The following is a 60,948-nucleotide window of genomic DNA, read 5'->3' on the forward strand; positions in this document are numbered from 1 at the left end:
GATATTCAGAGATTTTATTAAGTTAATAAAGTTAAATATTTCTGTAATATTTACTAAGCTACATAATTATTTTTTAGAGTGTAAGGTTGTTGTCAGTAATGTTAATTTATATGATTAACTTGACAGGGAGAATGACATAAAACACCAACATGCCTAAATTTGTTTTAAAAACTACAACAGAGAGACAGAGAGAATACAAACAAAGGTTGAGGGAAGACCCAGTGAAGTATGAGGAATACTTAAGGAAAGAAAGAGAAAGAAATAAGAAACGAAGGGAAGAAGGAAAGAAGGAAAGTTGAAGAGTATCAGGGAATTATCTGACAGGGAGCAAAGACATGTCAGAAAAGCATGGAGGAAAACAATACACACACACACACACACACACACACACACACACACACACACAGTTCAGTGGTTCTGGAGATTTATGTGAATGACTCATAAACAAAATGTTGAAAATGTGAAAATAAAACAAAGTGGTTCTGAAACAGTCTACATTGTAAGTTGTTGTTGTTTTTTTAGGAAGAAAAATCTATGACCATACCTCTTCTCACTTGCACCTCAAGACCCAAAGTATAGAATAGCTAGGTGTTCTTATAAGATTTTTACTGTCAGATGTGTGTCTGCTATATGTACTGACTGCATATGTGCATCATAGTTATTTATTTATATTAACATAAAATGTGGACAGTCTGATTCAGCCATGGCAAACTAAGTATTGTGGTCACTACCAAAACATTACTGTCACTACCGTAACATGGGATGTTTTGTCAAAAATAAAGTAGGCCTATATTGAATTATCAACTAAGATGTTATGATAGTGTTTGGTTCAGTGCATATTCAAACTAATGAATCCTTAACTTTGAAATCAGTATAATAATCTTTATTGATTTAACCTGTAAAAAATATTTTTTTTAAAATAGAAAAAAATATATATTTATAAGGTAGATGTAAACAAAATCTTAATAGGTCATAAGCCTTCTTAATAAATTATTTAATATTGTGTTTCGGTAGTGACAAATTTGGGGAGAAGGAAAATATTCCAGCATTTTCTGAAAATACAATATGAGAATTAACTGCACAATTACTAGAAAAGCATACCTTGGATATTATACAATTTGCATACATGCAAAATTTGTGGGGAAAAAAACAAAAAAATGTCAAGATGTTTCCACCAATTCTGTAGAATGGCCCATATAGGCTCGTTTTAGGTGCGACGCGCCAGTTGCCACTCTGGATTAAGAATAAAGACTGGAGAGAAAGATAATTATCTTGGGTAGGCTAACATCTGAAAAAACATGATTGACAGACAAAACACAGTTTAGAAGCCAAGTGGTTCATGTTCCGTTTGAAACTATTGTGAAATGAAGGTCTTTCTCGTAAAACTGGTTTGTACAGTAATGGCGCTTTTCCATTACCAGTACCAGCTCAACTCGACTCAGCTCGCTTTTCGCTCCGTTTTCCATTGCAGATAGTACCTCCACAATAGTACCTGGTCGTCATAGCGACGCCGCAGGAAACTGCCGTGACTTAATCTTCTACGCGAGACGCGCGAGACACATCCGCTACCCACACACACAGGACAATGGAGGAAATCGAGTGTATGCTGTTTTTGGATGTTTTTGTTTTTGTTTTTGCTGTTTTTTATTCAGGATACTCCGTCTGGCGCGTGCAATGATGACGCAGTGAATAGTGACGATTCTCTCTGACCAATCAGCAGTCTGTCGTGTTTTCACGTCACATTTTAGTATCGCCTCAGCTCGCTTTGAACCTCGCCGGAGGTGGTACGAAAAAAAGTACCTGGAAGCAGGTACAGGTACAACTTTTACACAGTGGAAACCAAACAAAGCCGAGTCGAGTCGAGTCGAGCCGAGCCGAGGCGAGCTGGTACTGTAGTGGAAAAGCGCCATAAGAGAACCTGCCCATGTTGTCAGGGTACTGTAGCCTACTACTGGTCTGTTCCAGTCCATAGGCTACAACACAAGGAAGTGCTAAACAAAAACAGAACAAAACAGAAACGTGTCAGATGACATGACAACCTTTATTAAACACTACGAAACATACAGGAACAATTAGGGATGATTTCTTAAAACTTTTTTGGATGTTCTCTCTCTACTTAAATGTAATCAGGAGTGACCAGAATTTTTTTTTTTACCACATGAATCATATTACGCAATTTCACATCATTACAAATTATCACATACAGTGGCCACAAAAAGTATGAAGCCACAATTACAATTTATAAATGTGCAGAGGGCCCAATTGTTTTGCTGATGATGCTAAATTGAGGGCGGTTTTTGATATCTCGAACAGTTTGGCCATGGCTTTGAAACGAATTTATGCGGCGAAAAAAAGGGAAACAGGAAGTGTTATAACTTCTGCATACATTGGCTGCGTCCGAAACCGTATATTCACCGAACAGGTAGGCTACTTAATTTCAATAAGTAGTATTTATTTACTTAACGAGCGCTAAAAGAGTAGGTAGGCTACTTTATAGCCTGATCTCGTTAATGCGATCCGTACATCATCCGACCGCCATGTTGACGTTATGTGACGTTATCACAAGCGCAACAACTTAAAAGATATGAGCGACAGGTTTAATTCATCTATCTGTAAATATTTTGATATTGATGAAACTTGCTCATTTTTTGGTCTTGTTGAAGAAACAGCTGCCCATTTATTTGGTGATTGTAGTAGGCTATAACCAATAAATTATGGGTTGATTGAATTTTTAACCCACTAATGTGACCTATAGTTTTATCCTTAAAGATATATTTTTTTTTATTACGAAACCCCGAAATCGGCATCTCTTGAATATGTTTTTAATGTCTTCATTTTATATGCAAAAATGTTGGCCCACAAGCAAAAGTCGCTTAAATCTCCATTGTTTTCCTCTTTTTCTTGTTGAATTTAACTCTCGTTTTATCCCTCATGCTTATAAGCAAACAAAAAATGCATTTCCTTTATGTATTATGATGGATTATTCAAAGATATTTAACCTCGTCATTGTGCTTATTTTCCCGTGTATTCTTATATTATGATGTAGGCCTACACAAACCCATGATATTTTTTTTTTTTTTGTCATGATTGTTCATTGTTGACAGATACAACAATGGTATATTTCCCTGATCTTTATGTGACTATAGGTTCTGCAATAACAAAATAATAGCGACAGGTGCACTAACATCATTATTGTTCTGTAAAGTTGTTTATGTTTTTGTTTTGTTTTTGTTTTTTTGTTTTTTACAGAATTATTCTGGCAACAACAACTGCCAGTTATATTTTTTAAAAACATGATTATGATTAAAAACATGATTGTGCTACATCATGACCTGTAACACAATACGTGCCTGGAAGCTACGGAAAACAAAGCTAATTCCGCGTGTTAAATTTGACATGAAATTGACAAGCCTCCAAGCACAGACGTCACACTATCCTACCTATCGCCTTTCACCATCCACTTATTTAGCTGCTGCCGCCCTCTTTCATTTTCTATATTTAGCCCCGACTGGCCCGACTGGCCCGACAGCTTTTTTGCTTTATCCATCTTTTTCGACTCGTACCTCTCTTAGCGCTCACGGCGCCCCAGGGCCCGCCCGCTCGCGATCGCAAGCAGATGATTTTAAATTCTAAAGCATGACCGTTTTTTGTTGTTGATTTTTTTTAACGAGATTTGTCGTCCACAGTGAGAAAGCGGTGTTTATAAAAGAAGCACTTCAGAAATAGTTGAAATTGCATTTATTAGGACTCATGGGATAGGCCTATTATAAAAAATAGGCCTAATCCAAACAGCCTATAATAGCCTATCCTACATATTTTAAAATTGTATCATATATTGCTGCCATAATAACCATTTAAAAAATTTTTACGTGCTTTCATCTCTTTCCCATTTTTGTTCGTTGAGGTGGAGCTGCGATGAAATATTGTTCTTGTAAATACTTTCCAGCATTTCAGTAATAAAAGTGTACATCTTACATACGGTATACCCGGTATATACATACGAGTATACTCGGTAGTGATCAAAAAGGATTTAAACAGTGAATTTTGAATCTCTTCTTGTAAACACGGAGATGTGGATTCAGACGGCAATTATATTCCCACACGACCTGTTTGTCAAAAAACTATTTGGCCAGGGATCTTAACGCGGGTTGGGTGAGAAAAAACACTGACATTATGGATTCGGACGGCAATAAAATCACTTACCCCTGTAAATGTTTTAAATACCGTACGAGCCCATAATAAACAATTAGCGTCCGAATAGGACTTAACTGACAGTAGCCTGCTGGCCTTTAAAAGCGCTCCGCGGACGGCGCCGTCTTTTAGAACAACTATTCGCTGTATCGCTGCCATAGTTTGAGCAAACTTCCCACCACAATCATTCCCTTTAAATAGACTATTAAGCCTTTAATGGTTCGACAGCTGATGTACCTTGGATAATATAATTAAAAATCTAACAACAATCCGTATAATGACAATTTTATTCTTTGCATGAAAACACTTGAATTAGCCTAATTGAACTGTCTGGGTGTATTAAAACTTCAGAATTATATTCATATAGACCTGCAACAGTGATAAGGTAAAGCTAAGAGTGGTCCAGACCAACCTTCCGAACATATGACTTACAGAAGGTATATAGGCCTACTTAGCCTAACTAAGAACGTTTCGGGAAACACGTATAACGATAAATGTATAGCCTATATGCTTAAGGTGTAACTTAAGAACGACGTAGCGTTAAGAAGGTTCCGGGAAACCCAGCCCAACATGTATTGCTTAAATACGCCCTTGAGCAAATAAATAATAATATTGGCTATAGATCGACATAATAACATCTGTTTTAGTAAAAAAAAAAAAAAAGGTTTTTATTCCCATTGTACGCACAGAACCCAGTGCCAGGGGTCTCATTTATAAAACTATGCGTAGGAACCTTACTAAAAGTGTATGCGCCCGAAAGCCAAAAATGGCGTACGCCAAAAAATATTCAGACTTATAAAACCGTTCGTAGCCTACGCCAGAACCTGCGCAGAATTCACTTTATAAATCCCAGTCAGCTGAAGATTGTGCGCACATGCGTCTCCACCCCGAAATAACCATATATGGAGCTTACGATGCCTAATTTTACTATGCAGATCCTCATCTGCATATCATTTGCATATGATTATTCATCCACGTGATTATTCATCCCTTTCAACGGTACAAGACACATTACATTAATAAAAATCATGTAGTTGCCTATCCTTGCCTTGTATTTTAAACAAAATTAAATAGTGTAAAATACATTTCAGAGAAAGTAGCCTTCATAGGATTTCCTAATTGCGCAACCAGGTGTTTCTGATCACCGCTCCTCAACGGTGCGAGAGGACAGCTGCCATCCTGATAATTCATTTGATATAGCCTAATTGAGTAAACAGCTATGGAGCCAGAATTGGCTATTGTCATTTTTATGTTTTATATTTTACTGGAGGACATGTTGAGGATGTTTCAGCCCCGGCGCTGCCGGATCATGTATTTTCGGTTTAGCCCGGTTTGAATATAAAACCCAATTGAATATAAAAAAAAGTCCAGGGGCACGTTCAAGTTCAAAACGGTGCGCAACGTTTTGCTACGGTTTCCGGGTTGAACGTCATGTTTCCTGGAAACGGCGTGCACCAGTGCACTCAAAAAAATGATTCAAGGCCTTCTTAGGTATGACACATTTAAATTGTGTTCACTTTATTTAAATATATCTAATTAGGAATAAAACGTATATATATTTAATAAGTCTAACGTAAAATGTATAAATAGTGTCATCTATGAGATTTAATTTAATTTGGTTAACTCAAATTTATTTGGCTTCGGAGAGCGCCATTTGCGCATGTGCAAGACAAGCTCAGAGAAGAACATGCTCAGAGGATGTGGACGCCATTTTATCGTCTGCCGCCGCAAGGACTGCAACGTCGTATTCGTTATTGGTAAGTATTATCTTGCTTGAGTATTTGTAATAAAGAATTTACTTCACTGTAAGAGGATGTGTAACTTATATCATAATTGCAACGGGGTTTGAGATACGTTTTCTCTTGTTTGGTGGGTGTGTCAGAACTGCAGTCCAATCAGCAGCAACATGTATATAAAGCACGCAGTATTAAAGTGAACTCGCACAATGGGTTCAAGGAAAGTAATTTACAAATGTCGAAATGTCTTCGATGCAGCTCGGTATACGCAACAACTGAGGATATTAGAAGACATGTTTGTCGTAAGTTTTATTGTAAAAATATAGGATATCAACATAATGATGTAATTGTTTATATTCTTAGCTTCATTGCAAGTGTATGACATTTGGTATAGAAATAAACAATGGTAATTAAGTGCTTTTCCTAAAAATGAGAAAGAAAATGCAGGTTATTAAAACAGTATGAACTACAAATAAAGTCAGTATGTGGGGCTAAATAGATGTGTTTTAGTCTGAATTAGGTAAGATGTGTGCTTCCATTTCAGTTTCAGCAATCCCTTCACTCGATTGGGATGTTCTCTTTTGTTCTGGGTGGCAAGTGCAGTAACTGTAACATCGGGCATATTTTGTAGAATTAAACACATATTTATACCGACTTCATCAGGCAACGAAAATTCTTCACAAAGAACACAAAGAATGGCCTTCTCAGCTGCCATAGTTGCAACTCTTGCGTCATGAGAACAGTGTGTTCAACGCATCACCGTTTCTGTTTAAAAAACGTTGTGCAACGTTTTGTCGGGGCTGAACGCAGCCCAGTATTTCTCGCGCTCGTCATCGGCAGCTGTCACAGTTGCCAGGCGACAAGAACAATCCTCCATAGGCTAGACCGGTCCGAGCGCTTCAGATGCGCCCTTTGATATGGGACGCAGCTGTAGTTAGCAACAATTTGTTAATATTGTGACAATAGACCTACATTTTGTTACTTTAATTTTCGGAACTGCATATTTCGTTAAATATTCACGTACAAATGTGAAGTAACCTACTGAAGTACCTTTTTTCCCTCACATATGATTTTACATTAATCTACACAAAAGTATATTATGTAACAACCTTGAAAATATTCAGAAGTAAAATGCAGTATACTGCATTTTACTTCTGAATATTTTCAAGGTTGTTGAAAAACAACCTTGAAAAACAACTCCTTGTCAGGGTTTTTATTATAGTTTTGTATTTGTATTATACTACTATAGTAGTATAATACAAATACAAAACTATAATAAAAACCCTGACAAGGAGTTTTTTTCCCTGCAGAATACATACCTCTAGTTTTACTCTTGATACTAAAAACGTATTAAAAGTACTTTTTTCAGAAATTACTCTTTTAGAAAAAGGAAAAAAAACCTCATTGACATGGGAGCCGTTGATTGAATCAGCCCTGCAAACCTGTTGGTAGACAACTTAGTGGATAGTGGAAATATGCACTCAAACACTCTGGAGACCATCCCAGATGATGTCCCACCAGCAGAGAGGCCTTACCAGGGGCAGCCCATTCCAGTCCAGCAGCTCCAGGGTCTCCCTGCTCAGCTCAATACAAGTCTACATCATTTTTTTCTTATTTTATGTACTGTAAATGTTTGTTGATTTTGATATGTTTAACATATGTTAAGTACTTTAATGTAGCCTGTGGAACAAATGATTTTCATTTACCAATTTTATTTGAAAAAAAAAAAAAAGGTATACAAGAGTTTGTTTCAAGTAGAAATTATGATTGTCAAAAAAATTAACAATGTCCAGAACAATTCATTCTCTTTTATTTACACATTTAAAGTTGCATAAAAATAATGTACAGATTTTTTCTTTCCTTTTAAAAAATAAGTGAAAAAAGTTAAACAAGAATATGTAGAAAAAATATATATATTTTCAATCATTCTCTCGAGAAGAGAAAACAGCCTGTCCATCCTCTCCCTACTCTCCTCGCCTCTGCCTTCGTGCTGCTGCTGCTGGTGCTGGCTCCTCCTCACCATGGGCATCCACTGCTGAACTCGGCCCTGAGGACCAGGGCCAAGTTGCAGCAGTGAGTTTCCCACTCACACCCTCACCTGTCCCAGGACACTTGCAATCCTAAGGGCAGAGCAAATGAACCATGGCTTGTTAACAACAACAACAACAGCACAATACATTTCAGCAAAGACGTGTGTATTAACTTTCTTACTTTGTATTTTTTTTCTCCTGAATTGCTCTAAAAAAGCTTAACACATGGGTGCAATCTTAAGTGCATTGTTAACACTGCAAAATATGACACATCAAGACATGCATACAAAATACTTAAGAAATCATACTCAAATTTGGTTAAAACCACATAGCTTTCATGACAGCACTACAAAAACACATAAAAGTGAAACCCCATTGCCTTATCTACTGCTTTTCTTATTGTTGTGGGCTGTATAGCCTATACAGCCCACAACAATATAAGCCCACAAATACGGCCGATTATTATAAACTAATAATATTAGTTTAACGACCTATTTGTAATATTTGCACTAGTCTATCTCACTTGTGTATTATAAGAAATATCACTCACCCTATACAGTATAGGGTGAGTGATATTTCTTATAATACACAAGTGAGATAGACTAGTGCAAATATTACAAATAGGTCGTTAAACTAATATTATCACAAGTTTTGCCTCAAACTACCTGACAAATGAAGCCACGCAATGATGACGAAGGAGTTAAGATTAAGTTTATAATAAACTTTAACTCTGGTTTTGCTTGCTATTCGAGTAAATGAAAACATAATACTTACATTTAAATGTGAATTTGCTGTCCACCACCGAACTCTAGTCTCGACCGCCTTTAAAAATAAATAAATAAATGCTGTCGTCAACGGCGCGCAATGACTTATGGGGTAGAATAGGGTAGGATAGGCTGCTAAGTGTCCATTTATGTATCCTTCCTTTCACGGGGAAACGAAGGGCGCATTTGGCGTCGCTTTTGAATCAGGGTAGTCTTTGTCGCGGCGCAATGACGCAACCGGCCTTCGAATACGGCCTTCGGAGGATGCAGAACTGAATTGGCTTTATGCCCAGCTGCACTACTTCCTGAACTTCAGCCAGCTCCTTTGTTTCCTGTCTGCCATTATTGGACAAACTGATTAATCCAGGTGTGTCTGATTATTGTTACTGAGGTCAGGCACACCTGGATTAATCAGTTTGTCCAATAATGGCAGACAGGAAACAAAGGAGCTGGCTGAAGTTCAGGAAGTAGTGCAGCTGGGCATAAAGCCAATTGGGACAGCCTTCATCGCGCCGCGGTGACGCAATCGGCCTTCAAATGCGACCTTCCAAGGATGCAGCCTTTGAATTGGGACGTCCTTCGTCGCGCCGCTGTGACGCAATCGGCCTTCAAATACGGCCTTCGGAGGATGCAGCCTTCACATTGGGACACAGCTTATGTGTTTTTTGCCAGAGTGTTTTCCGGGTTTGGCCGAGCTAGATGTATGTTCTGTGTTGCTTGTTCAGTAAAGGTTCACCAGATTACGAACGTCTCCTCATGTTATTCTGTAAATATATTACACTGGCGACGAGCGGACTCGAACCGACTGTGTGCAGATAAGTCCATGTGCGACTGTTGTGAAGATAATCTGCCACCTGGAAGCGAACATGAGTACACTCGGCCGTATCGAAGAGTTTGACGAATGTTCTAGTAACTCTTTTGAAGAATACACAGAAAGACTGGAATGTTTTTTTCATGCAAATGATATTGAGGATGATGCAAAAAAACGCTCCGTGCTGCTCAGTGTGTATGGTGCTAAAACGTATTCCACGCAGTGCTGGCCCCAACGCAGCCCTCTACTGTGTCTTATGCAAACATTGTCGCTGCCTTAAAACGCCATTACAGCCCAGCGCCATCAGAGATTGTTCAACGTTTTCATTTTCACAATTGTAAGCAGAAACCTAATCAAAGCATTTCAAACTACATTGCTGAGCTTCAACGTTTGTCTGTGCATTGTGCTTTTGGGGATCAATTAGAAGCAATGCTGCGTAATAGAATGGTGTGCGGTGTTATGGATGAAGCGCTACAGCGACGCCTGCTGGCTGAACCTACGCTAACATTTAAAGAGGCAGAAGAAAAGGCACTAGCTGCTGAAACAGCATTGTTAAATACTCGCCTACTTCGTCAGCATCAAAACGAATCACGGCTGGAGGACGATGTTCATTTTGCAGCCCATGCGCATGCATCAGTACATAAGACAGCAGCTTCAAATGAAAATCCTAAACGTGACAAGCCATGCTTCAGATGTGGTGGTCAGCACACCCCACAAGCCTGTAGGTTTTCCACGGCTGTATGCCATTACTGTAAAAAACGAGGACACATTGCTTGTGTGTGTTTAACAAAGACTAAACATGGTACTGACAAGGATGCAGCTAGCACCACAGAAGAACGTTACACAAACGTTGTAGCTCACAAAGAAAATGATGATTACTCTGTTTACAGCACCACTACTAAATCAGAAAGAGGGGGGCAGAGGCCATATCTGGCCACTGTTATACTGAACAAACAAGCACACACAATGGAAGTGGATTCAGGAGCGGCCTGTTCCTTGATTAGTGAGCATACTTATCACTCATTGTGGCCCTCCCAACCCCCTGAAATACATGCAAACAATGGAATACTTAAGCAATGGTCACAGGCAACCTTGGAAGTGAAAGGAAAAATATTTGTGGAGGTAATGTACAAAGGAACACGAAACACGAAACACACTGCCCTTGTTCGTCATCCAGGGCCAGGGTACTAGTCTGTTGGGACGGGACTGGTTTGATGCCCTGGGAATATCAGTGGAAGGAGTACACAGAGTACAGCTGCAGTCCATAGAGAAAATACTGACTGAATACTCAGAGGTTTTTCAGGACATTGGGGTTTGCCGGACCCCCCCGATCTCTATTGACATTGATTCCACAGTTACTCCACGTTTCTTCAAGGCTCGCCCAGTTCCTTTTGCTTTACGGCCCCAGCTTGACGAGGAGTTGGACAAATTGGTGGCTCAAGGAATTTTTTAACCTGTTCGCCATGCAAAGTGGGCCACACCTATAGTGGCTGTAGCAAAAAAAAGATGGGGGCCTGAGGATTTTGTACTGTGAACACAGCTGTTAAGCCTGACGTGTACCCTATACCCACAGCATCTGAACTGTTCTCGAAGCTAGCTGGAGGAGTAGTTTTCACTAAACTTGATTTGAAACAAGCTTATCAGTAGCTTCCAGTGGATGATGACGCAGCCGACTTGCTGACTATTAACACTCACCGTGGGCTTTTCCGGGCTCGACGGTTGCAATTTGGGGTGTCAACGGCCGTTTCAATATTTCAAAGGTTTATGGACACTTTGCTCGCAGGAATTCCAGGAGTCCAACCATACCTGGATGACATCCTGATTTCGGGAAAAACCATGGAAGAACACAACGCACGGCTACAGGCCGTACTGAAGTGCTTCGCTGAAGCTGGGCTGCGACTAAAAAAAGAGAAAAGCATTTTTGCTGCTACTCAAGTGGAGTTTTTGGGGTTTAGAGTGGATAAAGATGGCATCAAGCCAACCCGTGAAAAAGTGGAAGCTATCCAAAAAGCTCCGCCCCCACAGAACAAAACGGAACTTCAGGCACTCTTGGGGCTGCTTAACTTTTACAGCTGCTTTCTTCCCAATAAGGCCACCGTCCTGGAACCCCTGCATCGCCTTCTAGACCAGTCTGCTGCTTGGCAGTGGGGAACGAAGCATAAGATGGCATATGCTCAGGCGAAAGAGTTGCTGCAAACGGATAAAGTGCTAGTGCACTATGATGAAAAGAAACCCCTGGCGGTGGTTTGCGATGCCTCGCCCTATGGGCTTGGGGCTTTATTGTTCCACATGGAATGTGATGGCCAGGAGAGGCCCATTTGCTTTGCTTCCAGAACAATGACCACCACAGAGCGGAATTATGCCCAAATTGATAAGGAAGCATTGGCGGTTGTTTTTGCAATCAGAAAGTTTCACCAGTATCTCGCAGGCCGCCATTTCGTAATTTTTACAGATCACAAACCCCTGCTGGGACTCCTGCACCATTCCAAGCCAATGCCTGCCATCCTTTCACCACGGATGCTACGTTGGAGTTTGATCATTGGAGCTTACGACTATGAGCTGTGCTACAGACCAGGCAAACGGGCAATGCTGACGCCCTGAGTCGCTTACCCTTGCCGGCATCTGATGCTGTTACACCACCACCATTGGAAGTGTTGCTACTTGAAATGGTGCCAGATGCACCCATGCATGCTGAGCGAATCGCTAACCTTACACTCAAGGACTCTGTCATAGCACGAGTAATGCGCTGGGTGCTGCATGGGTGGCCGGTTGATGTAACGGATAGCCGGTTCAAACCATTCCTTTTGCGCCGCCATGAACTCTCTGCACTTAAGAACTGTTTGCTATGGGGAAGCCGTGTGGTTGTTCCTTGCTTGGCGAGGAGAGAAATACTGGCTATGTTGCATGATGCGCACCCGGGCATTGTACGCATGAAGGGACTCGCAAGGAGTTATGTGTGGTGGCCGGGCATGGACCGAGACATTGAGGAGACTGTAAAGGCATGTGAAACCTGTCAGATGTCACGTCATGCACCTCCTAAGGCGAAAGTGCATCCTTGGGAGTGGACGACAAAAAGATGGTCCCGGCTGCATATTGACTTTGCAGGCCCGTTTCAGGGAAAAATATTCCTCATAGTGGTTGATGCACATAGCAAGTGGCTGGAAGTGTCTCTGATGAGTTCCATGTCATCATCAGCCGTCATCAACACACTGAGATTTCTTTTTGCAACACATGGTTTGCCCGACGTCATAGTGTCAGACAATGGTGCTTCGTTCATCTCTGCCAAATTCCAAGCGTTTGCCGAGCGCAACAGCATTCGACATGTCACTACAGCACCTTATCACCCAAGCTCAAATGGTCAAGCTGAACGCATGGTGCAGACAAACAAGGAGGCCCTGTCTCGCATCACCAAGGGCGAGTGGCAGACCAGACTAGCTTGTTTTTTGTTGTCACAGCATGTCACACCCAATTCATCAACTGGGAAAAGTCCTGCTGAGCTGCTTATGAATCGGCGACTCACCACTGCCCTGGATCGGCTGTATCCTGACCATGATGGTGATATGCTTCGCAGACAGGAGCTGAATGCTGAAAAATGCCCTGGCACAGTCAGAGAGTTTAGACCTAAGGACTTGGTGTACATGAGAAGCTACACCAGAGATTCTAAGTGGATGCCTGGAGTCATTGTAGATGTCACAGGTCCCCTGTCATACAAGGTCAGAGCTGGTGATGGGCAAATGCACAGACGGCATATTGATCAGCTGCTGGACAGGACGGCACCCTTGTCCGACCAATCAAGGCCTGAGCCAGATGGCTACACTGTCCATCCGCCTGAGTCCCCAGGGGCTGAAATGCTTGAGTTGAGTTGTGGGAAACCCTGATGTTGACCTTACTGGAGCTGGAGCTGAGGGCATGTCTGAGTCCCCTCATTCTCGGAAGTACCCTGTAAGAGAGCATTGCCCTCCAAAAAGATTTTCAGACTTTGTGGACTGGGGAAAAGGGGTGTAATGTATTGACTGACTATTGCAATAGTGAGGTCCCTTTAAGAGGCTAAAAGCCTGGGGAGGGTGTTTCTGTTCTGGGGGGAATATGTGTTTTTTGCCAGAGTGTTTTCCGGGTTTGGCCGAGCTAGATGTATGTTCTATGTTGCTTGTTCAGTAAAGGTTCACCAGATTACGAACGTCTCCTCATGTTATTCAAATATATTACAGGATGGATATTTGCTTCAAGTGATAGGCTTGGTGAGTGAAATTATATTTGTATTATCTTTCTGTATACGTTTAATTTTCTTTAGATTTTCTGTCTAAAAGTGACTAAAAAGACATTTAACTCCAGCTCACCATCGGTGTCGCCAAACTGCTCCATCTCCAAAACGTTCGTACGCATGGGTCAGAGTTTGCGTGCAGGTGCGCACATTTTCCTGTCAAGTTTGTTTTTATAAATCACAACTCATGCGTCGGAAGTGGCGTACGCCTCTTTCAGGGCCTGTTCCGTGCGTACGCAACGGTTATAAATGAGGCCCCAGGGCTTGTAGGGTATTTGGTAGCCTATTATTGTCTTATTTGTCACAGTCGTTTTGCTTTAAAATAAAATAAAACACACTTTCGGATTTATCCGATGTCTTACTGAAATACAGTGAATTATCATCATTTTGTGTAAAACCCCGAGTTTGTCTTCAGTGGATTCAATTCTGCTGGATTTTTTTTCATTTCTGCTACCTATTGTCCCCTGCAATAGCATATCAATTGTAATATCCATATTATACTGCCCTCTGCAGCTCCACTGGAGACATTTCTGGCTGCGAAGTCTCTTATGCTTACCAAAGCATTTATTTGATAAAAGTACAGATTAAACTGATTATTTGTATATAAAGTACAAAGTATGAAATATTGTAAAATATTACTACAATTAAAAATAAATATTTTATATTTTAATGTATTTCTAATGTATTTCAAATGTAATTCAATTGCAATTCCTTGCAAAGCTCCATTACTCCATTTTCAGTGTCACATGATCGTTCAGAAATCATTCTAATATGCTGATTTGCTGCTCAAGAAACATTTCTAAATATTTTTGCAGATGAAAACAGTTGTCCAGCTTATTATATGGGTAACATGGGGGAAGATGCCCCCCTTAAGAACAATGTACATTTACTTTTAAAGTGTAAACTTATTTAGATATAAGTTTAGCATGTGCAGAATGATGATGCATCTGCCAATGTGTTATTTTAGGAAATAAATAGAAACATTTGCTAATTTAATTGTTAATTAAATTGTTTAATTGTAGAACAAAATGTAAAATTATTACATTAAAATTACATTATCCACAACTGGGGCAAACTTTTACAGAATGTAATGGCTTTGATATAATTCTTATTAATATTTATATATATTTTATGTATATGTCATGATAGCAACATTATAAATGCACATTTAAAGGTCTAAGGGTCTTACCCTGGGAGGCATCTTACTCTGACTTACCCTATGTGTAAATCATGATAGATTTGTCTTCAATGTGAAAGAAAAATATCTATTTTTTAAGAACTTATGTAACAATGTTACAGTCTTTACCGTCACTTATGATCAATTTAATGTACCAAATTCATTTTAATATGTGACCCTGGATCACAAAACCAGTCACAAGTAGCACGGGTATATTTGTGGAAATAGCCAACAATACATTGTATGGGTCAAAATTATCGATTTTTCTTTTATGCCAAAAATCATAGATTCCATGAAGATATTTTGTACATTTCCTACCGTAAATATATAAAACATTTATTTTTGTGAGTGAATGCAGCACAATCGCGAACATAAATGGACAACTTTAATGGCAATTTTCTTAATATTTCATTTTTTTTGCACCCTCAGATTCCAGATTTTCACATAGTTGTATCTCGGCCAAATATTGTCCTATCCTAACAAACTATACATCAGTGGAAAGCTTTCAGATTTATTCAGCTTTCAGGTGATGTATAAATCTCAATTTCAAAAAATTGACCCATGTGACTGGTTTTGTGGTCCAGGCAAACATTTCACAGGAAATACTATATCTCTTGCCAGCAATTAGATGTTAATTTAAGTTAATTAATAAATTATTTGCTGACAATTGCCAAAGACCCATTACTCAAATTGTAAAGCTGACGTTTCTTAACCGCTCGGTTATTTTACTGCATAGGTCTAAGCATGGATCCTGTTATTTACAGTTAAATAATATATCACAAAGCCCATTTGGCTCATATCCTGTTGGTTTATCAAAAAAAAAAAAAAGGGAAAGGGAAAGAAAAATGTTGGGTTTTGTCATGGTGTAACTTGATGGGGAAAGACCAAGTTACTAAAGTGCGGAACTTTTTATTTAATTCCTCATTTTTTTTAATTGAATTTCAAAAATACAAAACAAATCAGTTGTTCTCGAAACATTAAACAAACAAGGTTTATCCACATAAGGATGCAATAACTTAAATAAATAAATAAATAAAATAAAATGAAAATGAAAGGGCATCCGGACTCTGTTCTGCATAACCGATCTGTTATTTTAGTTCATCATTGAAATGTTTTATTAGCCTAATTTTCAGGCCATAAAAAGACAAAAAAAAAAAAAGTGAACTATTATCGAAAATAATCTTAAAGGGTTATGTGATGATTGTGTAAATAGTCCTGTTTTCTAGTTCACACTGACTTATGACCAATTTAAACTGGTGGTTGTTTTGAAACATGGTAACTGGTTTCTCACTTGTGCAAACTTGTCGATCATGTCTTGGACTAGCAACAAGCTATAGCTGCCAGGACGGCTGTCATTTGTTGGTCTAACTTCCTCCTCCAGGGAGCAGTCGTGAGATGTTTAGACGCTGCTTTTATGCAATCTGTTTTCCAGTATATAGTCTTGTTTACTGCAGTATGTTTCACATCTCAGAAGGCCAATCCAGTTCAGTCTATACTGCAGTGATTGATATCTCTGAATTGAAGTGTTTTTCCTTTCTTCTGTAAGGAAGTCACACTATCTAGACCTGTTTTATTCCTTTAAAGGGATAGTTCACTTTAAAATGAAAATTCTGTCATCATATACTCACCCTCATGTTGTTTCAAACCTGTATGAATTTCTTTCTTCTGCTGAACAGAAAGGAAGATACTTAGAAGAATGTCAGTAACCAGGCAGTTTCTGGGTCCCATTGACTTCCATAGTAGGAAAAAAATATACTATGGAAGTCAATGGGACCCAGAAACTGTCTGGTTACTGACATTCTTCTAAATATCTTCCTTTCTGTTCAGCAGAAGAAAGAAATTCATACAGGTTTGAAACAACATGAGGGTGAGTATATGATGACGACAGAATTTTCATTTTAAAGTGAACTATCCCTTTAAATGTTTGTGACAAATAATTAAATAATCTTCAGATATATATATTTATTTATCCTTTATGAAAGGATCATTTTGGAAATTTCCAAAAATGAAAATTATCCCATAATTTACTCACCCTCAAGCCATCCTAAGTGTATACGACTTACTTCTTTCAGCAAACACAACTGGAGTTATATAAAGAAATACATGCTGGCTCTTCCAAGCTTTATAATGGGAGTGAATGGTACCCTATTTGAAGCCCAAAAAAGAGCATCCATCCATCATAAAAGTAATCCATACAGCTCCAGGGGTTCATAAAGGCCTTCTGAAGCGAAGCGATGCGTTTTTGTAAAAAAATAAACAAAAAAAATAAATCCATATTTATAACTTTATAAACTAGAATCACTTGTCACTCTCATTATAAAGCTTGGAAGAGCCAATGTTTTTTTTTTTTTGTTTTTTTTTTTTAAATAACTCCGATTGTGTTTGGCTGAAAGAAGAAAGTCATAAACACCTAGGATGGCTTGAGTGTCAGTAAATTATGGGATAATTTTCATTTTTGGGTTAACTATCCCTTTAAGTCACACTTAAACTTAAATGAATGTGTTAAAATAATATAACAAAATTATCAGAACAAGTAACATTTGTTTTAAAGAAAGATAGCAAAGCAAACCATACATTTTAACGTAATGTGTGTGTGTGTGTGTGTGTGTGTGTACTAAAACAAGGTCAGTACTCTCATTTACTTTTGTCATTCATTTGATTCCTTTTCATTTACGAATGAAGTCACCTCATCATGGGACATCAAATCCGTACTGACCTGTTACTCTTACCAGTTACTATTGCATATTGCACATTTCAATGATGCATCACTGTATTTTATCATTTTTAAATAGGCATCATTTATCAATTTTTGTATTGGCAGGCGGCAGCCTAATTTTTCAGGTTTTTTTTTTTTTTTTTTTTTTTTCAGGCTGCGTTACCGCTGCTCTCAATGATAAATTCCTGTACTCGGGTCCAACTGGGTGATGGGTGAAGCCTGACCTCGTAATGTCCAGCTGACTGTATCATCTTTTATGGGTCGTCTAGTTGTGATGCTGTCGTGTCGTGTGATTTTCCATGTTGCAGCACAAACATCACGCAGATGCAAGCTAAGGTGCAAGGCAAAACACGTTGTTGATCCCGTTTCCTCTGTCCGATTGGTCACTATCGACATCGACGTAATAATGTAGGCGTGTCACTGTGCAAGAACGCAAACTTTAAAGAGTTGTGAACACCAGGGCTCAAGACAGACCCAGACTGAATAAAGAGATTCACGCGAGGATATAACTTTTCCAGATACACGTCTTTGTTTTGTACATTGACAACGTTTGTTTTTGTTTTTAGTTCAGATAGGCTATTAAGGTTTTCCAAGATGAAGTTTGTAAGATTTATAATGAGGAATGCTGCTATGCTAAATGTACCAAAACATATCGATTACTACGCGAAATTTTCTCCATCGCCGTTGTCAATGAAGCAGTTTCTGGATTTCGGTGAGTTACATTTTTTTGTGTGTGTGTGCAAAATACGATGAATAGTGATGGCATTTGCCATGTGCACGTGCTTTGCAAGGATAGATGATAAATTATTTTTATTTTTAGATAATTTGAATGATATCTTTATGTAAAAATTATATATATAATTTATAAATACGCTAAAAAAAAAAAAGTTCCAACAACAATTGTAGAATGTGCTTAACGCCCGCGAACGCGTTCAGCTGATGGGGTAACCATAGTAACATTTCGCTGCTCTTGCACTTTCCGTAAGGTTATCGGACAGACATTATTTGTAACTTTATTATAGGTTTATGAACAAAAATTCTAAAATGTATTGTTAAAAATATTTTAAATATTTTAGCTTGTGCTAGGGACGCCAAAATAGCCTATAATGTGTGCACGAAACGAACCTCAAAATAAATTACTGACAGATAAAAACAAAACAAAAATAACTTGTAGCCTAAGTCATTCAGTACACTAAATGCTGTTCAAGACATAGGTTACGTTTGTTCTTTCTGATATTCCAGTTAGTTTATCGCTGATGTTTCTGTCACGTTCTCTTTGCAGGATCCACAAATGCGTGCGAGAAAACATCTTTCGCTTTCATCAGACAAGAGCTTCCCGTGAGACTAAGTAACAGTTTGAAGGAGATAAACCTTTTACCTGACCAACTGATAATGACACAGTCCGTTCAGCTAGTTCGCAGCTGGTAAGTTCATGTTTTGGAGTATCAGACAAAAAAAGAAAAAAAGAAAAGAATTAATAACTCTTGAAGTGTCTTAGTTTGAGTAAACAAACAGAAAAGAAAAAGATGAATCATGTGAAAGTATTATCTAATACATTGCTGAACATATTAACCCATTAAAATGGCGTGCATTATGTAACTTGTCCCACGGCTCCTAACTGAACGATGAACTTTGCCCAAGTTCCCCAGCCTAAAGTTTTCGAAGAATCTTCTAAGCCTCAATACGTTACACCACTCTGAAGATTAAATTACAAAGCTTCATCCTATAAATATTAATACAGACACTAGTGTCACTTGTTTACTAGAAGGCTGTCTGAGGGTACGATTATGCAACGGATATGGAGGTTAACTTCAGAATGTGAAATTTGAGAAGGTGCAAGCAACGTATAGCTGTGACGCGCAGACTTGTTTTCGAGAACAGTATGTTCTACTGTACATGTGTTACCGCACCGCGAGGAGGGGGATATGAGTGGTAACATTTTATAAACAAAGCAGGGGGGAAAGTCATTTACTTTGTATAGTTAATATTATTCTCAAATATATTCAAAAGAATATCTAAAATAAAAATATGATATTATAATACTCTGTGAGAGTGTGTTATTTTAGTATTATTTGTATACTACTAGTATTCATTGATATTTTATTAATAATAATATATATATTTTTTTTTAAATTAGCATTAATTTATTTTATTTCAGTTTTAGTCATTTTAGTAGCCTACTTGCTAATCTAATATTTATATTTTATTTTATTTGAGCTTTATTTCAGTACCGAAAACATTTTTTTAAATGATTTTAGTTAACAATAATAACACTGGTTTTAGTTAACAAAACAACTCTGGTGAGTGCTTAGAAATGCAAAACTTGCCACCAAGCAAGCGTGGAAACATTGTGTAGGTTGAGGGTCTTATTGGAGACAAACTCTCAAACTCTGACTCTCACATAAGGAATTTTCCTTGGTATTGAAGCTTTCAGCACACACACCTATAATAAGACCGCACTGAAACCCACTCAAAACCTAAACGCCTAAAAACCCTTTTAATCTGGGACTTGCATTCTGAAACAAACCTAAAACCAACCCTTACGCCTGAAAACCCGTTCAATCGGAATCCTACATTCAACAAATCAGGTTTGGTCCCACTTGGATGTGGGCGGGTTGGATGTCCAGCGCGCCCTACTTGATTGGTGGCACCATCTTGATAGTGTACAAGTTAACCTTTCATCCTGTTTGTTTTCTCTCTCTTACCTTCTCAGGTTTATTCAAAGCCTGATTGACATCCTAGAATTCCAAGACAAGAGTCCCAATGACCCTAGAGTTCTTGAAGAGTAGGTTCTTCAATCTACATACACATCCAACATGAATATTAAAGCAGTAGTATTAAAATAAAACAGCAGGATTCATGGTGTTGTTTTGTTCTTTGTTCCTAAAGTTTTGTGGAAGCTCTGGTGACCATTAGGAACAGGCACAATGATGTGGTACCCACCATGGCCCAGGGTGTCACTGAGTATAGGGATGCATTTGGGGCAGACCCTGTGACATGTCAGAACATTCAGTACTTTCTGGACCGCTTTTACATGAACCGCATCTCCATTCGCATGCTCATCAACCAGCACAGTAAGTAAATCTTGTCCTAATACCTGGACTTTCTGTCAGCACTTTAAATACGCAGGTCATTAGATCTTGAATAATCCGGTTTGAGTCAATTATTCACTGGATGTGCGAGAATGATTACCTCATGTAGTGCACATATCTCCAGCTCTGATCTTTGATGGCACCACAAATCCAGGACATCCCAGCAGCATCGGGTGCATTGACTCCTGCTGTGACGTCACAGACGTAATCAGAGGTGAGTGCTTTAGTGCATACTGTAATACAAATATTACCCTAGCGACAAGTGCAAATGCAACATTAATGTCCTGTGTTCTGCTTCAGATGCATACGAGTGTGCCAAAATGCTCTGTGAGCAGAATTACCTCGGATCCCCTGAGCTGGAGCTTGCAGAGATAAACAGTGAGGAACAGACATTCTCCAGACTATGCATTAAATCACATTCCATCTAGTAACCTAATGTTCACAAACTACATTGTATCTTATAATATTTGTTCTCTGTTGCAGCAAAAGACAAGTCGCAACCAATCGAGATATCCTACGTTCCTTCTCATCTTTACCACATGGTTTTTGAGCTCTTCAAGGTAGACATGGTGCTTTATTTCAGATTCACATGGATTGAAGAAATAATTATAGATTGTAAATATATCATTTTTTTTATGTCTCCCCCTCTCTAGAATGCAATGAGGGCTACTGTTGAGAATCATGAAACAAGCAGCACATTGCCACCAATCAAAGTCAAGGTTGCTCTAGGCAGGCAGGACCTGTCAATCAAGGTGCGTAAATGAAAGTTCAAGTCTTAAGAGAAATTTGGCAGAGAGAATCATTTTTATCTCGACCTATTACTTTGTTTGAATCATTCTTCTCAACCTGCCCTAGATCCAGCGATAACTGATAATAATGTTATATAAACTCTCCTAAAGATTAATTTTCTAACCACCCTTGATCAACTTTCAAATGAACCAGATCAGCTTTGACTAGTATTAACGATACCGTCAACCTTTGCCCTGCTTGGTGGCTAAAGAGCGCAACAAAGCAGACATTGAAATGCTATATCCATGCTACTTATACAACAGTCAATCCCTTAGTCTCAGTCTTAATGACGCAACCCACACATATTTGTCATCTGATGTAATGCAGCTCAAAAACACATTATTGTTCTCTAAACATTCACTTTTTCATGTTCCAGATCAGTGACAGGGGTGGTGGCGTTCCTTTCAGGAAGATTGATAGACTTTTTAGCTACATGTATTCGACGGCGCCCAGACCTACTCTTGGTGACCATCAACGGACCCCAATGGTAGGAGCATAGGACACTCTTTAACACTTCATAATAACAGTTGTGAACAAATGTTTCAAACCTGCCCTGTTATTCCCTCAGGCCGGCTTTGGTCATGGCCTTCCCATCTCCCGCCTGTACGCACGCTACTTCCAAGGCGATCTCCAGCTTTATCCAATGGAGGGCTATGGTACGGATGCTGTTATTCAGCTGAAGGTAAGATCATAACATAAAGGGTTAGTTTGCATAAATGTAGAAATGATGTTCATTCACTCATCCTCATGCTGTTCCAAATCCACACACTCTTCAAAAGTTCTTAAAATGTGTTTTCAGAAAACAAAATCTTTTTCACTTAGAAAAAAATAATTGTTTAAGGAACTGTAAGGTTCTTTGGGGAACCAAAAATGGTTCTTCTATGGGCTTTCTATACGAAAACACTATTTTGGAACCTTTATTTAAATAAAAAAAATGGTATGACTTTTTTTGCCCTGTGAAGATACACAAAAGTAGTCAATGTATGTTTTGTTTACCATGAAAACGAACTGAGTCGACATTATGCTGAACTTCTCCTTTTGTGTTCTAAAAAAAGAAAGAAAGTCATACAGGTTTGGTACAACGAGTAAACAATGACACAATCTGCATTTTAGGTTAAATTTTAAACGATCAGCGAGATGATCAATCATACTGAGAGTTTTGCTGACACTGACCTTATTTGTTGAGCTTGTACCTGAACAAAACATCCTGTTAACTTTGGACATTACATTACACTCTTCAAATCATTAATCCACAATGACGGTCTTCTGCCCACAGGCCCTGTCCACAGATTCAGTAGAGAAGCTTCCGGTGTTTAATAAGACTGCCTTGCGGCATTACAAATTCAACCAGGAAGCTGATGACTGGTGCGTCCCGAGCAAGGAGCCACTGAACTTGGCTGCGTACAAGTCTGCAAAGTGAACCACAGGAGTTGGTTGCCTTAAAGATATAAAGGTCTTCAAGAAAGGCCACCGTTGTGAATGCTCGCATTCCCTACTGAACTAGGGACCAATGACGGCGTTTCCCAGTATTCTTTGAGTATTGTTGTCTGGGAACACTTAAACTGCATGTGGCCAGAATTTAAGATGCCAAATTACTGTGGTGCTGCTGAAGTGGGTGTTTTTCAGCAAAAGCTATCAGGCACGAAGAGACCTGGAGGGGCGAGAGGTGATTAGATGCATGTGAACCTGATTGAAGCAGAGTTAAGTTGCAGAAGTCTGAAGAGAAGTGTATGTATTGCAAAGGAGTAAAATACTGAAAGTAAAAGAAATGGATAGGTGAGATATGAGACATTTCAGAGGTCGGAGAAAATGGATGAATTGTCATAAGTGTCATTTCAAAAAAAGAGAGGCTGTGGCCAAAGATGTTTTTTTTCCTTCTTTAAAGAGGCTGGAAGTTTTGAAATCATACTTGATGTGTGATTAACACTTAGTATTATAAGAAAAGCATGTATGTTAATATATATTAATAACACTGTGCTGTTTTGTTTCATTGTTTTATGAATGACCACAATATTTATCTTTGTTAAAAGGACCCTTGTTGTTTGAGATTTTTATATAAATTAAATAAATCGGATCATTTTTCATCAAGATGCATAAGCTGTTGTTATTGCAAGGAATTTGTAAGCATTTCAGTGAAAAAAACAAACTAACGCATGTGTAATCGAGAACATGATGCACAGGAAAATGTGCACACACACACAGTTTAAGAAAACAAGCTAATCTGCATCAGTGTTTCCCAACTCTGTTCTTTGAAACACACCAACACCCACACATTTTCAAACCACACCTAATTTAAATCATCAGCTGGATAGTTGAGACTTTAAGACCTGAAATGGATGGGTCAGAAAAGAGAGACATGACAATGTGCCCTACTGACAAAAAGTGGAGACGTGCCGGACTTTCAGTTTTAAGCTATAGAAAAACAGCTTATTAATTAAGCCCTGTTCTCAGAAACACACCTTTGTTAAAGGGACAGTTCACCCGAAAATGAAAATTCTGTCATCATTTGCATCTTTCATCTGCTGAACACAAAAGAAGATATTTCGAAGACTATGGGTAACCAAACAGTTGATGAGCCCTATTGACTTCCATTGTTTTTTGTTTTGTTTTTCATATTATGGAAGTCAATAGGGTCCATCAACTGTTTGGTTACCCGTAGTCTTGAAAATACCTTTTTTTGTGTTCAGCAGAAGAAAGAAACTAATACAGGTTTGGAACAAGGCGGAGTAAAAAGTTTAGGTCACTTTGACACCATGATACCCTGTATGAATTTTTAAACTTTCATATAAAATGAATCTATTATGCTCATAAGCCTTTTTTTCCCCACCAGGACAAGCAGGGCTAGCGGTGCTTTGAATGTTTGGAGGACCAAACCTCCCTCTTTGCACATAATAAATATGTAAGCTATAGTAAATAAATATGGAAATAAAAGCAGGTGGTTATAAATAAATATTACAATAAACAAACACATAAAAAAGTAATATAAAAAATACATGAAAACTGAAAGAGTTAATAAATAAAAGTTAAAAAGAATAAAAATAAATGTAAAAATAAATACAGAAAATAATTAAGAAATGAAAAAGTAATACAAAAAAATCTGGATGAAATTGAAGTAAAAATATTTTTTCTTTTCTTTTTTATATATGAAATAACAATGTGTAGTAAACGTTTAAACTATCTAAGATACAAATTAATGTGTTTATGATTATTCAAATAAATTAAAATATGATAAACAACATGCAACATTAAGCAACCTAACATGGTGTTAAAGTGACCTAAACTTTTTACTCAGCCTCAAGTTGTTCCAAACCTGTATTAGTTTCTTTCTTCTGCTGAACATAAGATATTTTCAAGACTACGGGTAACCAAACAGTTGATGGACCCCATTGACTTCCATAATATGAAAAACAAAAAAACAAAACAAAAAACTATGGAAGTCAATGGGGCCCATCAACTGTTTGGTTACCCATAGTCTTCAAAATATCTTCTTTTGTGTTCAGCAGATGAAAGATGCAAATGATGACAGAATTTTCATTTTCGGGTGAACTATCCCTTTAACAAAGGTGTGTTTCTGAGAACAGGGCTTAATTAATGAGCTGGAAACACAATGCATGTAGCTCACGTACTGCTCTCTATCAGCCTGACCCGACCTGTTTATGGACTATGATTAAGATTATGCTGATACAGGTAAAATATAGTAGCCTACGTAGGCTGGTGGCCTCACTATGGGATAGTAACCATGGCAATTGGTTACACCTCTGTCATAAAAAGCAGTCGGATGGGACGTGAAAGGACACGACCCAAAAAGCATCCATGCATGCACACCTTACGCAAACGCTTACGTCCAGCATGCAAAACTAGACAGGGCAACTGAGCACTTGATATACGCAAAAAAGAGACAAAGACGATAGAAAGATTATTTGTGCTGCTTTCCAAAGACTTTGACTTTTAAGTTGGGTTTAGTTGATCACATTCTAGTCTGGTTTATATGATCTAATTAACCTTGTTTGAATGGGTTCTCTAAATCTTGAGTGATGCCCATAGTTTGGAAAAAAGCAACAAAGGCATGGCTTTTAAGGCTATTGTGATTATTTTTAACATTAGGATGAAAGAGATCAGTTCATTAACGTTTATGTTGCAAAATCCACAAATCAAATATGAAGAGAAAAAGAAAACTAAACCACGGGCCCGCACCATGATGGAAGTTGAACAAACTCAGGGTAGGAAGATTAGTTTTGAGTTGACAAAACCAAACCAATCCAATCCAATCAGGATTTGTTGGTACCATGACGCTGATTATCAACTTTCTGTCAACTCAGGCTTTGATCCTAGTTTAGGAAATAACTATAGAGCATGTGCACAAGAAAGTGTGACATCAGTAGCGAAGAGCCTATCACATGCTGTGAAAATTCACTTCTCTTTTCTGCAGAATATTACGAGATTGAAAAATACTCAGAATTGAAATGCATTTACACATCAAGAAAAGAGTCTATGAAAGAGGGCAACTAAAAGAAAACTTCTTGCTATTTCAGTGCAAGCAAATGTTGTGAAGTTAGTTTATATAGTTGATAATGTATGTAAGGGATAAATAATCCACGGTTAGCCATGCATTCAATGATTTTAATGCTTGACATTGGAGGCAAAGAACCGCTCAATGCAAAGCGAGGAGTAAATTACTATAGCAATGAACACCGCTAAAAGCAGAGCCAATTTCATAGTGCCTAAAACCCAACTAAACTGAAACATACCTAGCTATCCACCTAAACCTGCTACATGGTATAGGCCCCAGCTATTGACTGACCCATTATGTTCAAAACTTTTGACTCAATGCTGCGCCCTACTGAGTGTAAGTGGAACTGCCTGACATAACCAAAGTTATAATAAAAAAACAAACAAAACAGGTATTTACATAAAAGTTGTTATACTGTATATAGTCATAATAGTTACCCCAGAACTGCAAACAGGATAAGTCATTCAAAGACGTTTAGTTGTTTATGAAAAGACAATACATTTTACATTGAAAACTGATAAATCAATTGATCTTTCTATAATTTTTCTATAAAATTCAAGCACTTAATTACTTTACAAAAATCATCCCTTGGTAAAAAGCATAGCTAAAGTTAGATAAAAATAAATGCACATATGATGTTAGATGAAAATAAACAGTTAATTGCTTTTTTTGACTCATTACTGCAGTTGGCCTTTCTTTCTTTTCTTTTCAAACATTTAAAACCCTGAGACCAGGCATGCTAAACACAATGGTAATTGTGGTAACGGTCTGTTTCGATTGGTGGGAGCAATGATCAAGTAGACTCAGTCGACTCAGTCGTCTTCTCACAGATCCAGGGCAAGGACATGTAGCACGGCGCATCATACCAGCTCTTTACAGCCACACGGCTTAAAACATTTGTTTTTATCATGTAGCCACAGTCTTCATCGATATGGTTGTTGGGTTCGCCATCTTCCCAGAAACTATAGAGGAAAAACAATGGGTTAGTTCCAGTCAGACATCATGGTTTCCTTACGGTCTGGAGACAGCATAATAAAAATAAAAAATTAAATAAAAAATGACAACGGCAAATTAAAGTGGTTCTAAAATCTGTTTAATAAGGTTTTTCTCAACTTTTTAAAAGGGACATTGCATTTGGCTTTTTTTTTTTTTCTCTGTACAGTAAGTCCACATATTCTATATTCTGTAGCACCCAAAACAGTTGTAATTTTATTTCTATATGACCATTTTATCTCCTTATTAATTTTATAATAAATTTCGGTCCCACTTTATATTAAGTAGCTTTAAGTACTATGTACTTACAGCAAAAAATAAGTACAATGTACTTATTGTGTTCATGTTGTATTGTAAAACACTTTTGCTGCTATTGAGGTGTGATACGGGTAAGGTTAGGGACAGGTGTGGTGGATTGGGTAGGTTTAAGGTGTAAGGGAAGGGTCAACTGTGTAATTACAAATGTAATTACATAAATTAATTACAGCTGTAATTACATGCAGGAATTTTTAAAATGTAAGTACAATGTAAAAACATGTATCTACACAATAAGTACATTGTATCAAATTATTAATTTCAATGTAAGTACATAGTACTTAAAGCCACTTAATATAAAGTGGGACCTACATTTCTATAATTAATCAGGCTGTAATAAGACTCTTTATAAGTGAATGTCTAGATATAACCGCTTTGCATAAATAAAATAAAATAATATGAGCACAAAATAAAATAAAAGTCCTGGTTCCTGTAATTTTCCCTTTAATAATTACAGAATATCTTTAAAAGGTAAAATATCAATTCCTGATTCCCAAGCAGTCACTAACATTAATAAAAGTCAGATTATCATTAAACATTGAGGATATATGAATAAAAAATGAGTGAATGCAAGATCTCTTTATCTTCAGCTTTTTACAAAGAGGAAGAAGAAACAGGAAGAATGAGATGATTCAGTGTCATAACATGAGACCATATCTCCAAATGAGGAATGAAAAAATATGACTCAGTAGTTTTAACTCCATGTGAGATGTCATCTAGTACTGAAGCTTGGACTTCTAGTGTGAGAGCTTTAACTTGTTAATTTCTTACCCTCCAACCAGTTTGGTTCCGTCCACCCAGTACCAGTCGTCTTCTACTTTTTCATCACTTATGCCAAACCAGTAAGCGTTCCAGTATCCACGGGGCAGCAGGTCCCATATGAACGTCTTTATCCGGTCAATAAGTCAAATATCATTAAAATCAGTGGGGAAAAAAAACCTTAGTAATCAATTTTAATGCCTCACATGTTTTGGCTAAGATCCCTTCCTCTTTTACATATTTAGTAGTTTCTGTTCTCTTTTTTCACACACACATATAGATGTGGACGGTCAGTGTTACTTGAGGTCCTTAGATGTTCTTCAAATATATCTGCATACTTAAAGCGCAGTGAGATGCACAGCTCTCGTCTGTCCTCACCTGTTCCTCAGCCGTATGGATGATGGCCAGGTGTCCTCCGTTCTGCTTGCAGTACTTCTGACTGTCTGACCAACTCCTGCCATACGATGAGATGTAGTAACAGCTGCCGTTAAAGTGCTTCCAGTCTTCAGGGCAGGGACTCTTCGTTGGTGCTGGAGTGGTGCGTGGTGCAGGGGTTGCCTCTAAAAAAGACCCAACATTTTTGGACGTTATGAAATGCAAGAGATTGCTTGTTAATAACACAAATGCATGCACTTGCACCTCACGAACCAAGCTTAGCGATTTTGTCCTTCAACTGCGACCGCTCTCTCTCAAGTTCACTCTTCTCTTTCTTCACAGTCTGCAGTTCTTCAGTCAGAGCCGTTACATTAGCGCAGCCCGTCTGCATGTGTGTTTCAGAAGCGCTGGGGAGGGAATCCTGATCAGAGGAACGGCCCTTACCTAAGACAGAGGAGATAAAAGCAGATGTGGGTTCACATAAGGGATTTTGAGAAATAAAGATAGAAAGATGAAATTTAAAATGAAACTGATGTGTTTATGAGTTATAATCTTATTATAATTTGACTGTTTTACACAAGAAATGGACGTTTTTTATTATGTGCTTGTGTTGATTATATCTGGAAGATAAATAGCGAATGAACTGTTTAATAGTTAGAAATAGTAACAGAATATACCAAAATGAGTCGAATGGAATCGAAAATAGAATTCGATCAAATTAAGAACTTGTGAATTGAAATCAAATTGAATCTGGAAATACACTATGGCTACGTTTACACGGGGCCAGTTATTTTCATAAACGGACATTTCACCCTTTCCGTTTTCAGAAAAGTGTTCGTTTACACAAACCCGTGTATATGGCGTCAAGGGCATGCCAAACCTGTAGGTGGCAGAGTAACGAAAAGCTCAAGCCCATGTTAGCCAATCAGAATCCCGAAAATATAGGTCGCACCTTTGACGCAGTGCAAGTTCTGTCGCATACTGTGATGTCGACTGCCTAAAACTCAGTTTTTCTCAGTTTACATGCAAACGTGCAAACAGAGTTTTCCAAAATCTCCATTCTGGCCAGAGTTTTTAGAAAGAATCGTTTTCAGAGGCGAATTCTCCGTTTGCGTGTAAACGAGGGGCACAACCGAAGGGAAAATAACCATGTACGTGTAAACGGGGCCTATGTGGACAAAAGTATTGTGGCACACACCTCTTAATTACTGAATTATTTCAATCAGACCCATTGCCACAGTTGTATAAAATCAAGCACATAGCCATGCAATCTGCATTTACAAACATTTGTGAAAAAAGGGTTCATTGAAGAGCTCAATGAATTCAAGTGTGGTATTGTGATAGGATGCCACCTTTGCAATAAGTCAGTTTGTATAATTTCATCCCTGGTAGATATTCCACGGCCAACTGTCTGTATTGGAAAGTGGAAGCGTTTAGGAACAGCAGCGACTCAGGCATGAAGCGGAAGACCATGTAAAGTCACAGAGCGGGGTCACCGAGTGCTGAGGTGTGTAAAAGTCACCAACGCTCTGCTGGTTCCAGAGCTAAAGAGTTCCAAACTTCCACTGGCAATAATATCAGCACAAATACTGTGTGGCGGGAGCTTTATGGAATGGGTTTCCTTCCCAGAGGAGTGAAAGCTGTTATAGCTGCAAGGGGAGGGACCCATTTCATATTAATGTCTATGTATTTAGAATGCAATGCCATTATAGTGTCCCATTACTTTTGTCCAGTGTAAGTATCAATGTTCAGCCCTACTTGTTGATAAACACTATCACACCAAATTGCGCAAGTCATGTATATGAGAAAGGAGAAGTACCACTGTGAATACTTGTGACCACCAGGACCATGAGTAAGATGAGGCAGAAGGCAGTCAGGCATGCTGTTGCCACTTTGAATGGTTCTTGGCAAAATCGCTTTCCACTTTTACCCCCAGCGTTCTTAAATACTGTGGACAAACAAATAAAACAACGATTTACAATATAACAATTGTATAAAAATGGCCAAGTCTAACAATGCACTTTTTTACACAAAGTTAAACAAATGAAGCATGTTTACATAACATTTATTTGACAAGAAAAACTTTTTTGGATTACATGTCACCCATTTCAGTGAATGATTTACAGTATTTTCCACTGCCACTGGGATTAACTCAAACCCTGAGAGTATTGATGAGTACTTTATCAAATAACGTTGTAGGTTTGTCAAGCAGGATTTTTTTGGCATAAATCATAAACATTTATGGTTGGTGACATTTAACAACTGGGCATTTATGGAGCATCTGAGGTTGAATAATTGCCCAAAAAGGTAAAAAATGTTCACATTCAGGAAAGTGTAAAAAGTAATCCTTTAGAATCATCTGTTGAGAAACACATATTGGTCAATGTGATAGTGGTTTGACCCTGGAAAAGCAAACATACTGTTTGAAGCACATTAGGGTGGCCAAAAATTATGTATCTGATAAAAGTAGTATGCAACAAAACTTATACTTTATAAATAAAAATAAATAAAATAAACAATTTTAGCTTTTATATGACAATTGAAAAATAAATTATACACTTTAACTCATTAATCTAAAACCACTGAGTCTTATTTTTTTTGTAATTCTTTTACAAACTTTCTTACAATGTATGGAGAAATACAGGCCTTATTAATGTAAACATTAAATTCAGAATGAATGTTTGTTCATTCAAAAAAATATATACTTAATGTCTAATAAGTACATTTTATTTATAAAGCACATTTAAAAACAGCAAAGCTGACCAAATTGCTGAATAGAGAAAAAAAGAGTCCAGCAGAATAAAGAATGAAAACAAAATAATAAAAACAACAACACAAACTTAAAATGCCTGGCGAGATACGCTTTCGGCTTATTTTAAAAGAGATAATAGAAGGTGCAAGGCGGATGTCCAGTGGCAATTGATAAACGGGGGGCAGCACCTGAAAAGTCCCATGCAGAAGCATATACAAGTTAAAAAGATGCGGGCCCAGAATAGAGCCCTGAGGTACTCCAATAATAATAAAAGTTGAGAATGAGGAAAACTTACCCAACACTAAAAAGACCTGTCTTTAAGACATGAACTAAGACATCGTAAGGAAGTACCCTTGATACCAATCAAATGTTCTAAATGCCAAAGAATATTATGATCAACAGTATTAAAGGCAGCGGCAAGATCGAGTAACATCAATACAACATTGAACAAATGGCTATCACTTTATCATCAAAAAACATTAAAATATTTTTCACAAAGTTCAGCCGAGGGTTCCACACGAAATTGGCAACCTAGATTAGTTATTGAATTAATCATGGAGAATTGAATTAAATCAGAGAAATTTTTAAACAGTCTTTAAAAACCTCAAAGGACACAGTTAGGCGATCATGCTTCCATCTCCGCTCTGCTTTATGACAAGCCTGTCTGAGAGTACGAGTATGATCATCCAACCAATAATAAGATTTAGGCTTTGATTGTTTCAGCTTGAAAGGAGAAATTGAATTTAAAATTATAGAGCAAGATGATTAAAAAGAGAATTCTAAATTTCGAGTCTAAATTCTGAAGGGATGTAAGTCATGCATCACTAATACTATTGCTCATACCAAAGGGTTTGTGATTTGAATCTCCTTACCCTAGCCTAAATATAAAACTTTGCCACATAAATGTAAAATCTAGTGTTGAAATGTTTTAATCAATGTTTCAACTATTCAACCAAATGTTAACCATATATGATTGTTAAAAAATATATATCTAATCAACAATTTTAGCTTTAATGTGACAATTTGTACGTAATATACACCTTAACTCGATCTAAAACCACTGATTTAAAATTTCTAAATTCTAAAATAATATTTAGAGGGTTTAAAAATAATAATAATAATAATTTTTTACAAACTTTCTTGAAGAAACACAGGCCTCACTACACACAGTGTAAATGTAAACATCAAGACACAGCACATGCAAGTGTCCAAGTTCTGATTCTCATACCTGAATATCGCACCTCTGGGCTGCTGTAGTCATTGTCAGGCTCGTCGATCAGACTGTTGTGCATTCCCTCTCTGTTTGCAGACATTGCTCTCGTTTTGCACGCTATCCCTCTGTTCACTGCAGCAGTTGCTCAACTGCAGGGGTGTTTTAAAACAACATTGTGTCCGTGTGCTGTGACGTGCGATTGGTTGACATTGTAGTTCTCTGTATCTCATTAAAGATCCAGATGTTTGTTTAGCCAGAAAATGTCATAAGCAATTTCTCAGAAAAGTTAGCTGACACAAATATTCTGTGACGTTTTCTGTAAACCAGCAGCTTATGACTCACCCTAACTGTAAACATTAGCCTACATTATTTCATAATGATTGAATAGTCACTCACATTAATACATAAAGCTGAAGTCCGTAACTTTTTTGGTTCAAAATTTACGTAATAAGCGAGTACCTCATGTAGGCCTATCCATTTTCCAAACCGGGTTTTTGTCTTATTCTGAATCACTACGGTACAATAAGTGTTTATATTCGAACTATTTTAGTCCGCTGCTTGACTCGCCATTGAGATAAACATAAAGCTTCAATGTTCTTCCGCAAGACGCATGCAGTTCTGTTTATTGGCGTCAAAAGTTAAGGACTGTAGCTTTAAGTGTTTTTTTCAGAGAGCTTTTTCTTACTTTTCCCTTTCTTTCCCTTACCCAATTACTGTATGAGCATAAAAAAATCCTTTAAAAAAATATGAATGGAATGGAATTATTGAATAATAACCTCCGACTAAACGTTAAAACAGCTTGACTCGCATGTCTTTCTGTCCCAATTTTGTACTCCACCAATCTAAAAACATTAATCTGTCCACAAATCCCTCGTCAACAAATGTGCACAAAAAACTTTGAACATTACAATGTCACAGATCACTATTTTCCAGAGACACAACATTAGTGCATCAACCTCAAAACGGATGCCAGATAACAGTTTGAATAACAGTTGCCAACAATTCTGATACATGCTTAGCAATTACTGTGTTTTAAACAAGTAGGCTAGAATCGATCATTACATCCTCACCTTATCTTAGTCCATATTTAAATGCATAAACACAGAAAACTTGGTCAACCAGAGTTGCAGCCGTTCCCTCTGACACTTACAGCTTGTGTTCGTGAAAGTTGGGGTTTGGTGGCATGCGTGAACTTGCCTAGTTGATAAAGGCAAGGTAAGGTTGGTAAGGTTGATGAGAGGCTTATCCTAATATTATTATATTATTATATCATAGCCTTATACATAGTAAATCATACAGTTTGGAACGACATGAGGTTGACTAAATGACTTTTATTTTTGTGTTAACTATCCGTTTAATAGTGTCAGCATACAGGTTTGAGGCGTTTTAGGATTCATGCTAACCATTAGGAACAAGCGGGAACAAGGTGATATGCCATTAAACATTATACACCTTTCTTCAACCACTAGATGGAAGCATATACATGTTCCAGGACAGCCAGGAAACTTATAATTGCAAAGCTAAGCCTTTAAATCTTATCTTGCTCATGAAAATGACCACTGCAATGTTATCAAGCTAATTTATTGTTGTTTTTCCCCCAGTAGAAGTAAAAAAAATATCAATTATTAATGAATTATTAATTAAGAATTACCAGGCAGTACATAACATTATTATTATTATTTTTTATAAAAAAAAAAAACATTTTATATTCTTGCAAACTTTTTTAGTACATTTCAATCTAAAAGAGCGGTTTGGATTAAAAATAAGGCCCAGCAAGTTGTTGCTGAAAATGTAATTTACATCTTATCCTTCATATACAACTCTTAGCAGATGACATTCTGTTGTGTTTGATTGTGCTATCCTGAACACAACACTTGAAATACAAAAACGACAACTGGTTACTCCAGGATACTACATTGGTTGTACCCTGGTTGTTTTGCAAAAAAATGAAAGACTGAGTTTATTTAGGCCTCAAGAATGAGAGGAGGTGATATCTATGGAATTTATAAACACTCATTTTACTGATAGTCTTCATATCAGAGCCGTTCCATCTGAAGGATAGATCGAGGTTTAAAAAAATACAACCATTACCGTCATTATGACGATGTTTCAGTCTGTTCTTATTATAGGAAGATGAGGAGGCACCAAACTGTTCTCAAGATACTGGCACCCAAAACCCACTAAAACAACTGAAAAGTGTCAGAACTTAAACTGAAAAAATTGCCTATTAGTTCACCCAAAAATGATCCCATAATTTACTCAAGCCATCCTAGGTGTATATGACTTTCTTCTTTCAGCCAAACCCAATCTGAGTTATATTAAAAAATATCCTGGCTCTTCCAAGCTTTATCATAGGAGTGATTAGAGCCTGAGGCTTTGAAGCTCCAAAAAGCGCATGCGCATTACATACATAAAAGTAATCAAAATGGCTCCAGGGGTTAATTATGTAAGAAAAATATCCATATTCATATTGAGTTCGGGCAGAAGAGTGACCTCTGACCCGACATATGGAAAAATTCAAGTGGCTGCCGTACGCGTGAGCTTAGGTGAGCTCTCGCGGTTTAAATAAATATGGCTGGGCAACAAACTCAAGCTCCGACATTTCTCTTTAAAAATTCACATTTTAGACTTCTAATTCGTGACCGGTGTTTTGTTTTGTTCTTTAGGTATGAGCAAAAATAAGTGTATTTATATACCTTATGAAGCACCACTAAAATTAAAAAGTCAACAGGTGCAGGAGGCCATTGCAGCCTGCAGGGGGTGCTGTAGCCTCTTTGGGTTTAAAAACAGACTAACAAATACATAATAGCACACTTTACCATTACAGTGTAAAGCTTCTGAATGACGATAAAGCCACTTAGCATATGAGACTAGCTTAGCTTTTGTGCTCCATTAATACATATCATGAATAGTTACAGAAACACCATACATTTTATCCATCTGACAAGAACAAACCTCAACAGTGAAATAAGTGAGAGCTAAGTGCATACCCTTTATCCTTAATGGAAAGCTTCAAACTATAATGGACACTACCACAATCTATAACCACACTCGCTCTGAAAATAAATCAAGCTGTCTCATTCTAATGGAGGCTAACATTAGTCCCTCATAAAACATTGATTTAACCTCTCAACCATGGCCAAACAAATCGAAAGGCGTGTGGCAGTGTAGTCTTTTGTATCTCGACTTATTAAATGTCAGACCGTACTTACCAATATGAGATTTTCCTGGCGCTCATTTTCCACACTTTTGATCACACAGTGATCTGCATCTATGGAAACCATTTTACTGGCTTAGATGGTCTGATTGGTGTGACCTAAAATATAAAACTGTGCCAAACCAAACTGTTTGCTTCTCACAAATAAACCACAGTGTGCCTGCAGAGCTGTGTGAATGGCAGTGATGTTGACAGAGGCGTGTGAGAAACGGCATTGTGGGTAGAGCGGCTGCCAGTGGAGGAAGTTATTTTGCTCATCAGATTGATATACACAAGCCACCAAACAAAATGTGAGTTTAAAAGCCCACTGAAGTGCCTTGAAACGTGCAGCGCTATTCAATGTGTTGACGTAAAAAAAAAAAAAAAAAAATAGCCAATAGCGTTTAGTTATATCACAGCTCGGCTAGAGCTGTTGAGCTCAGTAAAGCCGCAGTTTTCTTCTAATCTCTAACAGTACCTCTTCCATATCGCTTTAAACTATAGCATTCTGTGCAGAATTCAAAAGGATCCGTTATGTTTTCTGGTCTGCGTCGACTCGCTCATATGATCCATTCTGTGCTTATTGTGTCTCTGGACTGGAGCAGACTGTGTGCACTGCGACGGTTTGTGTGACACTAACATAAAACCAGACTTCATTCGCCAAATTTAAACTGTCTGAATCGTTCCCTATCCCCTATGTAGTGCACTATGTGCCATTCACCATGTAGAAAATAGTAAACGAGTGAACAAGTGACAGATTTTAGCCGCAGCTTCAACGTCTATTTATAATGTAGGGGACGGGACGCTGTGGATTCTAGAGAGCATTTGATTGGACAGAACATCTGATGAGAAACGAAAGTGCAGAGTGATCAAAATCAAAATCATTGATGCTTATTGGTGGAAGTGAGAGACTAAGTTTTGAAAAAAAATATTTTTTTTTTATTTCACAGGGATTTAATTTTTTTTTAGAATCACGTCACCATTTTAACAAATTTGTGTTTTTGTAGTTTACACAGAGACGGTAACGGTCTCGTTTTCGAAAACTTGCACTTTGGCGTTGTCTTGTAAATGAACAGCCAAAACGCAATGTTTTTAGTTGAAAACGGTGTCATGTAAACGGCTCCTAATTTGGTCACTGCTTCCTCTCTCTGTAGTTCCAGTATTCATGCACCACCATCTCAAGGGTTTACAGAGAAAATGAGCAGAAGTTCTGTGGGCGAAAACTAGTAACTCAGATAACCGAGGTCTGCAGAAGCGCTTCTCTGAATGTCACATCGAACCTTGAAGCAATACAGCAGCAGAAGACACACCAGGTGCCACTCCTGTCAGCTAAGAACAGGAAACTGAGGCTACAAATCACACAGGCTAAAGTGTGAAGAAGATTGGAAAAACGTCGCCTGATCTGGTGAGTCTCGATTTCTGCTGCGACATTCAGATAGTAGGGTCAGAATTTTGACGTAAACAACATGAAAGCATGGAAAGAATTAAGGCAGTTCTGAAGGCAAAGATGGTCCAAGCCAGTCCTAGCAAGGTGTACCTAATAAAGTGGCCGGTGAGTGTATAACTCCTCTGCATTGGCTCAACATTGATTAAATCTATTTTTGTGGCTGACAAATGCATAAACATCACTTCATGACCTACTCCCCAACATCTCCTTCTTTCAGTATTATTCATCTTATAAATGGGTCATATGACTGCAGTGGAGTTCAGTTTCAGCTGAAAAATGACTGGTGTCAGTTTTCTGCAATGCACTTTGGAGACTTACAGTACAAAATAACACATACCAGTTAAAATACAGCAAAGACAAAACACAAGTGTGCTGTCATTAGGGTGTGAGTCACGGCTGCAGCTACTACAGGTACCATTGCGCAATGATCTTGAGAACCGTTGACGGCATTTACCTTTCAAATGACTGGATTAAACCTGCCATTTACATGACTGTGCAGTCGCTATCTATTATGATCATGATTACTCATAAACTCATTACTTTCATAAACAGTATTTATTTATTTCGAAATTTTATTGAATATTCCTTCACATTGCAGTGTGTGTTATCAGACGCTATCTACTGGAATTATGACACAAATCAAAATCATCTACTGACCACATGATCAAGAGACTTTCATAATTCATTCCACACAATGCTTTCCAAAGAAAAGCATACATTTCTTCAGTACCTTCTTGCATAGCCAAATTAGCTTCCACTGAAAGAGAGCACTTAAAGTACATCAAGCAAGGAAGGAACTCATCATTCAGATTACCGGAAACTCCAGTATGCACATGTCAAACATGATGTGCTCATTGCAACAACATGTAATTGTTTGAGTAAACGGGATACATATCCACAAAGAAGCCCCACCTCTCTGCTGTAGGGTATCTCATTTTGATTTTTGCAAGTGTAAAAGAGCTGCTTGCGCTCTACTGTTGCATTCCTCAGTAATTACACACTGCATGTCCCGTCATGCTGCCGCCTGTACAACACACCAATCATCTTATGGAAAAGATGCTCTATTCACATTAAGCTTTTAGGCTGCATCTACTATTACAGCTTCAGGTCTGAGATCAGAGTGAGATTTATTAAATTAGTCTTAAAAGCAGAAAATGGTCACATCCACAAATACTCAAACTAATGCATATATACACCTCAAACGGCAACCTAAAAAACAAGAACTTATTTGCATAAAGGATGCCAAATTGTTGAGATTGTTGAAATTGTTGAAACAAGCGCATTTTCATGTTAAATACTCGCTGATCAATATCAACCTTTACAGACACAAAGTTTATTATTATTACTACATAATACATGTAGAATACATACAGCATTAAATATGACCTACATTTTTCTTGAGTGGTTTATATACACTCACTGGCCACTTTATTAGGTATACCTGTTCAACTGAATAACTCAAATATCTAATCAGCCAATCACATGACTGCAATTCAATGCATTTAGGCATGTAGACATGGTCAAGACAAGACGATCTGCTGAAGTTCAAACTGAGTGTCAAAATGGGGAAGAAAGGTGATTTAAGTGGCTTTGGACATGGCGTGGTTATTAATGCCAGAAACTGCTTCAGAAACTGCTGCTCTACTGGTATTTTCACACACAACAATCTCTAGGGTTTATAGAGAATGGTCCGAAAGAGAAAATATCCAGTGAGCAACAGTTTTGTGGATGAAAATGCCTTGTTGATGCCAGCGGTCAGAGGAGAATGGCCAGACTGGTTTGAGCTGATAGAAAGGCAACAGTATCTCAAATAACCACTAGTTAAACCGAGGTCTGCAGAAGAGCTTCTCTGAATGCACAACACGTCGAACCTTGAAGCAGACGGGCTTCAGCAACAGAAGACACACCGGGTGCCACTCCTGCCAACTAAGAACTGGAAACTGCACAATAAGATTGGATTGGAAAAACATTGCCTGGTCTCATGAATCTTAATTTCTGCTGAAAAATTCAGATGGTAGGGTCAGAATTTGGTGTAAACAACATGAAAGCATGGATCCATCCTGCCTTGTTTCAATGGTTCAGCAGGCTGGTGGTGGTGTAATGGTGTGGAGGATTTTTGGGCCCCTTAGTATTGAGCATCATTTAAACGCCACAGCCTATAAGCATTGTTGCTGAATGCTGAACATGTCCATCCAAGACCACAGTGTATCATCTTCTGATGGCTACTTCCAGCAGGATAACGCACCATGCCACAAAGTTCAAATAATCTCAAGCTGGTTTCTTGAACATGACAATGAGTTCACTATACTCAAATGGCCTCCACAGTCACCAGATCTCAATCCAATAGAGCAGCTTTGGGATGTGGTGGTACGGAAGATTCGCATTTCCAGCACCTTCTTGAACCTATGCCATGAAGAATTAAGGCAGTTCTGAAGGCAAAAGGGGGTCCAACCCAGTACTAGCCAGGTGTATCCAATAAAGTGGCCTGTGTGTCTGTGTATATACTGTATATACTTTTTTTGTACAGTATGTATTACACAAAGTTGTGATTCTTAGGATTAAATATGACCTACATTATCCTTGAGTGGTTTTTGTGAGATTCATTCCAATAGCTGTCTGCAGTGTGGTTGGGGTTTCTATCACATAAAGGGATAAAGGGAGGTGGTTTCAATTGATAACAATGCCAGCTGGTTTTTGATAGGTAAACTTGAGATTCTTGGGATGAATGTTGGTTCGGCAAATCAACTGCGCTTAAGTAAGCGGGTGATAGTCGCTCTTTAAAAATCAATGTTGTTTTTAGAGCTTTCAGTATCATGGTGAGTGTCCTCACTTTAGTTCCAACACAGTATAACTGTTTGAATAGTGGCTTCAGAGCACTACAACACAAGAGGCACATAATCACTAGGCTTACAGATATTTTGTGAGAGATGATTATTTGGGTTAATCCATCAAGCTTAAACTCTTGGATGTTTCTGAGGGATGTACATTGTGTATGCCATTCAAAGCATTCTCCAAAAAACCCAAAACCCCCCACTATATTAAGAGAATACACCATGTTTATTCTGATGCAAAATGTGAAAGCTGTGAAAAAAAAAAAAACATTTTCTTGATTTTAAAATAAAATAGTAGTGGTTCCAGAAGACTTTTGCTTTTTGTTGTATTGTTTTCTTTTGCATAATTTAACTTGCCATCTGCTCTGGATAAGTCAACAGAGGACAGCAAATCCTAAAACCGAATACCCCAAATAAGATACTGTTTGTACTCATGTGAGTACAGTAATGACTGCTATAGAAAAGTATGTTTTTGTGGTTTCATCAGTTGACTTTGACTTGATTTTCAAGAAAAACTACTCCCTTTTTTGCTAGTAATCAGACTATTAATAAAGCTTCTTACAATAAGTTTATGGAATAAAGGATACTTAATTTCCAGTAAAACTGCTGTTCTACACAATCCAGAGATCTTTAGGAGCATTACAACATAAATGTGACTAACATAAAAATTGAGTCAGCTTCCTTTCAGCAGTAAATTGACTGTTGTTCAGTCATGATATCCTTATGTAGGCGAAACTGGAATGGCCATTGGCTCTCTCACAAAAGGGTTTTTAAAAGAGCAGTTATGGATTTATTAGTAAAATAAGGTCTGTTTTTAATATTAAAAGCAAGCTGCTATTAAGTTGTTAAATAAGAACTACACCTACCATAAGGTTTACATGCTTAACGAATTAGACAACCATTGCAGTCCTTTACCGCAATGATTTTTAAGCACACAGCTTTAAATAAAAATTGCATTTGAGGATTCAGTGTAATTTATGATGTTGAACGAAATGAGAAAGTTCCCAAGTAATTTCAACCACAGACCTTATTTTAGTCATAAATCTAAAGTCCCCAATCTACAAAACCATTAGACATTCCTGAGGGAATTCGAGGATGTAAAATACTAGTTCTCTTCCAGATTTTACAACTACAAACTGAACAGCATCGCGTAGTGGCCGTTACACCTCGGGTGTGCTATATTTTTCAATAATTCAATGGCCCGGAATCAATCATTCCGCTAATACTACGGTTACCACACCTCAAAACATTGTTCAGATGATGTATTTCAAGATGTGTCAGGTTTCTGTCCTTAAAACGATCGATACCTGAGTCTGTCTCTCAGTAGTGTTCGGCACTAGCGTGTCTACTAATAGCGAAACTGTACGATTATCTGCTCCAAGAACAGCGCCATTTTTATCCTATTTTATCCTATCCTATTTATATTTACTATATTTATTTGCTTGGTCAGTGTCGTTGTGGGTTTTGGTTCTTTTGCAGTTGTAGACCTTTGAAATAACTGAACTCATTTGGCGAAGTGATATGGAACTGTAATGCGGTCAAGACTGCCTGGATCTACTTTAGCCGTGCGTTTCCCCGCAAATAATTGCACACCTTAGAATGTTCATAAACCAGTCAGATTCAAGCATTATACTTTCTCTCATCCCAGCTGTAAGTAAACCATTCGTAAGTAAACATTGCTGTATATTTGAACATCTCAACCAACCCAACATAACCACCAATAGTGTGTGTCTAGAGGCGGGGCTAACTGATTTTAAAATCAAACATGCACACAACCAAACGTGGAAATTTCAACACTGGTGTGCTGCTGATTTTTAAGTCCTGTCCAACCTGCTTACTGAAAGACTGTTGTAAAAGTGAACATGCGTGTCTCTCTGTTTCTGAGGAACTATATCACTCCTCCATGCTCTCGTCTATAACACTGCGGAATGAGACAGGATGTTAATGCATGTTCAAACAAATTGTCCAGCCGTATAAGGAGTGCATGCAATACTCGTACAAAACCGCCTAAGGTTTTAAAATATGTTGTCCCCTTAGTTAAGTGAAAAAACCTGAAATTAACTTATATAGGTTATTCTGACAATTATAACTAATTATAATTTATGTGTATTACACATTTTCTCTAGATTATCATACTTTTGAAAGTCAGTCCATGAAAGTCAGTGGGGTTTAACTTTATACCAATATTGGACCCCACTGATGTTCAAAATATCTGTTTTGTGTTCCACAAGTCAGGAAAGACATGAGGTTTAGTAAATGACAACAGATTTCTACATTTTGAGGTCAGCCCTCTTTTCAACATTTTCAATCAATAAATTCTAACAGTTCAAAACATCTGTCATATAGCCTACATTATTAAGAAAATTTTACTAATTCTACATTATAAAGTGCTTAAATTAATAAATTGGCTAAATCAGAATTAAACAAACAATGTGGATATGTACTAAGAAAACTAACCTTTGGCATTCACCAAAGGTAATGACAGCCTTTGGGGCTTGCTCAAGCAAGTTGGCGAATGTTTCGACAGCGGAATTCAAAAAACACTCAACAACACTGTCATGCACCTCCTCCTTTCTGTTTCACAAACATGCATGTGAAGGAACCACTATAGGTAAATTACTGGTTAGTACATTCACACAGAACACTGTAGACAAACAGGTTTGTAACTTATTGGTAGAAAATCTCCTCCCGTGAAAGCTTGACTCGGACGGCAGAGAGACTGATACCACAAAGACACAATGAGAGCGTGTCAGGGAGGGGAGGTATTGTAAAAAGCTGAGGACAAGAGAGGGGCAAGAAGATAAAAACCTGAAAGACTTCATTCTGAAGCCTCAGGCTGTTTACTGAATCAATAGCGGGGATGTGAAAATATGGTGACCACACAAACACACGCAGACCATGCACATGAACCAAAACCCTAATGTGTAGGCATGTCCTGATTTTGCTGAGTTAGTCACATTCCAACATATTTTATTGAAACTGGAACAACATTCCTGTCTGAAAATGTAGTCCTAACCATATCCCTAAAATCAAAGGGAAATTAAGGGTGAATAACACTGATAGAAGCACCTAACCCTGGTTGTAAGCCAAAACTTGACATAAATGTAAACTTGTCCCTACAATCTGATTGGTTTATTGTAATGTTCTTTCAAGATCAACAAAGATGTTGATCCAAGAGCATGTTGAAATCAGGTTCTGCCTGTACGATCAGGCCTGGGACAGTCCCCCGTGGGCATACAGGACCTAAGTGAGACCCTCTCGTCATTCCTGGTTGTCACCTTCCTGACAATACCATGGAATGAGATTTGTGATTTAATTATATTGGATCAGTAAATGCCTCTAAACTCATTCATGGACATGCAGATACACTTCAAGTGCAGACAACACCCTTGACATTTTTTCACCATGGTAAACATGGTAGATTACACCAAATACCATCACAAATCACTACTGCAAATAAAAAAAAATGCTGGTGTATAATTTACTTTGAAACAATTTTCACTTAAAAAGTGCTAGTAAATTTCACAAATAATTACAAAGAAATGGCATTGAATTTAACTTTTTTTTACCCTTTGGGGATGATACTTTTATGGCAAAGGCAACATATCTATGGTCTTTTGGCTTAAACTATTGTTACCATGGTAATTCTTTTCACTAGTCAGAATGAAAAAGAAGTATATTCATGCAATATACTGTACAAACATACACTGTCACACTGGATTATATAGCTCAGGAGATGACAAATTGCGCTTCATGACCAGTGAGAAACCAGTCATGCATACTTAGGTTACACCACACATTCAATATATCAGTCAGGGAGAGCTGGAGAAACACCAAAAGCCTCCACTGTACGCCAGGCGTGGCACTCGAAATTCAGAATGGCCCATCGTGACAGTGACTAAACACACATTTGTTTCCTTTTTTGACATTTACATTTATTGAATGGGTGCACACATTCAAGTCGAGTCTCTCACAGGAGGTATTAAGTACACCCAGCAGCTCTTAGCTTTAAGGATCTTTCTGTTGACTTAAGGCCAATGAACCAGCTCAACTGGTCACATATGAAAGGAGACCTGTGCAATTCAACACAGTTCCTTCACACCTGCCCAAGAATAGTGATATTAACTTCCATAACTGTCTTCAATAGAAAAAAAAGAACTGCTCAAAACATAGACACTGTTAACCCTGTGGAAGTAAAATTGGATGTACGCATTTAAAATCAACAGTCTTTTTCTTCTATTAAAATGGACCACATACACATATACATATACAAAATATACAGTGAAAAAAGTTGCTGCTTTAAATGAAGTACAATCAACTTGGATGTTTAAGTCATTTAAAAAATGAGTTGAATCTCGTATAACTTGAAATTGCTTAACTTATTTTGATTAAAGCAATGTAAAAACATTACTAATCATATAATTTTTTACAGTGTAGATGACTCGCCCTTTACTACACAGATTTTTGTCCAATCATATGCTCTCAAGAATGTCCCTCGCCAAATCTGGAACTGACAATTCATGATTTCCAGTCATTTTATTTTTAATTTTCAATTTCTGTTTTTCTACAGATGAGATCTTTACCTTTTTTTCTAAGAGCACAAGAAAACGTGCACATATATGTACACAAAACACTTAACACGTTCAAGGAATCATTTATTTCTGGAGGCCTCAAAGAAATCTTACGAAAATGGGTGTAGAAAACAGATCAAATTTAATTACAATAAGTTTTACAATAATTATTTTGCTTATTATTCAGTGAATGACATGAAAAGTGGGGCAGTTCAAACATTCTTTTTTTAAACACATATATAACAGTTACATAAAAGCAAAACATTTGAAAATAAATTATATTCAAAGCAACGTTAAAAATACAAAACATGACCGAACTGGTCTTTTTGAGAGAATATAAACACCCTGTACACAAAACCTGAGAGCATGTTGATTGGAATCGCACCACTGCATGTGCATATACTGTATTTTAATATATCCAGTGCGTCACCTCAAAAAACAAAACAAAAAAACAAAAAAACAGTTCACTACAGGGCCCAATTTGGTAACTTCAAATAACTTTAAAGCACTGAACAAAAAAGGTTGTGCACAACAACAAGAATTGACATTATCCAATTTAATTTTAAATTCTATCTAGCCTATATGAAAACATTTCTTTTACATCTGTTACAAACTACACAAGGATAAGACGTTTCCATCAAAACTGTCACATGAGTCAAGGATGTCTGTCTCCACTCTGTGACAGTACAAAAACCCTTAATTCAGTGTATCTGTGGTCAGACTCATATGATTACGGGTCTCTGCATGCAAACAGCCCAAACCACAAAAACATACGCAGGCTGCCGGAGATAAAACTGTCTACAGGTTTGCAAGGAGTTATAAAGCTCAGAATTTTATGATATTTGTGTTTTAATGCTAAAATGGAGTATAAATATATGTAATAAATGTGTGTTAGTGTATTTTTGCTGTCGACTTGCACATACATATACGTTAAGATTGTTTTGGCTGGCACTCACATACATATAGGGTTGGAAAAAGAATCTGAAAAGTACATACTGTATTTTAAAAACTTATCAGCTTAGCTTATGAATGTTCATTTAGTGACATTGTACACCTAGTAGTCTTTGCTGAAGTGGGCTCTAAACATTCTGGCCAATATTTATTTCAAAAATATATTGTAGTCAATGTGGCTTAATGAAATACTGTATATTTTTCGAACTGAAAATATATTCCGTGTAAATGCAAAAATATATCACAAAATGTATTTCAAGGGTCAAAAAAATATATTTCCTATATATATATATATAGGACAATATAAATATATTTAGACTGACAATATACAAACAATGGCTCAAAATAAGAGTTAAAATTAACTAATAAAAATTATATTTATTAGCCTTTTATTTAGTTTAGCCATTTTTTGTATATTTTGAAATACATTTTAAAATATATTTGAATATATCTGGGCGCAGATGCTTTTTTGCATGTTTCTGTGGCCGTAACTCTTAAAATAAAGCAAAGGGATGAACTTAGAAATTTCTATAAATGAATGGGACATAAATCTCTATCTAGAGAGATCTGATCAGAATCAAAAAGATCACTACAAGATCATCAAGATCAGAAGCTTTGGTCGAAGAACAACACAGTTAAAAATGAAACATTAAAAGGATTAGGATCAGATATCTGTTGATAAGAAGAAAAAGATTTCTCACATACCGGAACTCAATAAGCAACTTAAACGTATTAACACAAATACTTTTCAGTTTTAAACTTCAGATGTTCCTGTCAACGCAAGGTGACTTTTAAAACGGGCCTGTTTTAGAACACGAATCCAATGGAATCCTGATTACAGCAGGACGATTCTTTGTGGGGACGCCCAAGGAGAGAGTAGCAATTTCGCTGCAAAACTGTGGTATGTCGTTGTCCGTAGAAATGCAGTTTTTTTCTTCCCGCTCCCCAGCTCAAGCATGTGGGAGCTTGCCTTACTTTTAAAATAAAATGTGTATGGCTCACTAAGAGACACAAAAAAAGATGAGGGTTTAAAAAAGTGTAGCAAAAGGTGTTAAGAAGCTTAAAGCATGTATCTGATCTCCAAGGCATGCTTTGCCACGAATGACCTTCCATCCAAAACTCAACGGTGCCTTTGGCTTCAAGTTAAACTGGCCCCACATATCTTCATTCCCTTGGGACTTCCGAGCATGTTGAACAGGTCTTAAAATCTCAAAGTTTCAGTGCCTTGTGGGTGCATTGAGATCTCAAACACGTGACTGTCTCGTCACCCCTCAGTGTATTTCAGGGTGGATTTCGTTACCCAAAACAGAGCTCTTTCAAAATGACCTCTGAGACGTCAAGCCAGGACGACCGACCTGTCGGTTAAGGGTCAGATGAAGGAATGAGAGGGTGATGGAGGCTGTATCATGTTTCTTGAGGAACAAAAGAAGCTGTCCACTTCAGCCAAGGGAAGGAAGAGATGCAGATAAAGGTAAACAGTCTCGCTGTTTAACCCCCGTCCTCTATCGTGTCCTTAAGACTGCGGTACGTTTGCACAGGGTAAAAGGATATATAAAAAAAACAATGGACATTTAAAAACATGTTGAGCTCCTGAAAAGGCCAAACCTGCAGGTCTACGTCAGTTGTGAGGGCAGTTTTTCCAGTTGCCTTGATAGAGAGCTTTTGCAGATAAAAAAGATTGATAAATGGCTGAAGGGTTGGTCTTGAAGTCTGGGGAAGAGATGTACATGATTTCTGGTTATCAGCGTAATGAGAGTGCAAACAAATGCTGACAGACTGAGAATACATTCAGCACACCGATGGCAAAGCTTCACCCATTCGAACGCTTAATATTCACCATTTCTCATTAAAATAACATGACGCTGAGAGTAAAACAGGCTCCGATTGCAGAAAGCTACCCACACCCATCAAACAGACATGAAAACTAGTTTTCTTGCAACAGCCACTCCTTTGTTAGTTCTTCAGATTGAAGCATATCCCTCTTTTCTTTTCAAGAAAAAGTCAAGCATATCTTTGCGAAAGTGTACAGAGTGAAGCAAGACACTTAATCAACGTATGCTGCCAAAACGACACTGATATGTGATAAGGAAGCACTTTGAAAGTCAGCCCGGACGTATCTCGTGTCAATAGCCTGAAGTCAATGCAAAGAGCCGGCATGGAAAACAACAAAAAATTATTGCTAAGTAAATAATGTTAGCCTGCTGTACCGAAAACAAAAAATGCTATGCACCACTAGAGGAAGACTTACCGGGTCACCTTAATGCCAGGTCTTGCTTTAATATGGAGATGGAACACTAAAACAAAAAGGGGAAAAAAAATTAATCATTGATAGAAGGAAATAATTACATCACAAGATGAGGAAAGAATGGGGTGTAGTCAGAATCGGTAAACATGGGAACAATGACTCTGCATAACTAAAATTAATCCTCATCAGTGACTGAAGACTTTACTCACTACTGAGCACATAACATTTTGATATGCCAAGAAGCATAAAGACATATCACAGTCTGGAGCACACACCTAGATAGTGCTGTCTAGGTAGGCGGCTTACAGCCAATGTTATTCGCTTACATAGGTGGTTGCACAAGCATTAAAGATATGTTAGTTACAAACAAATTACACATTATGTTCTTCTCTGGTGATGCAATTACATAGAGAACCATATATTTCTATTCCAGTAACAAAAAAATATCTGAACAATTCACGCTATGACAAATAGGTCAAACGCTCACAGCGTTTGAGAGACTTCATTGAAATGCACGTCAGAGCAAAAAAAGCAGACGGTTGTGCAAGGCTGAAACTGCTGCAGAAATATTCACGAGGGTAAGAAGTGAGACAGAGACAGACATGTGTGGACATGACTAACATTCCAACTATATTCCTAAATTATCTCCTTTTAATTCTCTTTCTGATTCTTTCATCGAGCTACAAGAGAGATTCGGATTAAACCATATACTGGATAAATGTAGGTGATCATTTCATTTCATGCCATTTCATCATCAATTTTATTCACCTGACCAGAAAAAAAAACATTAATAGAGATTGACAGAGAGTGAAAGGAAAACTAATTGTGAGAAAAGAAAGAGATGTTCTTTACAAATGTGTCTTATTGAACTGTATCTGTTATTGTCAAAAACATGCAAACCACACAATATAACCTATTAATGAAAATATCTAATAAAGACTAAACATTTCTAGGTGGTCTAAGAGGGAATGAACTAAGGTTGAACGTTATCTATGACAGACATCAGAAAACAAATGAAGCAGAGTCAGGCTTCACTCCCTCCCAGGATGCATTAGTCACAGGTGGAACATTTATGGTACAACTTTTAGTTTCAGATCTGATCCGTTTTGCAAGTAAGACTCATAAATGTGATCATTGATGTGACACACCTATACCTGGGAAGTTTTGCATAAAGTGTGTGTGTGTTTGTTTGCATTTCTGTGAGTGTGTAGACAGTGTGTGCTAGTTTCTTGTCAAATAAACATATCTCTGTTAGACTTATCAGTTGCATTTGCATATGGTATCCCTCAAAGCTTTGTTTTGCATTTCCAGTATTTCTTGTCCTTTTCATGTGTTCTCAAAATCCATTTAGGTAGGAACATGTAGGTGGCCTTCTATGAAATTATTAACCTTGAACCTTTTTTTTACTTCATTTAGCTATCAGATTTTTGTCTAAACAAGACAGATTTTTCTGTCTAGTATCATCTATCTTATTAAATCAATGTCAAATGTTTTTCAAACTAAATTAAAAAAACTCTGTCCTCTAGTTTATTTATCTCTCTTCATGAGGTAGAATTCCATGTTGTTGTCTGCATTCAGTGTCAGGCGTAGAAAGATTACAGGCTTACAGATTACAGAAGAGAAGAGAAGAGAAGAGAAGAGAAGAGAAGAGAAGAGAAGAGAAGAGAAGAGAAGAGAAGAGAAGAGAAGAGAAGAGAAGAGAAGAGAAGAGAAGAGAAGAGAAGAGAAGAGAAGAGAAGAGAAGAGAAGAGAAGTTATTGAACGCAATAGATTGTTCAAAATGATCAAAACTTTCAGATATGGAATATAGTGTGCGAGTCATACAAGTCGACTACTTTTTGTTCCTCTTTGGGTTTGGAACGGGTTTCGGAATGAGTAAAAAAAATGCATTTTAATTTAAATTATTTTAAATTTTAACGTGAACTATTCCTTTAACAACATACACTACCATTCAAAAGTTTTGGTTCTGTAAGATAAGATTTTTTGTAAGTGTAAAGACATTCAAATGTTACAAAAGACTTCCATTTAAAAAAATGTTGCAAAATACATATTTAAAAATATTTTAAATTGTAATAATACTTCACAATATTCCTGTTTTTAATGTATTTTGATCAAATAAATGTAGTCTTGGTGAGCATAAGATAATTACCGTTAAAATAAATCTTGTCAACCCCAAACTTTTGAATGGGCGTGTATAAACTTAAAAGGTTTAACTGACATGTGTGTCATTACATTATCAAATACAAGTGCTAAACTAAGTTTTCAGTTTCATACCATGGACAAGACTGAACAATATTGCCACATTTTAGTGATGTCTCACCACCACAGTAACATCACTCTATAAATGACTGAAGTTACAAAAGAACGATTAACCAGTGGTTCCTGAATAAACAGAAAAATGACTTCATTTTGTGTTAAAGTGCCCCTTCGGTAAATCACAGTGAATGGAAAGAAATCGGGAAGTGACAGAGCGCATCATATCCTCTCTGACAGTCATGTCTTACAACACACTTGTGTTGTCTGAAGGTCTAATGATTGACATAGACATGTCATGTTTCATGTTACTAAAACCACCCCCATTTCCTGTGAGGTCAAGTGGTGAAGTTATCTGCATTGTGCAATCAAGAACTGTCATTACCTAATGATTAAATTTACACATCTGAGGATACAGAAAAATTAGCTGATAAATGTTGATTCCAATACAAAATAATTTTTCAAAGCTATATTTATATATTATATACTAATAAAATTAGATTATTTGATTTATTTGCTCTGTGGTTTCATGCTAGAGTATGGCATTGTTAGCTTAGCAACATGCTAACTCCAAACTCTGGCCCAGATTATGTGCATTGTAAACTTATTACTCATTACATGTGACTTTTGTAGTATATTTTTGGACTATCATGTTAAAGGGATAGTTCACCCAAAAATGAAAATTCTGTCGTAATTTACTCAAGTTGGTCCAAACCCGTATGAGTTTCTTTCTTCTGCTGAACATAAAAGAAGATATTTTGAAGAATTTCAGTAACCAGTTTATGTACCCCATTGACTTCATCGTTTTTTATGTTCATTTTTATGTCCAGCAACTGTTTGATTACCCATGTTCTTCAAAACATCTTCTTTTGTGTTCAGCAGAAGAAATAAACTTGAGGATGAGTAAATGATGACAGAATTTTCATTTTTGGGTGAACTATCTCTTTAATTCACAAATGCTGTAGAGAAAGCTTAACTTGCATTGAACCCAGAACATTACTTTAAAAGATGGCCAGATCACACCCATATATCCAAAAGACAAAAACAATTGCTTTAAACCTTTGCAGCTATCAAACACATTATCCATGCATGTTTTGGATACTCAGTTTCCTGAATGTGACGAGAGGTGAGAGGAATGAATTTTAGACTCACTCTGTGCCTGATTTTCTCTTGCACTTTATAATGCAACCGATGATGATCACAGCCAAAATCACAGCAATTACAATTCCAGCAATGGCTCCTCCAGATAGGCCCTCGTCTACCGTACCGACCTCTGCAAAACATAATGAGGTGTTTAGCTCAATAAAAATATATATATCGGTATAAAGAGAGAGAGAGAGAGAGAGAGAGAGAGAGAGAGAGAGAGAGAGACTACAATTTTACTCAATATTTACTACAAATAAAACAGTTCATAGATTTGGCACTGAAATAATAATAAATTAATATAACTGTGTAAATAATTCTGTTAATCTGGCACATTATAAGTTATAAAATGGACAAATATCAGCCAAATAATCAGCCTGACTGGTATATGAGTCTAATTCTAGATATTAAAGGGATAGTTCACCCAAAAATGAAAATTCTATCATCATTTACTCACCCTCAAGTTGTTCCAAACCGGTAGGAGTTTCTTTGTTCTGCTGAACACAAAGGAAGATATTTGGAAGAAAGTTTGTAATCAACAGATCTCGGTCCCCATTGACTTCCATAGTAGGAAAAAATATATACTATGGTAGTCAATGGGGACCGAGATCTGTTTGGTTACAAACATTCTTCCAAATATCTTCCTTTGTGTTCAGCAGAACAAAGAAACTCCTACCGGTTTGGAACAACTTGAGGGTGAGTAAATGATGATAGAATTTTCATTTTTGGGTGAACTATCCCTTTAAGTTACACTCAAAAGTGGCAGGCAAACTTAGTGGCCTATGCCAGCAAAATTGCAAAAGACTGGATAAATATTACTTATATAATATTATACAATATATATCATGTTATATGTAACAATACACAATATGATTAAATTATTATAATATAATATAAACTAATGTGCAATATGAATATTAATTTATTTAATTCATCATCATGCTAGTGTATGAGTATACAAGTAGTCAGTATTGCATTGTAAATTACAACTCAAAATTAGCATTAATTGGCATAATGGCCTATTTGTGAGGTGAAAACGGGAATAAATACTTGAATGAAAAATGCTGAGGCTCGTTTACCTGTCACTGCGAGTTTGTGTGTCGTTTTTTTCATCATTCTCGTGATTGGGTTGAATGCCTCGCAGGTGTACGTGCCACTGTCCGCAGCTCTGGCCTTTTCAATAACATAGATTGCCCGACTGAAGTTCAGCACTGTATCGTTGAGTTTCCATGTGTATATACTGGGGGGGACAGACTCCGCAAAACAGGAAATCTCTGTAGACTCTTCAAACTTCACCGCACTCTTTGCTTTAACCTTCACATCCTCTGGACCGTCTGAGAGATATCAGAGAGATTGGCTCAGTTAGGGAGGTCACATTTACATTAGAGTAAAGCAAACAAACTGTCGATAACAATACATTACAAGCAGAAAGGAAAACACCACCATTTGCAAACAAGATAGGCTTATGTTTAGACATGACAACAACAGAGAAGTGATACACAAATCACCGTGTCCTAAGTAGACATGACACGTGTCTCGAAAGTGAAATATTGAACATGCTTGATTTTCCACAATGGATATAACAGGTGGTTTCTTTTTATCAATGAGATGAAGTATTGGAAAAAGAATATAAAAAAATGATTGAATATAATATTAATTAAATCATGGCCCAGTTTCATAGACAAGGCTTAAATTAAGCAAGGATTAGGCCTTAGTTCAATTCGGACATTTAAGTAACTTTTATAAACATTACTAGTGTGCATCTTGAGACAAAAAAATGGCTCTGACATATTTTAAGATGCAGTTTAGTCTGGGACTAGGCTAAAGCTTTATATTACTATAAAATGTAAAACATTTGGTAATTTTGACCCTTTTTGGTTCACGCATTCTTGGGTTTAAAAATAAAGCTTTCAAAAGGGGCTTTTCACAGCGATGCCACAGAAGAACCATTGGTGATTCCCCAAAGAACCTTAGAGTGATCAGTTATTTTCTTAGTGTGAAGAATATTTTAGAATCTAAAGAACCTTTTGGGCTTTGAAAAGGTTCCATGGATGTTAAAGGTTCATCTCGGAACCATCGATACAAATAATCTTTATTTTAAAGAGTTGTATGTTGATTGCTGCACTCAATTTATGTAAGAATATATTTACTGACCACATAGACAGTATTTCAATGAAACTTTCCTCTCTTGAACACTTACAGTTGATCACCATCTTATAGCTGGCTTCATCTTTGTTCACTTTGTTCTTCAAATGGCACTTGTACTCGCCCATGTCCTCTTTAACAACTTGAACAATCGTCAGAGATTTCTTGTCGGCTGAAAGGATGACACGGTCACCGGGAGTCAGAGGTTTGCTGTCCTTCAGCCATTCCACGGTTTCAGCCTTCCCGACGGCTGCCGAGCAGGTGAGGTTGACTGTGCTGTTGCCAGCGATGAGAAGTGATGTGGAGCTGGAGATATTTGTTCCAGATAAGGCCTCTACAAGAACACAGCAAAAGTGAAGACAAATCATAAGCAATGCTTTCAGAATATAGACCCTAATGACAGGCATAATGTCAATTATAAAGTGAGAACAACGTTGAAAAAGTTTAAGGTTGGTAAGATTTCTTTATGTTCTGAAATAAGTCTCTTATGCTCACCAAGACTGCATTAATTTGAATAAAAATGCATCAAAAACAGTAATATTGTGAAAAATATTTGTAATATAAAATATTTATTTTAATGCATTTTAAAATGTAATTTATTCCTGTGATGCAAAGCTGAATTTTCAGCATCATTACTGATCCTTCAGAAATCATTTTAATATGCAGATTTGGAACACAATAACAACAGTATAATTTTTATGTCATTTTTCTGTGTATATCTTTTTTTCAGAATTTGATGAATAGTTAGTTCCAAAAAAAGACTATTTATTTGAAATATTTTGTAACTTTTGATCAATTTAATGCAACCTTCCTGAATAAAAGTATCAATTTCTAAAAAAATTAAAAATTACCCTAAACTTTTAAACGGTAGTGTAAATGGTACAAATCAATCTGATTTGTGATTGGTCTTTTTAAATTTCAGTCAGACAGTAGTTTTCTGTCTAAGTGGGCGATTCTTGGCTAGAAAAAAGCAGTAAAGTGGACCAGATATTATGTCAATAGTCACTCTAACCACATAAGATAATCTCTCATAGCAACTTCATTCACCACAGCACTTTTCAACCATCTTGTGCTATTCTCTTGTTTGTACAGACATCATTACTGTGGAATGCACCAGTCTGAATCAGACTCGTTGCATTCACCAAATACCTGGCACACTATCGTTCAGCACTGTTTGTTTTCCTCCTCATGCCTGTGTTTTTAGTTTCGGGTAAGACGCATGTAACAGCTGCAAATGAACTCTCTAAATTCATCTCGAGCAAACTTTGAGAAAAGCATTTGAAACCCGAGAGAATTCTTTGCATTAGACCATCTCATTAAAGCTGTTTGAGCTTTTTTGCATGAACCGTTCAGAATTTAAATTTTATACAAAATGAATGACAAAAATACATTACGGTTACACCTTTAAGACGAACCTCCAAGCAGAAGTCGTTATTCTGCCACTGAAACCTTAGCCAAGTGGTGCTTACCCCAAAACGTATGTGACGTCAGACAGTTTGTATTCTGCTTTCTTTAGCGTGCTGGTTTCACACACATGGAAACACCTCAGGGGAGGACATGTAAGCCGTGAACAATCAATCTGCCCTCAGTCAAAGAAAGCAGAGCATGCCTGAAACTTCTACCCACTAACATGAACCGAGACTCAGAGTAAAGCAGAGGAACAGGTTCATCTTTTAAAAGCACTTGTAAGTCAGGAAGCCATTTTGAATAAAGACAGACCGACAGACATACAGCAGTTGCTATGTGAAATTAAAGGGATAGCGACTGCTCTCTTCCATGCAATTACAATTAATGGGGACAAAAGATTTCAAGCTTTACGAATGAACTGTTTTCATATGAACTGTGCATTATATTCAAAGTCTTCTGAAGCCATATGATAGAAGACTGATATTTAAATATCATTCACCGATTTAGTGAATGAAACATTCAAATTGGTTTTATGAACCAGATCAAGTGATTAATTGAAAAGGTCTATTGAACACACTAAGGAGAGCTAGGGGAGATAACAGCTTAAATTTATATCTGTTTCTCCCTTAAAGCTATCATATGATTTCAGAAAACTTGGAATATAGTCTTATGGACTACTTTTATACCCTTTCTGAAGTTTGAAAGCCTCAGTTCCCACTCATTGTAACTTCATTGGAAAAATTTCAACCAGCAGCAATTCACCTATTTGTGCTCGGCGGAAGAAATGTAGTCATCCGAATTTGGAATAACATGAGGGCGAGTAAATTATGTCAGTTCCGAGTAAACTGATCCTCCAACGTTTAACACAGAAATCAAGACTCTTTCAGTTTTGTTTCCATTGTCCTTCTAGGCAAAGATATTTGTTCCTTTTCTCTGGGAGCTAAAAAAATTTTTTAAACCCTTATCGCTCTTCTTGGCAACGAAGTCACCATAGCAAAGCATGTCTATCTCTGTGCTGCTCCACTGCTAATCAAAAGATTTCAACGGATGTTTTTACTTTTCAGTGGTGTATTTTTACGAGTGTACGGATACGTATGTATTTGAATATATTAAAACTTCTGTAATAGTAGCACTAGAAATACAACATACACTTGATGGAACTTTGGTTTGTATTCGAAGCATCGATGACTTACCCAGCACAGTCACCAAAGCAACCGGTGAGACAACGTTGCGGTTGGTCTTCACGTTGTTGGCCACACAGCTATAGTTGCCACTGTGTTTTTCCTCTAAATTGCTGATGGTGAAGCTGGCCATCTGAGGCAGCTCTGCCCCGTTAAACATCCACTTGAGCTGAGCGGGAGGGTCAGAATCGGCAGAGCATGTGAGTGTTAAGTTAGAGCCTTTCTTAAGGAATGGTTCAGTTGGAGTCTGCGTCATGACGATTTTCTCAGGGCCATCTAGACACACAAGGACAAAGGGAGATGAAAAGAAGGTTGAGTAAAGGTTTGTTAAAGTGCTTGCAACTTAAGGCAGCTATGCTTTTATGATGCTTTTTGATACACTTAAGATTAAAGTCTTAAAATCTCCCATTCCATTTTTTGGGGGGAAATTCTAGTTTTTGACATAAAAGGCTCAACATGAAATAACCAAGAATTATGTTTTCACTAGAAGAAAAACATCAAACGGTGTTCCATTGTGCAATGTGCAAAAGGAGGATGTATTTTGAGCATCAGGATGTGGATATAGTTCAACTTTAGGCCAATGCATTCTATTTCAAATAAAAAAATAATTTAAGGTTACACTTTATTTTAAGGTGTCATTGTTACGGTGTAATTATATATTTAAGTACTGAGTAATAATAATTAACAACATGTATTTGCTATAGGGTTAGGGTAGGATTAGGATTTGATTGAAGGTTAATTGCATGTAATTATGCATAATTTACTCTTATTACTATGGTAAGTACATGTAAAATATGTAACAAGGAGACTGTAAAATAAAGTGTTACCTAAGTGTTACGCTGCAGTGCATTTACTTTCATGACCAAACCATGCACTCGCAAAGGCTTTAAAAAAGTTTTGATCTGTTTGGAATGTAAATGCACACACAAACACTATTTTAAGACGTTTACCGTCTTCCTGCTGTTCACAGGCTCATTCATTCACAACTATATTTGATCTGATCTCAGCCTGCACTTTTTCCAACACCTGCACCAGAACCTGTCTAAACTAGAAAGTATCTTCAGATCTCTGCGGTCATGTGTGCTTTCTAGTGCACACCATCTGCAGAGACAAAGACTGCAGGCAGTAAAAACAAAAGACAATCTAAACTTATCGTCAGTAGATCCAGTACGGCTGTTAATTTTGCTACTTAACTGAGAGTAATTGTGTGCAGAGATGCGTGGCATACACAGTTCCGCCAAAACACACAAAAAAACATTATTTAAAAGAATGTTTTACGGATTTTTAAACTTTCTGAACAATAACATGAAAAAAGAAAAAAGAAACTTCTGAACTTATACAATAGCAGAGTCATAACCGGGTCTTTACCGCATTAATGGGTTTTAAAATACATCATATCGGTTTGCAACAACATGAGGGTGAGTAAATAATGACATTTTTGGGTGAACTGTTCCTTTAAGGCAAACAGTGCTTGTGTATTTATGTGTCAGACTATGCATGTGTGGGTGTGATCAGGTACGTACAGCTCACAGTGAGATTGAAGGAAGTGCTGTTCCCTGACTCCAGTGCATTCTCTGCTTTGCAGATGATGGGTCCTCTTAGATCTGTACGGCGAACGTCGGTAATAGTTAGCTCATTGCCGGTTGGGTTCAGCTTCATACGCGTGTCATCCAACACCAAAGCGCCCGAACCATTTAACCACTTGTAAGTAAAGGAGCCTTTGGCAGAGCAGGTCAGAACCACGGTGCTGTTGAACTCTACAGCTTCAAGGAGATTGGACGAAATCTTGACGTCAGTTACAGGCTCTGGAGAGAGGAGAAGAGGAGGGAACCATGGATTGAGTCCATTTAGAAACATCTTTTGCTCTTGCTTAGAGTTTACCAAGTAATGAAACCTTAAAAAACCTGGGGTTAAGTGTCTTGCTCAAGGCATATAGTAACAGGCCCTGACTTGCTTCTTGGGAGAGCCAACCAACAACTTTTAGACAACCAACCCTGAGATTTGACAACATACATTTTACATCTAAATCTTGATTTCCAGTCACTGGATGAATGTGTTTAAAGTTAGTCATATTACAATCAAAAATTTAAATTAAGTCACAAAATGACTCATCATCACTATCCACAAGGGTTGATTCAATCATATCATTCATCGTTCTATAAAACCCAATGTTACCCCATATTATCCACCCTATGAATCACTGATTGTTTGTGAGATTAACTGTTTTTTTTTGTGTGTTATTCAGTGCAACGTTGTTGGCATGAGTTTTTAAGAACTGCTAAAGTATTCAGTAATGCTTTTAAAATACTTGTGCAGGACCTACCTTCAACCATTCATCCTTCTATTAAGACCGTCAACCACTAGTCTTCACCACCCCAGTTTTTTAAATGTTTCTTTAAATACCTGAAGATTGCAGTTGATATTCACTACTTACCAAGAATCTCAAGAAGAATCTGTCCTGTCAGTGACGTTCCCTCAGAAGTGACTATAGTGAGAGTATATTCCCCTCCATCCTCCTTCACCAGCGATCCGAGCTGAACCTCGCATGTTGTCGCATTATAGCTGATTCTGCTGGCGTATTTCGCTTCAATTCTTTTGGTGTCCTTTGATGGTATGTGTGCCAACACTGGTGTACTGACTTTACCATTGTTGAAATTCCATGTTACGGTTAGAAAATCTATTGTTGAGGTGATTGTTGTTTTGAAGGTTACGTTTTTACCTGGTTCAAAGTGGTAAGGAGAAATCTAGTTTAATACTTCTGTGCTACATTTTTAGACATGTATCTAAGCATTTTATTCATGGTTTCATACCAAAATATAGCAAATATTTAGAGTTAAAGACAATTAAATTAAAAGATGATGGTGCAACCATCTATTGAAAGTACAAAAAAAACAGTCCTTGCACCTTGAATACCAGAACTTAAATACACAACATGTTTACTTGTTACATGACAACAAAATGGCTTAGTTGTGCCACACTGACTTTGATTTGGCAGACATTTTTAAATATTAATAACGTTTTTTTAAAGAAACAATACAACAATACAAATGGCAAACTTCTGATAACATTTAAGCTCTCAAGACAGTTACACTAGATGTTTCATTTTAAGGCCAACATTTTAATAAATTCGAAAACGAAAACATAGACATTAATTATAGAACAGGCATGGGCGATATAATATCACAGTAGATCCACTCACTCACTCACACACACACACACACACACACACACTGACTCACCTACAACGCCTTTCGTTTTGTCGGTCAGAAGAAGCGGACTGTCTTGGGAACAGCATCCTCCTACAAGAGGAACGATTTTTAAGTCAGGACACAGGCGAAATAAAGGGTTAACCTACACATTATGTCCCGGCGTAGGATACAGCTTTAAAGTAAGACTTAACATGAGATGTATTACATCCACAGTTTTAGTTTTTCAAATACAAAAAATAAAAATAACACGTTTGTTTTTATTTATTTTTAACTTACCGAGAGCTGCCAAAATGAGCAAAGGAACCCTTAAGTTATAGAAATCCATATGGAAAGATGTGAGTCCCAGGAGCGACAGAGAGGAATGTGAGACGATATGACTTCTCCGTAAGAAAGAACTTGAGAAAATTCACGCGGACACACCCAACCAGTTTATCCGAAACCCGCCCCGTTCTCAACCTGTACTTTCTTCTGATGTCACACCTACGACTGGCAGAAACTGTAGGTGATCAGATTCATAGTCATTTGTTTGGCACTGACTATGTGTTGTGTATCCCAGAGGAAAATTTACTACATACCTACTGCAACATTACCCTCATTTCATGGTCATTTTTATTTCTTAGATACTATAACAACACGCAGCGTGTTGCCTATGTGCATATAAAATAGCCTACATAATAATGAATAAAATAATGAATGTAAACCAAATGTTTGTGTAAATAGCCTAATTATGGCTCTTACTTCTCCAATAAAAAGGCACGTTTCGGCTGTTATAGCCTACTAAAATTGAAGTTGTGAAAAAAAGAAAAGAAAAAAGAATTAGCCTATCAAATGTGGGAATGAGGATGTACTGTTCTGGCTTCTAATGACACCTAGCGTCAAAATGAGACATTTCATGCTACGTACTGCGTAGGCCACTGGCAAGCAAAGGAACTGCATCCAATAATAGAGTTAGTAATTGGCAATACCGTATTTGACCGTAACATCATTAATGGAGTTCAACAAAGAGACTGGTTTCTGTAGATCTCTTAGATCAGTGTATTTATATTCTCTCTTACGTTACGGCTAAAGCATCATGAGAAAAAGTGCAGTTTACTTTGAACATGCTCTCCAAGATATTAATAAATGTATTACTTAGCGACTTAAAAGGATAGTTCACCCAAAATTGAAAACTTTTTAGGCCTCACCCTCAAGTTGTTCCACACCTGTATGAATTTCTTCCCTCTGCTGAACACAAAATACATTTTGAAGAATGTAAGGCAAAACTTTAGTTTAGGGTCTAACCTAAAGTTGCTTATTAGCATGAATATTACAAGGATACTGGTTGTTTATTAGTACTTATAAAACACATTAATGCCTTATTCTGCATGACCATATATTCTACATCCCTAATCCAATAGCCTACCTAAACGTAATAAACAGTCAATAGGAGATTATTGAGGCAAAATTTGTAGTTAATAGTGAGAATTGGACCCTAATCTAAAGTGTGACCGAATGTCAGTAACCAAAGCGTTGATGGGCCCTATGACATCCATCTGGGAAAAACATGGAAGTCAATGGGGCCCATCAACTGTTTGGTTACCAACATCCTTCAAAATATCTTCTTTTGTGTTCAACAGAAGAAAGAAATTCATACAGGTTTGGAACAACTTGAGGGTGAGAAAATGATGACAGAATTTTCATTACTGGGTAAACTAACATTTTAAACAAAAATGTTCATTTCTCAGTCTTTGTGTTGGAACATTTGAGGGTTCATCAGTGAATTCTGTGTCCAGCTGCCATATGCTGTGGTTCTTCCTCATCCTTCCTGCAGTCAAAGGACACGGCAATACTTCTGCAGAACACCTTACAGAGACAGATTCCTGTGAAATACACGACCGTCTATAAA

General features: G+C 37.4%; 3 protein-coding genes across 4 annotated transcripts; 1 reads left to right on the plus strand and 2 right to left on the minus strand.

The window, feature by feature from the left end:
• Positions 1-17,975: 17,975 nt before the first annotated feature.
• Positions 17,976-23,655, plus strand: pdk2b (pyruvate dehydrogenase kinase 2b). Its single transcript, XM_084131859.1, has 11 exons — positions 17,976-18,398; positions 18,969-19,110; positions 20,400-20,471; positions 20,576-20,760; positions 20,903-20,992; positions 21,079-21,156; positions 21,262-21,338; positions 21,432-21,530; positions 21,944-22,054; positions 22,136-22,249; positions 22,844-23,655. Exons 1-11 carry the CDS (start codon positions 18,281-18,283, stop codon positions 22,985-22,987), a joined length of 1,230 nt encoding a protein of 409 aa, XP_083987985.1. The 5' UTR covers positions 17,976-18,280; the 3' UTR covers positions 22,988-23,655.
• A 2,511-nt stretch (positions 23,656-26,166) lies between these two features.
• On the minus strand, positions 26,167-33,648 carry LOC311092987 (uncharacterized protein). 2 transcript variants are annotated; one of them, XM_084130042.1, is made up of 7 exons: positions 33,555-33,648; positions 32,500-32,633; positions 30,339-30,467; positions 28,793-28,963; positions 28,523-28,704; positions 28,157-28,272; positions 26,167-27,039 (listed from the first exon to the last, which is right to left on the minus strand). In XM_084130042.1, the coding sequence occupies exons 2-7, from the start codon at positions 32,582-32,584 to the stop codon at positions 26,871-26,873; spliced, it is 852 nt and encodes a 283-aa protein (XP_083986168.1). In that variant the 5' UTR covers positions 32,585-32,633; positions 33,555-33,648; the 3' UTR covers positions 26,167-26,870. The 2 variants fall into 2 exon arrangements, with proteins under 2 accessions (XP_083986168.1, XP_083986167.1); XM_084130041.1 differs by lacking the exon at positions 33,555-33,648 and having other exon boundaries at positions 32,500-32,652.
• An 11,001-nt stretch (positions 33,649-44,649) lies between these two features.
• Positions 44,650-59,476, minus strand: LOC311093511 (cell adhesion molecule CEACAM5). Its single transcript, XM_084130975.1, has 10 exons — positions 59,340-59,476; positions 59,094-59,153; positions 58,289-58,573; positions 57,378-57,659; positions 55,867-56,130; positions 53,322-53,600; positions 52,201-52,455; positions 51,131-51,251; positions 47,729-47,774; positions 44,650-47,190 (listed from the first exon to the last, which is right to left on the minus strand). The coding sequence occupies exons 1-9, from the start codon at positions 59,386-59,388 to the stop codon at positions 47,756-47,758; spliced, it is 1,614 nt and encodes a 537-aa protein (XP_083987101.1). The 5' UTR covers positions 59,389-59,476; the 3' UTR covers positions 44,650-47,190; positions 47,729-47,755.
• Positions 59,477-60,948: the final 1,472 nt, after the last annotated feature.

The sequence above is a fragment of the Abramis brama genome (assembly GCF_963993115.1).
Source record: "Abramis brama genome assembly, chromosome: 12".
Taxonomy (NCBI): domain Eukaryota; kingdom Metazoa; phylum Chordata; class Actinopteri; order Cypriniformes; family Leuciscidae; genus Abramis; species Abramis brama.

What these genes read in the sequence shown, in the direction of transcription:
- LOC311092987 (XM_084130042.1), bottom strand. Translation starts at nt 32,584, where the DNA reads ATGTCTGCAAACAGAGAGGGAATGCACAACAGTCTGATCGACGAGCCT. An exon ending in GGTCACAAGTATTCACAGTG is followed by an intron (nt 28,964 to 30,338) that starts GTACTTCTCCTT and finishes CCTCTGTCTTAG; the next exon opens with GTAAGGGCCGTTCCTCTGAT. An exon ending in GGAACCAAACTGGTTGGAGG is followed by an intron (nt 27,040 to 28,156) that starts GTAAGAAATTAA and finishes TTTCCTCTATAG; the next exon opens with TTTCTGGGAAGATGGCGAAC.
- LOC311093511 (XM_084130975.1), bottom strand. Translation starts at nt 59,388, where the DNA reads ATGGATTTCTATAACTTAAGGGTTCCTTTGCTCATTTTGGCAGCTCTC. An exon ending in GCTCATTTTGGCAGCTCTCG is followed by an intron (nt 59,154 to 59,339) that starts GTAAGTTAAAAA and finishes TTCCTCTTGTAG; the next exon opens with GAGGATGCTGTTCCCAAGAC. An exon ending in CTATAAGATGGTGATCAACT is followed by an intron (nt 52,456 to 53,321) that starts GTAAGTGTTCAA and finishes GATATCTCTCAG; the next exon opens with ACGGTCCAGAGGATGTGAAG.
- pdk2b (XM_084131859.1), top strand. Translation starts at nt 18,281, where the DNA reads ATGAAGTTTGTAAGATTTATAATGAGGAATGCTGCTATGCTAAATGTA. An exon ending in CATGCTCATCAACCAGCACA is followed by an intron (nt 20,761 to 20,902) that starts GTAAGTAAATCT and finishes ACATATCTCCAG; the next exon opens with CTCTGATCTTTGATGGCACC. An exon ending in TGGTTTTTGAGCTCTTCAAG is followed by an intron (nt 21,339 to 21,431) that starts GTAGACATGGTG and finishes CCCCCTCTCTAG; the next exon opens with AATGCAATGAGGGCTACTGT.